At 47.9% G+C, this 72,089-nt stretch overlaps 1 long non-coding RNA gene across 1 annotated transcript; it reads left to right on the top strand.

The window, feature by feature from the left end:
• Nucleotides 1–45,133: 45,133 nt before the first annotated feature.
• Nucleotides 45,134–59,118, top strand: LOC135050492 (uncharacterized). The gene is made up of 4 exons (XR_010241624.1): nt 45,134–45,382; nt 46,315–46,383; nt 46,460–46,673; nt 58,328–59,118. It is a non-coding gene; the product is annotated as an uncharacterized LOC135050492 (long non-coding RNA).
• Nucleotides 59,119–72,089: the final 12,971 nt, after the last annotated feature.

Genomic DNA, 72,089 nt, shown 5'->3' with positions numbered 1-72,089 from the left:
AATACTGTTGGGTACAATTGCACATTCAAATGTGAAAGTATCACCTTACTAATAGTGATTTGTAATTTTAATCGGGGTTTTAACCCCTAAATCCAACCTCTCACAGTAGTGAAATAGAGAATAACCGTTTATCGCTTATCCTTCAACAACAAAGAACCGTCACCATAAGAGTTTCAGGGGATGCCCCCTTCAATGAGAAACTCACAAGTTACAGCTTGCATGCAGACGTGTAAAGTGATTCACTCAAATAGCTACAACATAGATGAAGAGATATGGGGATGCCCCCTTCAACAAGACACTCACAAACTTAACCTTGTATAGATGCGGAATAAGTGGGTCTTTGCTCTTCCTTATTGTTGTTTTAATCCACATTCCTCAAAATAAAGTGGAATGATATACCGATTTTGAACCGTATAAAACACTTAATTAAAACAACATTCTTAAAAACTTTAGGGAGCATACCCGGATTGGAGATTGCCCAGGGGTTTGATAATAAGTATGAAAAAACGGGGCCCCGTTTGATCAATCCCAGAGTCCTCTCCTAGCCGGATGATGTCCCTTCTGTGGCACAAGCACCCCCACCTACGCGTTTCAATCCTCTAGGGATCTTTGTCATGGTGTATGGGGTGGCTTGTGATGTATGCAATATATACCCAATGTAATAAACAATGTATTTCAGATGTGCACAATTAACAAAATCACCCCTCCCCTCTGTATATCAGAGAAGGGTATTCATGTAGTCCATTACAGGCTATTTGTAAAAAATATAGTCCGGGACGTGAACCGGCATACAGTCCTTCCTAATATGGCCGATAGCTTGCTTCCGTCCTTTGTCAATGCGGCGTCTGCCCCACTTCCGCCAGAAGTTCATCCCGCGATCTCCGTCCTCCTTCGGTCTTTGTACATTGTAGCGTCCGTCGGAAGTGTGTCCCGAAAACTCATTTCTCCTATGTTATACTCCTCCAATATTTGTTCCATTTAGTATGTAGGTTCCTAGATCTATTTTCTACTGCGGTACTTCCGGTGTTACCATGGCAATCCCCACATCAAATACCTAAAGGAGTATCTTAAGGACATCCACAAAAAGAAGGGAGGAAAAGAAATACATATATAACCTTTTGTTATAGCCTCATTAAATACTTTAAATAATTTGATCCCTATTCGTAAAAGACTAATAAAACAAATCGTATACCTAAATAATTAGATGCATCCATTTAATTCATAAAAAGTATATATACATAATAAAAAATATTTTATAAAACTGTCTTTTGTATCCCCTATTATAAAAACCACTGTAACTCAAAATCACTGTTAAGGCCTTGTATATATAGGTCATTTCCATTTTGGAAAGAATATTTAGAGTGTCTTTTGATCTTTCCGTAGCCTTGACGAATTTCAAACCATAAAAATTCTTCACTTCATATAAGGAGCATTTATGTTTATCCTTAAAGTGACTTGATAACGCATGAGTATCAAGGCCTTTTTTGATGTTTCTACAATGTTCAGCTATTCGTACTTTTAAGGGTCTTGTCGTGCGGCCAATGTAAAATTTGTTACATTTACATTCCACTGCATAAATATCATTCGCCGTATTACAAGTTATAAATTCCTCTATTTTGTGTTCAAATTCATTAATAACAATTTTGTCCACTTTGGAGGTGGTTAATCCATTAATATTTTTACAGCCAATGCAAGAGCTGCATCTATAGAAACCTTTCGATCTGTTATTAATTTGTTCTTCTTTTTTCGGGTGCATACTTCTTACTAAATGGTTTTTTATATTTTTGGCTTTCCTATATATATGTATAAGTTTATCCGGTAGCAAATTCCCTATTATGGGTCCCTTTGTAAAATGCACCGATTTTTTTTTTTAAACTTTCTCTATATCCTTATGCTGTAAGTTATAACTAGTGGTAAATGCCCATTGAAATTTGTCATCCTTACTTTTGTTTTCTTTACTCTGTAATAACTCCTTTCTGTCTGTCTGTTGTGCTTTTATAAGACTAGTTTCAACTTTACCCTGATCATATCCACAAGCCAGAAATGACTGTTTCATATCTTGTGCTTGTTCTCCAAAAACAGAATCTTTCGTACAATTCCGTCTGAGACACTTAAATTGCCCACCCGGAACGGAGTCGAGACAATTCCTGTGGTGGCAACTATCCATATGGATATATGTTGCAGAATCAGTCGGTTTATGGTATGTTTTAGTTTCTAATTTGCCTTCTTTAATATATATGGTAATATCCAAAAAATTCAAACAAGAATCACTAATCTCAAAGGTAAGCTTAATATTTTGGGTGTTATTATTTAGATAAGAGCAAAAGGTGTCCAGACTTTCTCTATTCCCTCTCCAAATGAACAATATGTCATCTATATATCGTGACCATGATACCAGGTTCGCTCCCATACTCTCGTTCTGCCACACATATAACTTTTCCTAGAGTTTCATAAATATGTTGGCATAACTGGGGGCGAACCTGGTACCCATGGCAGTACCAGGTTCCCATGGCAGTACTCTGGCTATAAAAATCTCCCTTGAAGAGGAAGTAATTATATTCTAAGATGAACATTATTCCTTTAATAAGAAATTCTTGTAAAGTCTGATCTACTTTTGATCTGGACAGATAAGTTTTAACTGCCTCAATCCCATGTTTATGTCAAATAATAGTATAAAGCGAACTGACGTCTGCACTTACTAGGAAATACCTCTCTTCCCATTTGGTGGAGTTAAGTAAATTTAAGATATCTCTTGTGTCTTTTAAATGGGACCTATTAGTAAGTACTAAAGGCTGAAGATGATAGTCAATTAGCTTGGACAGGTTGGCAGTTATAGAATCCACCCCGGATACTATTGGTCTTCCGGGTGGACATATGGGATCCTTGTGAACCTTAGGCAAAATGTATATTACTGGAATCTGAGGTTTTTCTATAATAATGAATTTAGCTTCCTACTCAGTTATAGTACCGTTTAAGCGATACATATCTATAATCGTTTTGAGTTGTAATTGAAAGGTATCTGTAGAATCCTTTTTAAAAATTGTATACACCATGATGTTATTTAACTGTCTCATTACTTCCTGCTCATATTTTTCCGTATCCATAAGTACAACGCCTCCTCCCTTATCTGTAGGTTTTATGACAACAGAGTCATTCTTTTTGAAATCTTTTAAAGCTATTCTTACCGTTGCTGTTAGATTAAACTTAATTTTTTTCCTACTGATTTCCTTTATATCCTCCAATACTTGTACTGAGAAGGTTTCTAAAAAACTTCCTTTGACATGAGAAGGGAAGAAAAGGGACTTAGGTTTAAATGGGGTGGTGAACACCTCCTCCATTGTGACCATTTCTCCCTTATCTTCTTTATTCAAAAATATTTTTTTACAGTCAATTTCCTTATGTACTTGCAAATCAATATAAAAGTCAAAATTATCCATCTTTGCAGAAGGCGCATACTTTAAGCCTTTTTCCAATACTGATCTCTCATGTTGACTGAGTAGATGTGTGCTTAAGTTGACAAGGAGGTTGTCCTTTCTGGGAATGATCCTCGACACGGAAGTGCAGAGGGTTTTCCTTCCGGAGGAAAAAGCGTTGGTGATACAAACAATGGTCCGGGATGTCCTGAAGCTAGCCCAGGTGTCGGTTCATCAGTGCATTCGCCTTCTGGGGAAGATGGTGACCTCTTACGAGGCTCTGCAGTATGGGAGGTTTCATGCTCGGCCCTTCCAGCTGGATTTCCTGGACAAGTGGTCAGGATCTCATCTACACATGCACCAGAGAATACGTCTGTCACCAAATGCCAGGATTTCACTCCTCTGGTGGCTCCAATTACCTCACCTTCTGGAGGACCGCAGATTTGGGATTCAGGACTGGATCCTTCTAACCACGGATGCAAGCCTCCAGGGCTGGGGTGAAGTCACTCAAGGGGAAACCTTCCAAGAAAGCCTGGAAGCCGGCCTACCGATAAACATTCTGGAACTAAGAGCCGTCTACAATGGTCTTCTTCATGCGGCCCATCTTCTGAGAAATTGGGCCATTCAAGTGCAGTCGGACAATGTAACGACAGTGGCTTACATAAACTGACAAGGCGGAACGAAGAGCAGAGCTGCAATGTCAGAGGTGACAAGAATCATCCTCTGGGCAGAAAAACACGCATTGGCGCTGTCAGCAATCTTCATTCCTGGAGTAGACAACTGGGAAGCAGACTTCCTCAGCAGACACGATCTCCATCCAGGGGAGTGGGGTCTTCATTCAGAGGTGTTCAAGGAGATAACAGATCTTTGGGATGTACCCCAAATAGACATGAAGGCCTCTCGTTTCAACAAGATCAAGTTCACTATTCAGCATGTGTATTCTATGGCAGGATTGCCGTGTCCTACGTCTATTAAGGCCCACTCTATTCGTAAGGTGGAATCTTCCTGGGCGGCTGGCCGGAGTTTCTCAGCGTTACAACTTTGCCGAGCAGCGACTTGGTCTGGGTTGAACACGTTTGCAAAGTTCTACAAGTTCGATACTTTGGCCTCTGAGGACCTGAAGTTTGGTCAATCAGTTCTGCAGGAGCCTCTGCGCTTTCCCTCCCGTTCTGGGAGCTTTGGTACATCGCCATGGTACTAATGTGGACCCCAGCATCCTCTAGGACAGTGATTTTCAACCTTTTTTTACTCGCGGCACACCGAACAATATTTAAAAATTGCCAAGGCACACCATCCTTTCCCCCCAACTAAAAAACTAAAAAAACACACATTGGCCCTCACAGTAAAAATAAAATCCGCACATACATTGGCCTACACAGAAAAAACAATCATAATGCTCCCCACATAAATCCTATTGCTCCCCACATAAATCCTATTGCTCCCCACATAAATCATGTTGCTCACACATAAATCAATCACATTTCTCCCCACATAAATCCTATTGTTCCCCACAGGAGAAAAATAACAAATATTAGCCCCTTCCTGTCAGCTTTCCTCCTCCCTGTACCTCAGTGGCGGGGGTTCATAGTGGAGTGCTGCAAAAACTGAGCAGTGGGCGGTCATGCAGGTGTGGATGTGGGTGGGCAAGGAAAGCTGTGTATGGAGACAGGAACAGGAAGATGTGTATGCAGGCGGGTGGGCTGGCTGGGTGGTGAGACGCAGTGGCCGTGACCTATGATATCACACCGCCGCGTCACAGCTGGAGCACAACCGATCCTCTAAGACAGTGATTTTCAACCTTTTTTTACTCGCGGCACACCGAACAATCTCCTATATAATAGCCCAGATCTGTGACTTTGTGATTCATTTGCTAACGCTGGGCGGAGTCACAACACTGGGCGGAGTTAGTCAAATGAGTCACAGATCTGGCCAAATCTATAGGAGACTAGGAGCAGAAGCAGATAGTATGGGCATGGCACAGGCAGGGGTGCATACCTCCCAGCTTTCTGCAGGAGCTTTCTTCAGGCAGAAGGAGGGACACACACTCGGCGAAAAGGGGGCGTGGCTTCACGGGAGGGTCCCCGTTTTCGTCAATGAGGGGGCATGCCCAGTGCTCTGTGAGCTGCTGGTATGCCCCCAGGGGTTGATTATGAGTCCGGGGGGCCCAGGGCACTTGTGACAGGGGAGCCCTATCTCATTGCTGTGCCTGCTGTGGGTTGGGGGCGTGGCCTAATCGCGCCCACGAGGCCACGCCCCCTTATGCAAATTCAGTTTTTTTTGTTTTTTTTTACATGGAATTTTGGCCCCTCAGCTAGGGGTAAATCCAGAGCGGGTGGTCGCTCCCCTCTACACACCCGCACAGGCAGAAGAAAGCAGGGAGGCTGCTGCCTCCCTGCAACACCACAGACCTGCCAATACGCAGCAGCGTATGCTGACAGTAGCACAATGCTGCCGCTGTTGCTGGCAGGACGGGGGGGGGGGAGCTTCTGAGCTGGGACAGAGCTACTCGAGCCGGGGGGGCCCCTAAAACTGTGGGGCCAACGGTACGTACCCCCTGCCCCCCCCCCTCCCCCGCATTAATCCGGCTCTGCTGGTGGAACCCCCCCTTAATCCATACCCCCTGATGCCCCCTCTCCCTCTGTCTCCACTATTCACCGCTGCTCTGCTAAGCAGAACAGCGAGTACAGGAGCTTTCCAACTGACCCCCCCCCCCCCGTTACCGCGGGACACTGCGACCCGCGGGTGGGACAGCGGGACAGACCCAAAAAAATGGGACTGTCCCGCGAAAATCGGGACATTTGGGAGGTATGGGGGGGTGTGAGGGGGTATGCCGTACAGACAGACGGGCACCGGCTCACTGTGTGCTTGACCGCCCCCCCCTCTCTGGCGCGGAGGAGCGTCACTTTCTGGCACACTCCACGCTTCTTAGCTGCAGTTTTGTGGGGCACCTGCCGCTGTGCAGGTTCCGTACTGCCTCTGTTATCTCCAGCCTCGGTAACCCCACCGCTAGCTGCAGCGCTGCCACCCACAGTGAGGTGCACCCAGCTCCTCCACACACTTTAGCCGGCGGGTAACGCTGCAGAAGTCCGAGCTGCTTGCAGGCTCCGACCCCCTCCTCCCTCCAGCCGCAGCATCTCCTGGGGGCTAACCAGTCACTCCCAGTCTCCCCTTACCACAGTGCCCGGCAGCTGCGCGAGGTCTGCGGTGTGTGACTGAGGAGGGGGGGAGGGATGCGGACGGGCAGAGGAAGCAGGACTCCAGCCTGAGAGAGTCAGCCATGCCAAGTCTCCACCAGCAGCAGATCCCAACAGGTTGGAGTGGAACAGCAGCAGCCAGCAGCAGTGACTCCGGTAAGACACATCTGTCTGTCACCACTGTTTTGTCCCTAATACCAATCTCTCCCATGCCCTCTGTTCTGTCATGTCCCTGGCCTTGCCCTGCCACCCTTATCCTGGCCCTGTCACCCTTATCCTGGCCCTTTCACCCTTATGCTGGCCCTGTTACCCTTATACTGGCCCTGTTACCCCTATCCTGGCCCTGTTACAACCTGTGCTTGCCCTGTCAACCCTATACTGGCCCTGTCACCCCTGTCCTGTTCCTGCCACCCCTACCCTGGCCTGTCACCCCTATCCTGTCCCTGTCATTTCTGTCCTGGCCCCGTCGCCCCTGTCCTGGCCCCATCACCCCTGTTCTGACCCTGTCACCCCTGTCCTGGCCCTGTTACTGCATACCCTCCAACTACCTTTTTGGCAGGTACAGTACCCGCAGCGCCTCCAGACCTCTCCCCAATGCACCACACATCCGCACCTTCCCCTCCACCACATGCGGCACTCCACCCCTCCCCCACACGCTGTGCCTCCAGACCCCCTACACCACCCGCGGCTCCCACTCCTCCGCCCCTTCACCACCCACAGCACCTCCAGGCCCCCTCCACCATCCACCCCCTTTATATGTCTCCCCCCACACCTGCCCCCCTCCACCCGCAGCATCTGTAGACACCCTCCTCCATCCGCGGTCCCCCCTCCCCCACCCCTCCCCCACCAATGGCACCACCGCACCTGCCCCTCCACCACCAGCAGCACCTCCGGACCTCCTTCCCTATGCACCGCACCACCCGTACCTGCCCCTCCCCTACCCATGGCGCCTGCGGACCCCTACCCCACCCCCGGCACTCCCGCCCCTTCCCATCCCACAGCACCTCCGGAACCCTTCACCCATCCACAACATCCCCACACCTGCCCCTCTCCCACCCATGGCACCCCTGCCCCTCCCCCACCTGCAGTGCCTCCGGACCCCTCCCCAATCTGCACCCCCCACTCCTCTGCCCCTCCCCCACCTGCAGCACCTCCCGACTCTTCCCCATCCGGGTCCCACCCCCACTTTTGCCCCCCCCTCCACCTGCAGCATCTACAGACACCATCCGCAGTCCCCCCCGCACCCGCTACATTCTGTACATCGTGCCCTGCAGGTACTGTTCACGCCGTCGCAAGGGGCTGCGCCTCCTTCACCATCGCACGCCCTTTCATTGTGCAATATTTAACCACTAACAAAGGAATGCAGGTAATACTTTATATAATACAAATATTGAACCCCAGAAAGGCATGCAAGGGTTAAGGGGGCGTAGCCCCTTGCGACGGTGTGAAGAGCGCCCGTAGGGCGCGATGAAGCACCTAGTATTTAAAAATTGCCAAGGCACACCATCCTTTCCCCCCAACTAAAAAACTAAAAAAACACACATTGGCCCTCACAGTAAAAATAAAATCCGCACATACATTGGCCTACACAGAAAAAACAATCATAATGCTCCCCACATAAATCCTATTGCTCCCCACATAAATCCTATTGCTCCCCACATAAATCATGTTGCTCACACATAAATCAATCACATTTCTCCCCACATAAATCCTATTGTTCCCCACAGGAGAAAAATAACAAATATTAGCCCCTTCCTGTCAGCTTTCCTCCTCCCTGTACCTCAGTGGCGGGGGTTCATAGTGGAGTGCTGCAAAAACTGAGCAGTGGGTGGTCATGCAGGTGTGGATGTGGGTGGGCAAGGAAAGCTGTGTATGGAGACAGGAACAGGAAGATGTGTATGCAGGCGGGTGGGCTGGCTGGGTGGTGAGACGCAGTGGCCGTGACCTATGATATCACACCGCCGCGTCACAGCTGGAGCACAACCGATCCTCTAAGAAGAGCCCGTGCCAACAGTTCACTCTGAAGGTGCTGGAAGCTGCTCTGGCTCCGCGGCACACCTTGCAACTGGTCGCGGCACACTAGTGTGCCACGGCACACTAGTTGAAAAAGCCTGCTCTAAGAAGAGCCCGTGCCAACAGTTCACTCTGAAGGTGCTGGAAGCTGCTCTGGCTCCGCGGCACACCTTGCAACTGGTCGCGGCACACTAGTGTGCCACGGCACACTGGTTGAAAAAGCCTGCTCTAGGATGTAAGAGAAAATAAGAATTTACTCACCGGTAATTCTATTTCTCGTAGTCCGTAGTGGATGCTGGGGACTCCGTAAGGACCATGGGGAATAGACAGGCTCCGCAGGAGACTGGGCACTCTAAAAGAAAGATTAGGTACTATCTGGTGTGTACTGGCTCCTCCCTCTATGCCCCTCCTCCAGACCTCAGTTAGGGAAACTGTGCCAGGAAGAGCTGACACTACAAGGAAAGGATTTGGAATCCAAGGTAAGACTCATACCAGCCACACCAATCACACCGTACAACTTGTGATAACCATACCCAGTTAACAGTATGAACAACAACTGAGCCTCATTCAACAGATGGCTCATAACAATAACCCTTTAGTTAAGCAATAACTATATACACGTATTGCAGAAGAAGTCCGCACTTGGGACGGGCGCCCAGCATCCACTACGGACTACGAGAAATAGAATTACCGGTGAGTAATTTCTAATTTTCTCTGACGTCCTAGTGGATGCTGGGGACTCCGTAAGGACCATGGGGATTATACCAAAGCTCCCAAACGGGCGGGAGAGTGCGGATGACTCTGCAGCACCGAATGAGCAAACTCAAGGTCCTCCTCAGCCAGGGTATCAAACTTGTAGAACTTAGCAAATGTGTTTGAACCCGAACAAGTAGCTGCTCGGCAAAGCTGTAAAGCCGAAACCCCTCGGGCAGCCGCCCAAGACGAGCCCACCTTCCTTGTGGAATGGGCTTTCACTGATTTTGGATGCGGCAATCCAGCCGCAGAATGAGCCTGCTGAATCGTGTTACAGATCCAGCGAGCAATAGTTTGCTTTGAAGCAGGGGCACCCAGCTTGTTGGGTGCATACAGGATAAACAGCGAGTCAGTCTTCCTGACTCTAGCCGTTCTGGTTACATAAATCTTCAAAGCCCGGACTACGTCCAGCAACTTGGATTCCTCCAAGTCACGAGTAGCCGCAGGCACCACAATAGGTTGGTTCAAATGAAATGATGATACCACCTTAGGGAGAAATTGGGGACGAGTCCGCAATTCTGCCCTGTCCATATGGAAGATCAGATAGGGGCTTTTACATGACAAAGCCGCCAATTCTGACACCCGCCTAGCCGATGCTAAGGCCAACAGCATGACCACTTTCCACGTGAGGTATTTTAGCTCCACGGTCTTAAGTGGCTCAAACCAGTGGGATTTCAGGAAATCCAACACAACGTTAAGATCCCAAGGTGCCACTGGTGGCACAAAAGGAGGCTGAATATGCAGCACTCCCTTTACAAATGTCTGAACCTCAGGCAGTGAAGCCAGTTCTTTTTGAAAGAAAATGGATAGGTCCGAGATCTGGACCTTTATGGACCCTAATTTGAGGCCCATAGTCACACCTGACTGTAGGAAGTGCAGAAATCGACCCAACTGGAATTCCTATGTAGGGGCCTTCCTGGCCTCACACCAAGCAACATATTTTCGCCATATGCGGTGATAATGCTTTGCTGTCACATCCTTCCGAGCTCTTATCAGCGTAGGAATTACTTCCTCCGGGATACCCTTTTCCGCTAGGATCCGGGGTTCAACCGCCATGCTGTCAAACGCAGTCGCGGTAAGTCTTGGAACAGACAGGGCCCCTGTTGCAACAGGTCCTGTCTGAGAGGCAGAGGCCATGGGTCCTCTGTGATCATCTCTTGTAGCTCTGGGTACCAAGTCCGTCTTGGTCAATCCGGAACGATGAGAATTGTTCTCACTCTTCTTTTTCTTACTATTATCAGTACCTTGGGTATGAGAGGAAGAGGAGGAAACACATAGAACGACTGGAACACCCACGGTGTTACCAGTGCATCCACAGCTATCGTCTGAGGGTCTCTTGACCTGGCGCAATATCTTTTTAGCTTTTTGTTTAAGCGGCACGCCATCATGTCCACCTGTGGCCGTTCCCACCGATTTGCAATCTGCTCGAAGACTTCTTGATGAAGTCCCCACTCTCCCGTGTGGAGGTCGTGCCTGCTGAGGAAGTCTGCTTCCCAGTTGTCCACTCCCGGAATGAACACTGCTGACAGTGTTTGCATGTGATTCTCCGCCCAACGAAGAATCCTTGTGGCTTCCGCCATTGCCACCCTGCTTCTTGTGCCGCCCTAGCGGTTTACATGGGCGACTGCCGTGATGTTGTCTGACTGAATCAGCACTGGTTGGTCTCGAAGCAGGGGCTCCGCTTGACTCAAGGCGTTGTATATGGCCCTTAATTCCAGTATGTTTATGTGCAGACAAGTCTCCTGACTTGACCACAGGCCTTGGAAGTTTCTTCCCTGAGTGACTGCCCCCCATCCGCGGAGGCTTGCATCCGTGGTCACCAGGACTCAGTCCTGTATGCCGAACCTGCGGCCCTGGAGAAGATGAGCACTCTGCAGCCACCACAGAAGAGACACCCTGGTCCTTGGGGACAGGGTGATCAGCCGATGCATCTGAAGATGCGATCCGGACCACTTGTCCAACAGATCCCACTGAAAGATCCTGGCATGGAACCTGCCGAAAGGAATGGCTTTGTAAGACGCTACCATCTTTCCCAGGATTCGCGTGCAGTGATGCACCGACACCTGTTTCGGTTTCAGGAGGTCCCTGACCAGAATCACCAACTCCAGAGCCTTCTCCTCCGGGAGAAACACCTTCTTCTGTTCTGTGTCCAGAATCATAGCCAGGAAGGGCAGACGCGTCGTAGGAATCAGCTACGACTTTGGAATATTCAGAATCCAGCCGTGCCGAAGCAACACTTCCTGAGAGTGTGCTACGCTGATCAACAACTGCTCCCTGGACCTTGCCTTTATGAGGAGATCGTCCAAGTACGGAATAACTGTAATTCCTTGCTTCCGAAGGAGTACCATCATTTCGGCCATTACCTTGGTAAATACTCTCGGTGCCGTGGACAGACCAAACGGCAACGTCTGGAATTGATAATGACAGTCCTGTACCACAAACCTGAGGAACTCCTGGTGAGGTGGATAAATGGGGACATGCAATTACATATCCTTGATGTACAGAGATACCATAAAATCCCCCTCTTCCAGGCTTGCAATGACCGCTCTGAGCGATTCCATTTTGAACTTGAACTTTTTCATGTAGACGTTCAAGGATTTTAAATTCAGAATGGGTCTTACCGAACCGTCCGGTTTCGGTACCACAAACAGTGTGGAATAGTAACCCTTTCCCTGTTGAAGGGGGGGTACCATTATTATCACTTGCTGGAGGTACAGCTTGTGAATTGCCGCCAGGACTACCTCCCTCTCTCCGTGGGAGAAGCTGGCAAGGCAGATTTTAGGTAACGGTGAGGGGGGGGTCACCTCGAACTCCAGCTTGTATCCCTGCGATACAATCTGTATAGCCCAAGGATCCACCTGTGAGCGAACCCACTGATTGCTGAAGTTTCGGAGACGCGCCCCCACCACTCCTGGCTCCGCCTGTGGAGCCCCAGCGTCATGCGGTGGACTTAGTGGAAGCTGGGGAGGACTTTTGCTCCTGGGAACTAGCTGCATGGTGCAGCTTCTTTCCTCTACCCCTGCCTCTGGCAATAAAGGATGCACCTCTGACTTTCTTGCTTTTTTGAGAACGAAAGGACTGCATTTGGTAATACGGTGCTTTCTTAGGCTGTGAGGAAACCTGTGGCAAGAAAGTCGACTTTCCAGCTATCGCTGTGAAAACGAGGTCCAAGGGTCAGCAATACGGTATCCCTGTCCAGGGTATCTAACCCCTCCGACAGAGTATCTGTCCATGCTGCTACAGCACTGCACATCCAGGCTGAAGCAATAGCCGGTCTCAGTAGAGTACCAGAGTGTGTATACACGGACTTCAAGATACCTTCCTGCTTTCTATCCGCAGGCTCCTTTAGAGCGGCCGTATCCTGAGACGGCAAGGCCACCCTCTTAGATAAGCGCGTCAGCGCCTTGTCAACCCTAGGGGAGGATTCCCAGCGTAACCTATCCGTTGGCGGGAAAGGGTACGCCATTAGTATTCTCTTGGGAATCACCACTTTCTTATCAGGGGGTGACCACGCTTCTTCACATAACTCATTTAATTCATGTGATGGGGGAAAAGTCACTGGCTGCTTTTTCTCCCCAAACATATTTACCCTCTTGTCAGGGACAGGGTCAACCTCTGAAATGTGTAATAAATTTTTTCATTGCAATAATCATGTATCGGATGGCCTTGGTAATTTTAGGCTGTAATTGTGCCTCATCATCGTCGACACTGGAGTCGGACTCCGTGTCGGCATCCGTGTCAACCAACTGAGATAGTGGCCGTTTTTGAGACCATGACGGCCTCTGAGGCGCCTGGGCAGGCCCGGGTTGTGGGCCCGGCTGTCCCCTGGCTGCAACATCATCAAACCTTTTGTGTAATGAGTTTACATTGTCATTTAAGACCTTCCACATATCCATCCAATCCGGTGTCGGCACCGACGGCGGCGACACCACATTTATCTGCCCTTGCTCCGCCTCCACGTAACCCTCCTCATCAAACATGTCGACACAGCCGTACCGACACACACAGGGAATGCTCTGACTGTGGACAGGACCCCACAAGGTCTTTGGGGAGACAGAGAAAGAGTATGCCAGCACACACCACAGCGCTATATAACTCAGGGATACACACTACGCAAGTGATTTCCCAATAGCTGCTTAATATACACCTTTAGTGCCTAAATTTATGTGCCCCCCCTCTCTTTTTACCCTTCTAGTGCCAGGAGACTGCAGGGGAGAGCCTGGGGAGCGTCCTTCCAGCGGAGCTGTGAAGAAAAATGGCGCTGGTGTGCTGAGGAAGAAGGCCCCGCCCCCTCAGCGACGGGCTTCTGTCCCGCTGTTTGTGACTGAAAAATGGCAGGGGAGTTTACACATATACAGTACCTGACTGTATTATGTGTATATTTATGCCAAAGGCACTCTAATTGCTGCCCAGGGTGCCCCCAGCCCCCCCCCCCAGCCGCCGATTTCACCTTCTTCCAGCTTCTGATCTTCTGGCTCTGCGAGGGGGACGACGGCGCGGCTCCGGGAACGGACGATCGAGGACAGCTGCCTGTGTTCGAACCCTCTGGAGCTAATGGTGTCCAGTAGCCTAAGAAGCGCAACCTAGCTGTGAACAGGTACGTTTGCTTCTCTCCCCTCGGTCCCACGTAGCAGTGAGTCTGTTGCCAGCAGAAGCTCACTGAAAATAAAAACCTAACAAATACTTTCTTTAACTAGCAGGCTCAGGAGAGCCCACTAGGAGCACCCAGCTCTGGCCGGGCACAGATTCTAACTGAGGTCTGGAGGAGGGGCATAGAGGGAGGAGCCACTGCACACCAGATAGTACCTAATCTTTCTTTTAGAGTGCCCAGTCTCCTGCGGAGCCCATCTATTCCCCATGGTCCTTACGGAGTCCCCAGCATCCACTAGGACGTCAGAGAAAATAGGATTTTAATTACCTACCGGTAAACCTTTTCTCGTAGTCCGTAGAGGATGCTGGGCGCCCGCCCAGTGCTTCGTTTTCCTGTAATAGTTATCTGGTGCAGTACAACTTTGTTTTTAGTTAAGTACTGCTTTGTTACTTGGTAAGTAATTTTTTTCAGCAGTTGCTGAGCTTCAAGCTGGTTAGCTTGATGTGCCTTGTATGTGTGAGTTGGTATGATTCTCACCACTATCTGTATATAATCCTTCTCTCGAAGATGTCCGTCTCCTCGAGCACAGTTTCTAGACTGAGTCTGGTAGGAGGGGCATAGAGGAATGAGCCAGTCCACGCTCTCAAACTCTTAAAGTGCCAATGGCTCCTGGTGGACCCGTCTATACCCCATGGTACTAATGTGGACCCCAGCATCCTCTACGGACTAAGAGAAAAGGACTTACTGGTAGGTAATTAAAATCCTTTTTTTTTGCTTGTTGAGGCCGCTGTAGCCGTGTGGTGACCCTGATGATTCTAGGAGAGGCTAGAGGCATTTCTGGCAGTCTGAATGCAGTGTAAGTTGTTACTTACTTCAGGTGTGCCTATGGGGAATTACCTGCTCTCTCCGTGTGGGATTTACAGTTCCTAGAGGAGCCGTCTGATAACAACACCAAGGGAACAGGTAATTACCCAGTCACTCCTGAGGTAAGTGCTCTCCAGTCTTCCACAATGCTTCTAGCCTCTCCTGGAGCTAACCAGATCACCGCACCATCACAGCTGACCTTGCCAGGCCCCTCAGTGCTACAATACCCCCCCATGGCTCTACGGTGACTCAAGGCAGCAGCTTATGTAGATGAACAAAAAATGAACCGAGATAGAACTGATTATGAGAAAGGGGAGGTATATCAGTATAATAGGATAAGTAAGAACTATAATACCCCAAAAAGGAAATTTGTAAGCTTCCATGGGCAACAAGCCACACCCGATAGACCAATTAAAAGGGATTTCAGGGAAAGACCCCAGTTTCAAAAACAAAGGACATATAGACAAGAGGCCAGAGTTGAAACTAGAAATAGATACGAACATCTACCCCAGGCAATGGAAGAAGAGGGAGATACACTAAGGTGGAGGAACAAAAATAAGAACAGATATAGGAGATCAGAAACTGATGATGATCAAGATTCCCCGTATAATAGGTCTTTTTTAGAGAAGAGCCAAGGGGCTATATGGGAAAACACCAAGGGAGCGCTAAAAAGAACTCGAGACAAAGACCAAGGGGCTCAAGAGGAGGTAGGAGAAAATCCCACAAAAAATCCTTGTATCCGCTAGATGAAACTCAGGAAAGGAAGAAAGGGGTTTTCAACCTATCCACTAGAAAACTAACGGAGGATGAGTTGAAACTCTTAGAAAAGGGTCTTAATTTTGCCCCCGCAAGTAAGCCAAATTTGTTCACCCTCTTTGTTGATCTTAATAAATACGTGCGTACATTAAGCCGTAAAAGGTATTTTGCCTTAAAAGCACTGAAAAGATCTAATATATGTGGTACTCCAATTATGTTGGATGCCGAGGATCAAGAGATCTTGGACATATTGGAAGAACTCCAAGATGCCCCAGAAGATCAGGAATATTCAGCTGCAAAGATCTATGACACAAGGAGGGTGAACAAATTTAAAGAAAAATCTGAGTTTTACCCACTTCAATATAAGGGCCCTTATATTGAGAGCTTCTATAGTAGTACATTGGAGAATTTTAAAAAACTCTGTGAAAAGGCAGAAAAGGGAAGTTTTAAAGATAATCTGCAGAGGGGAGAAAGAAAAGCTCTGAAAACTTTATACTCAGATGAAAGCATAATAATCAAGCCAGCTGATAAGGGCGGCGGGATTGTGATCTTGGACGTAGAGGATTATATATCCGAAGCCATTAAACAACTAGGCAATAGGACCTTCTATGTCGAGTTGGGCCACAATCCCTCCGCCCTTTATCAAAGGCAGCTTAAAGATATGTTGGATGATGCCCTTAGTAGTGGTGCAATTTCCAATGAGACATTTAAATTTCTTTATAGTACACATCCCATCACACCCACATTTTACTTTTTACCTAAAATACACAAGTCACTTACCTCACCCCCGGGTCGTCCCATAATTTCTGGTGTTGGGTCACTCACAAACAATTTATCTTTTTTCGTTGACTATTATCTACAAAGCCACGTGGGGAGTCTTAGGTCCCATATTAAGGACACCAAACACTTCCTAAATCTGATTAATACGGTCAAATGGAAAGAGGGCTATTCTCTTATAACATGTGACGTGGAAGCCCTATACTCCAATATCCCCCACGATTTGGGATTGGAGGCGATAAAATATTACCTCGATACAGATGAGGAGATGCCTGACTCCCTGCGTGGTTTTATTTTAGATTCAATAGATTTTATTTTAAAGCATAATTATTTTTTGTTTCACAATAAAATATATTTACAGACACGGGGGACTGCGATGGGGACGAGATTCGCGCCGAGCTTCGCCAACCTGTACATGGGGAGGTTTGAGGAGGAACATGTGTGGGGGGGCGGGTTCGGTGCGAGTCTCGTCCTCTATGGCAGATTTATAGATGATTTATTTATTATTTGGGATGGTGATGCACTTTCAATAGACACTTTTTTTCAAAAGATAAATCAGAATGAATATGGTTTGAAGTTCACATGCAATCAAAGTAAAACAAGTTTGAGTTTTCTGGATATTGCACTATCAGTAAAGGGGGGGCAAATTCTAACGGAGACTTACATTAAACCGGTAGATCAGAGTAGATATTTAAGCTATAGAAGCTCTCATGCTAAAGCATGGAAAATTAATATTCCAAAAGGGCAGCTAATCAGGATTAAACGTAATTGCTCCAATCAGGAGTCATTCGAGAGACAAGCTGACCTTTTGTGTGGGTCCTTTTTGGAGCAGGGTTACCCAAAAGAAATTCTACAGAAGGCCCTTAGGGAAGTAGAAATGTTGGGGAGAGAGGATTTGCTTGCTATGGATTTACAGCACACATCAAAAAAGGGAAGGAAGGAAGATAGATCATCTATGTTTATAACAAAATATAATAATTATTCATCTGACATAAAAAAGATAATTAAAAAGAACTCAGAACTTTTGAAGCTAGATGCAGTACTAAGTAAAACCGTGGATCTTAATGGAAAGGTGGTGTTTAGGAAATCAGACAATCTAAAACAAAGGTTAACAAGGAGTCATTTCAACCCAAAGAAGAACGAGGGGGGACAGACAGGAAGAAACTGGATACCTATAAGACCGATAGGTTTTCATAAATGTGGTACTGATAAATGCACCACTTGTTCACACACAAATAGGAAAATAACTGAATTTAGTTCAAATAAAAATGGAGAAAAATTTCAGATAAAAAGCTTTATTAACTGCATATCAAAATTTGTTATATATGTTGTGCAGTGTGGTTGTGGGAAACAATACGTGGGACGCACGACACGTATGCTCCATACGAGATTTATGGAGCACTGGAGGAATATAAACAAGAATGTTAGAACACATCCCCTCTCCAACCACATTGCACAATGTAGTGTATGTGTATCTAGCAATGTCAAAATAATAGGTATTGAACAAGTGAAGAGTACTGCACGTGGGGGGGATAGGTTCAATACTCTTTGTCGAAGGGAGGCTTACTGGATTTTCAGATTGGGGACCATGTGTCCTGATGGTCTGAATGACACGGTCGAATTGAACCATATCAGTTAAACCGTGGGTAATTGGAATATGGTGGTCTGTGGGAACTCTTGGAAAGTTGGTAGGATAAGGGACTAGCATTGTGACGGAAGATTGGTTGTTCAATTAATTAATTAATTTTACTGGTTGATATTTATTTTCATAGTAAAAATCTGGATGTGACCATTCAATGGGTTAAAAGTAAAATAAGGGATAGGTTAGATAGAAAAAAAAAAAAAAAAAAAAAAAAAAAAAAAAAAAAAAAAAAAAAATTTAAATAATAATAACTATAAAAAATATACACTTCTCTATATAGGATTTTTGGATTTAACACGTTAATGTAGTCAATAGATTAAAATTAACCACTGCCCTTTTTAGATAGTCTAAATATGTGGATATATGCAGGTTTTGATTTGATCTGCATATTTATCTATATATCTAGACAGGTAATATGATGTATGAATTTGGAATTTACGTTATAAAAATAGGATGCAATATGAGCCATATAGAACATGGCGTGTATATGTCTCATAGTAAAGGATTGTGTTTTTTTTAAATATAATTTTAGCTAAATGTTGCTCTGCTCCTAGATAAAGGGTTGCTATATATTATAATGTACATATGTTACCGATTTTAGCTAAATGTTGCTCTGCTCCTAGATAAAGGGATGCTGTATATTAGAATGTACATATGTTATCAATGAGCTTTGAGTCCGCTGAACCTGCTGCGGCTCTATATAATTATTACGTATCAAAATAACTGAGAAACTAGCTGTGTGACACTGAAGGAGTATGAATAGCTGTCATTGACGGGCCGAGATCGGATTAAGTTACACACAGCTGGGTAACATCAAGCTCAGAAACACTGATGTGAGTAATAAGAGAACGAGGTGTGGAACGCATGTAGGAGGCGTCGGTACACCGGAGAAATCGCGAGGATAAAAAGGAGCAGGGCGGCAGATGCAAAGTATCAGACTGAGGAAGCTGCCGATGCCAGGAGGTAGTGAAACGCGTCTCTGTATTTGCACCTGCCAGTGACAACCGATTCTACCACTCACGCCGAGCATCAGGAGGACTTCGGACAAATCTCCGGATAAGGCTCGTTTTGAACGGTCAATTAGCACCAGAGCCGGGAGGACTGCAAAGACTGAAACCTGAGGCGGAGTGGTAATTAAAACTTAACATGGCCATGTCTTATAAAAACTGTGATTATATCCATTAATTCTACTGCTTCATGATGAAATTGCTGCTAACCTGATCAGCGTCATTTAAAGTGGACAAAAAAGCTGCTAAATACTATACGTATCATGTGTGATCGAAAGCAAGCTCTATTCTATATATCATACATTATCTAATGCTATAACATCTATCTCAAGATTACAATTATCAAAGAAAGGAAACAGCAGCAAACTAAATGAAACTAAGTAACCAGTCAATGGACTCAGCTGTTGTAGCTTTATAGCAATTAAGTGAAACACTGGGACTCACTGAAACTATTGTATCTTTTTCTCTACAAAAAGGGCTAGCTAAACTAATCTGTGGAGCAGAGCATTGTCTTATATATTATTAATTGATGTCAATGTGGTTTTAGTTTTTACATATGTAAATTTGTTGTCAAGGCTAGGGAAAGATTTTTTATTAATTTATATCCTTGGTACTATAATAGTACTAGTGGAGAATTATCATTGAGATAATAGTTAATCAATAAATTTATTATAAATCTGCAAGCGCTATCTGTATTTCTTTTATTTTAGTTTTTTGTCCATTTGAAGGGGGTTGGGAAGTCCCTCTGTGTATGGTGAGCTGCATGCGGATTTGGGACATATACATGTTGGTAATCGAATAAAACGAATTATATTGGCGCCAGGGGGACTACTTGAGTGTAGGTGTTCTTTTTTCTTGTTTATAAGTATATTCTTACCCCAGGCAGCCTATTTTTATTATATACATCTTTTTATAAAAATGACATCATTAAAATGCCTTACCGACAGGATGGAGAGGAGAAATATGTATCTTAAAGGGGCAGGTTATAAACCGAAAGATAACATGGGAGATAAGGAAGAAATAAATATGCATGGGTTGTTTAACAAACTGGAGAATCTATGCACTGCTGAAACCAGGCACTGGTGGGATCAAATTACTCTCCAAAAATATTTAGATGGGGATATAATCCCGAGAGGGCTGAGAATTTTGAAAAATTCCACATTTGGAGAGGACCAAAAATTTACCAGTGACTGGAATCAGATTTTGGATATATGCTCCAAAAATCTTATGAAATTGCTGATAAAATATAGAGAAGAAAAAGTGCAAAATTTACAAATTGAAATAGAACAAACACAAAACTTGTTGAAAGAATTTGAGGCACATCCAGAGTATAAAATTAGGGATACAAAAGTAAATAAAAAGATTGAGGAGTTCGAACAGACCCTTATACATAGGAAGGAACAAAAAATGAACCGAGATAGAACTGATTATGAGAAAGGGGAGGTATATCAGTATAATAGGATAAGTAAGAACTATAATACCCCAAAAAGGAAATTTGTAAGCTTCCATGGGCAACAAGCCACACCCGATAGACCAATTAAAAGGGATTTCAGGGAAAGACCCCAGTTTCAAAAACAAAGGACATATAGACAAGAGGCCAGAGTTGAAACTAGAAATAGATACGAACATCTACCCCAGGCAATGGAAGAAGAGGGAGATACACTAAGGTGGAGGAACAAAAATAAGAACAGATATAGGAGATCAGAAACTGATGATGATCAAGATTCCCCGTATAATAGGTCTTTTTTAGAGAAGAGCCAAGGGGCTATATGGGAAAACACCAAGGGAGCGCTAAAAAGAACTCGAGACAAAGACCAAGGGGCTCAAGAGGAGGTAGGAGAAAATCCCACAAAAAATCCTTGTATCCGCTAGATGAAACTCAGGAAAGGAAGAAAGGGGTTTTCAACCTATCCACTAGAAAACTAACGGAGGATGAGTTGAAACTCTTAGAAAAGGGTCTTAATTTTGCCCCCGCAAGTAAGCCAAATTTGTTCACCCTCTTTGTTGATCTTAATAAATACGTGCGTACATTAAGCCGTAAAAGGTATTTTGCCTTAAAAGCACTGAAAAGATCTAATATATGTGGTACTCCAATTATGTTGGATGCCGAGGATCAAGAGATCTTGGACATATTGGAAGAACTCCAAGATGCCCCAGAAGATCAGGAATATTCAGCTGCAAAGATCTATGACACAAGGAGGGTGAACAAATTTAAAGAAAAATCTGAGTTTTACCCACTTCAATATAAGGGCCCTTATATTGAGAGCTTCTATAGTAGTACATTGGAGAATTTTAAAAAACTCTGTGAAAAGGCAGAAAAGGGAAGTTTTAAAGATAATCTGCAGAGGGGAGAAAGAAAAGCTCTGAAAACTTTATACTCAGATGAAAGCATAATAATCAAGCCAGCTGATAAGGGCGGCGGGATTGTGATCTTGGACGTAGAGGATTATATATCCGAAGCCATTAAACAACTAGGCAATAGGACCTTCTATGTCGAGTTGGGCCACAATCCCTCCGCCCTTTATCAAAGGCAGCTTAAAGATATGTTGGATGATGCCCTTAGTAGTGGTGCAATTTCCAATGAGACATTTAAATTTCTTTATAGTACACATCCCATCACACCCACATTTTACTTTTTACCTAAAATACACAAGTCACTTACCTCACCCCCGGGTCGTCCCATAATTTCTGGTGTTGGGTCACTCACAAACAATTTATCTTTTTTCGTTGACTATTATCTACAAAGCCACGTGGGGAGTCTTAGGTCCCATATTAAGGACACCAAACACTTCCTAAATCTGATTAATACGGTCAAATGGAAAGAGGGCTATTCTCTTATAACATGTGACGTGGAAGCCCTATACTCCAATATCCCCCACGATTTGGGATTGGAGGCGATAAAATATTACCTCGATACAGATGAGGAGATGCCTGACTCCCTGCGTGGTTTTATTTTAGATTCAATAGATTTTATTTTAAAGCATAATTATTTTTTGTTTCACAATAAAATATATTTACAGACACGGGGGACTGCGATGGGGACGAGATTCGCGCCGAGCTTCGCCAACCTGTACATGGGGAGGTTTGAGGAGGAACATGTGTGGGGGGGCGGGTTCGGTGCGAGTCTCGTCCTCTATGGCAGATTTATAGATGATTTATTTATTATTTGGGATGGTGATGCACTTTCAATAGACACTTTTTTTCAAAAGATAAATCAGAATGAATATGGTTTGAAGTTCACATGCAATCAAAGTAAAACAAGTTTGAGTTTTCTGGATATTGCACTATCAGTAAAGGGGGGGCAAATTCTAACGGAGACTTACATTAAACCGGTAGATCAGAGTAGATATTTAAGCTATAGAAGCTCTCATGCTAAAGCATGGAAAATTAATATTCCAAAAGGGCAGCTAATCAGGATTAAACGTAATTGCTCCAATCAGGAGTCATTCGAGAGACAAGCTGACCTTTTGTGTGGGTCCTTTTTGGAGCAGGGTTACCCAAAAGAAATTCTACAGAAGGCCCTTAGGGAAGTAGAAATGTTGGGGAGAGAGGATTTGCTTGCTATGGATTTACAGCACACATCAAAAAAGGGAAGGAAGGAAGATAGATCATCTATGTTTATAACAAAATATAATAATTATTCATCTGACATAAAAAAGATAATTAAAAAGAACTCAGAACTTTTGAAGCTAGATGCAGTACTAAGTAAAACCGTGGATCTTAATGGAAAGGTGGTGTTTAGGAAATCAGACAATCTAAAACAAAGGTTAACAAGGAGTCATTTCAACCCAAAGAAGAACGAGGGGGGACAGACAGGAAGAAACTGGATACCTATAAGACCGATAGGTTTTCATAAATGTGGTACTGATAAATGCACCACTTGTTCACACACAAATAGGAAAATAACTGAATTTAGTTCAAATAAAAATGGAGAAAAATTTCAGATAAAAAGCTTTATTAACTGCAGATCAAAATTTGTTATATATGTTGTGCAGTGTGGTTGTGGGAAACAATACGTGGGACGCACGACACGTATGCTCCATACGAGATTTATGGAGCACTGGAGGAATATAAACAAGAATGTTAGAACACATCCCCTCTCCAACCACATTGCACAATGTAGTGTATGTGTATCTAGCAATGTCAAAATAATAGGTATTGAACAAGTGAAGAGTACTGCACGTGGGGGGGATAGGTTCAATACTCTTTGTCGAAGGGAGGCTTACTGGATTTTCAGATTGGGGACCATGTGTCCTGATGGTCTGAATGACACGGTCGAATTGAACCATATCAGTTAAACCGTGGGTAATTGGAATATGGTGGTCTGTGGGAACTCTTGGAAAGTTGGTAGGATAAGGGACTAGCATTGTGACGGAAGATTGGTTGTTCAATTAATTAATTAATTTTACTGGTTGATATTTATTTTCATAGTAAAAATCTGGATGTGACCATTCAATGGGTTAAAAGTAAAATAAGGGATAGGTTAGATAGAAAAAAAAAAAAAAAAAAAAAAAAAAAAAAAAAAAAAAAAAAAATTTAAATAATAATAACTATAAAAAATATACACTTCTCTATATAGGATTTTTGGATTTAACACGTTAATGTAGTCAATAGATTAAAATTAACCACTGCCCTTTTTAGATAGTCTAAATATGTGGATATATGCAGGTTTTGATTTGATCTGCATATTTATCTATATATCTAGACAGGTAATATGATGTATGAATTTGGAATTTACGTTATAAAAATAGGATGCAATATGAGCCATATAGAACATGGCGTGTATATGTCTCATAGTAAAGGATTGTGTTTTTTTTAAATATAATTTTAGCTAAATGTTGCTCTGCTCCTAGATAAAGGGTTGCTATATATTATAATGTACATATGTTACCGATTTTAGCTAAATGTTGCTCTGCTCCTAGATAAAGGGATGCTGTATATTAGAATGTACATATGTTATCAATGAGCTTTGAGTCCGCTGAACCTGCTGCGGCTCTATATAATTATTACGTATCAAAATAACTGAGAAACTAGCTGTGTGACACTGAAGGAGTATGAATAGCTGTCATTGACGGGCCGAGATCGGATTAAGTTACACACAGCTGGGTAACATCAAGCTCAGAAACACTGATGTGAGTAATAAGAGAACGAGGTGTGGAACGCATGTAGGAGGCGTCGGTACACCGGAGAAATCGCGAGGATAAAAAGGAGCAGGGCGGCAGATGCAAAGTATCAGACTGAGGAAGCTGCCGATGCCAGGAGGTAGTGAAACGCGTCTCTGTATTTGCACCTGCCAGTGACAACCGATTCTACCACTCACGCCGAGCATCAGGAGGACTTCGGACAAATCTCCGGATAAGGCTCGTTTTGAACGGTCAATTAGCACCAGAGCCGGGAGGACTGCAAAGACTGAAACCTGAGGCGGAGTGGTAATTAAAACTTAACATGGCCATGTCTTATAAAAACTGTGATTATATCCATTAATTCTACTGCTTCATGATGAAATTGCTGCTAACCTGATCAGCGTCATTTAAAGTGGACAAAAAAGCTGCTAAATACTATACGTATCATGTGTGATCGAAAGCAAGCTCTATTCTATATATCATACATTATCTAATGCTATAACATCTATCTCAAGATTACAATTATCAAAGAAAGGAAACAGCAGCAAACTAAATGAAACTAAGTAACCAGTCAATGGACTCAGCTGTTGTAGCTTTATAGCAATTAAGTGAAACACTGGGACTCACTGAAACTATTGTATCTTTTTCTCTACAAAAAGGGCTAGCTAAACTAATCTGTGGAGCAGAGCATTGTCTTATATATTATTAATTGATGTCAATGTGGTTTTAGTTTTTACATATGTAAATTTGTTGTCAAGGCTAGGGAAAGATTTTTTATTAATTTATATCCTTGGTACTATAATAGTACTAGTGGAGAATTATCATTGAGATAATAGTTAATCAATAAATTTATTATAAATCTGCAAGCGCTATCTGTATTTCTTTTATTTTAGTTTTATGTAGATGTTACATACAGACCCACACCAGCATAGAGGGTCACACCCATTCCAATTCCAGGGTCTTAGATGTTAGATGTCTTGTTCCTATAAACAGAAGAGAAACCTCGTTAGTGACAAAGGTAAAGGGAGTCATGTACACAATGCAAACATTTTAGAAGGCCATAAATACGTGTGTGTGTGTGTGTGTGTGTGTGTGTGTGTGTGTGTGTGTGTGTGTGTGTGTGTGTGTGTCCCCACACATACACACCCCACAAGCATCTCAGGCTCAGGACCCTTCTCCAGTTTGACACAATGCGTGGTCACAGCTGACCTCAACAGTCACCTCAGTACTATGATATCCACCAATGACTCTATGTGGATTCAACGCAACAGCTTATACAGATGTTACATAGAGACCCACACCAGCACACCCATTCCAGTTCCACTTCATTTCTGGATGTTCTTGTTACTATAAAGAGAAGAGAAACCTCGTAAGTAACAAAGGTAAAAGGAGTCATGTACACAATACAAACAGTGCAGAAGGCCAAAAATATATACACTATGAGAGAAAGACAATGGGAAAATGCTTGGCTGTGCTTACGTTTGCCCAACACTACAAATGCTACACTCTACCATATCTGGTGAGCAAGAGGTATGTGACCACGTTCAGGGCCATTGAGACAGCCAGAGGGCCCAGAAACTGAAGGGCCATAGGCAAATGCAGGGGGGGTTTCCGGTTGCCCGCAAGAGTTGTCCTTTGCTGCTGATTGATACGTCCTTAGATGCCACTATTGGTCACACCATGTATCAGCCTCATGGTGGAGTTCAGTGTCTCCATCTCACCGCGGCCTCCCTGCTTGCAGATTGTCCTCTGGGGACACAGCTGCTTGCACTGACATGCCCCTGACACTACCATAACACACCCACTGAGTGAACCATTTATGTGTGCACTACCATCTACCACCCAGGACACTCCCATAACACGCCCACTGAGTGAACCATTTATGTGTGCACTACTAGCTATCACCCAGGACACTCCCATAACATGCCCACTGAGTGAACCATTTATATGTGCACTATTAGCTACCACCCAGGACACTCCCATAACACGCCAATTGAGTGAACCATTTATGCCTGCACTACTAGTCACCGCCCAGGACACTCCCATAACATGACCACTGAGTGGAACATTTATGCCTTTACTACTAGCCACCTCCCAGTCACTGCCTGGGACACTCCCATAACACGCCCACTGAGTGGACCATTTATGCCTTTACTACTAGCCACCTCCCAGTCACTGCCTGGGACACTCCCATAACACGCCCACTGAGTGGACCATTTATGCCTTTACTACTAGCCACCTCCCAGTCACTGCCTGGGACACTCCCATAACACGCCCACTGAGTGGACCATTTATGCCTTTACTACTAGCCACCTCCCAGTCACTGCCTGGGACACTCCCATAACACGCCCACTGAGTGGACCATTTATGCCTTTACTACTAGCCACCTCCCAGTCACCGCCTGGGACACTCCCATAACACGCCCACTGAGTGGACCATTTATGCACTACTAGTTACCGCCCATGACACTCCCATAACATGTCCAATCAATAGACAATGTATGTGCGCATTATGAGCCACCTCCCAGGACACTCCCATAACATGACCACTGAGTGGACCATTTATGCCTGCACTACTAGCCATCTCCCAGTAAACACCCAGGACACTCCCATAACACGTCCAGTGAACAGACCATGTATGCGTGCACAGGGGCAGATCCAGAACTAAATTATAGGGGGTGCACCACGACAGAGGAAGGGGGGGGGGGGGGGGGAATGCGACATGCGCTTCTGCAAAAGTGGGCATGGTCTTGCAACAAGGGATGCGACCTCAAAGATAATTCAGCATTCCCTTTAAGGTCGCATCTGTATGATGGGGAGAGGGTGATGCTTTGGAAAAGCAGATGGTGACGGGAGATAGTGACGTAGGGAAGAGGTTGACAGAGAGAAGCAGAGGGTGACAGGGAAAGGGTGATGGAGAGAGGCAGTGGGTGACAGGCAGTGGATGACACCAGGGAGAGGGTTACAGGGCGAGGCAGTAGGTGACAGGGAGAGGGTGATGCTAGGGAGAGGATGATAGCAGTGGGTAACAGGGAGAGGGTGATACTAGGGAGAGGATGACAGCAGATGGTAACAGGGAGAGGGTGATACTAGGGAGAACGTGACAGCGGTGGGTGACAGGGAGAGGGTGATGCAAGGGAGAGGGTAATCACAGTGGGTGACAGGGAGAGGGTGATGCAGGGGAGAGGTTAATCACAGTGGGTGACAGGCAGAGGGTGACGCCAGGGAGAGGGTGACCACAGTGGGCAACAGGGAAAGGGTGACTGCAGTGGGTGACAGGGAGTGGGTGACCGCAGTGGGTGACAAATATACAGTATTACAATTTTCTTACCTAGATCCAGAAATGCAGCATGTGGATGGAGGCCCCTCCTTGGGTTTATTGGCTGCCCACTGCATAGAAATCTGTCTTTCTAGAGGTCCGTTAGCCATGGTGTTATTACACTGCTGTCTGCTCATCAGCACTGCCTCCCCGCATTGTAGAACTACAAGCACCAGCAGCACACAGGTCAGGGTATGTGTGTGTGTAAGAGTTCAGTGTTTAGCACATTACTGTCACACTCTGTCAGCAATTTGGTATACAACACATGCAGTACAACTTGTGGTCCCCGGAACAGTACGGGTGAGCTTAGCCAATGTCAAACTGAAGTACCTGCCGCCACTCTTCCCGGCCAATCCCGGCCAGCCGTCCCCGCCGCAGATGGTTACAGAGGAAACGACAAACCTGCTCCCATGTGGGGGCTGCTTGTCCTCTAGCACGTCCTAACTTTGCCTGTACAGGGCTACGCTGGCCGGTGAGTGCACTGCAGGCTGGTGGGTCTGGGTGTAGGCTGCAGAGTTACTACTCTATTACCTAGCAACAGGGCTCCAGGTGTGGCTGGGAGCCTGATAGATGGAAGCCAGTCACAGAAGCAGGGTCCGAGCCATAGGTGCCGATTTATGTATTGCTGGTGGGTTCTCAAGGGTAGGCTGCAGCAGGAATGAATGGGCGACCATTACACAATATGCCACACCGTAATGCCCATTACACATTGTGCCACACACCATAATGTCTATTACACGTTATGCTACACACCGTAACAACAATTATGCATTAAGCCACACACAGTAACGCCAATTACATTTCTCTGACGTCCTAGTGGATGCTGGGTACTCCGTAAGGACCATGGGCTATAGACGGGCTCCGCAGGAGACTGGGCACTCTTAAAAGAAAGATTAGGTACTATATCTGGTGTGCACTGGCTCCTTCCTCTATGCCCCTCCTCCAGACCTCAGTTAGTATCTGTGCCCGGCCAGAGCTGGATGCACTCTAGGGGCTCTCCTGAGCTTCCTAGAAAAAAAAGTATTTGCGAAGAGAAGTTGAAAATCGGCGGCTGAAGACTCCGGTCTTCATTAAGGTAGCGCACAGCACTGCAGCTGTGCTCCATTGCTCCCTTAGCACACTCCGGTCACTGATGGGTGCAGGGCGCTAGGGGGGGGCGCCCTGGGCAGCAATTAGATTACCTTACTTGGCAAAAAAGCACATAATACAGTCTCATAAACTGTATATGTGCATAATCCCCCGCCATTATACATTTAAAAACGCGGGAGAAGCCCGCCGATGGAGGGGCGAGGCTTTCTTCCTCAGCACACCAGCGCCATTTTCTCTTCACAGCTCCGCTGGAAGGACGCTCCCCAGCCTCTCCCCTGCAGTTCCAGACTTCTAGGGTAGAAAAGAGAGGGGGGGGGGGGGGCACATAAATTTAGGCGCAATTCTGTGTATATAAGCTGCTATAAGGGAAAAATCACTCTGTATAGTGTACATCCCTGCATTATATAGCGCTGTGGTGTGTGCTGGCATACTCTCTCTCTGTCTCCCCAAAGGGCTTTGTGGGGTCCTGTCCTCAGTCAGAGCATTCCCTGTGTGTGTGCGGTGTGTCGGTACGGCTGTGTCGACATGTTTAATGAGGAAGCTTATGTGGAGGCGGAGCAGGTGCCGTTATGTGTGATGTCACCCCCTGCGGGGGCCGACACCAGAGTGGGTGGATATGTGGAAGGTATTAACCGACAGTGTCAACTCCTTACATAAAAGGTTAGATGACGTAACAGCAGTGGGACAGCCGGCTGCTCAGCCCGTGCCTGCCCAGGCGTCTCAAAGGCCATCAGGTGCTCAAAAACGCCCGCTACCTCAGATGGCAGACACAGATGTCGACACGGAGTCTGACTCCAGTGTAGACGACGATGAGACAAATGTACAATCCACAAGGACCATCCGTTGCATGATTACGGCAATAAAAAATGTGTTACACATTTCTGACATTGACCCGGCTACCACAAAAAAGGGTATTATGTTTGGGGAGAAAAAGCAACCAGTGGTTTTTCCCCCATCGGATGAGTTGAATGAAGTGTGTGAAGAAGCGTGGGGTTCCCCCGATAAGAAACTAGTGATTTCTAAAAAGTTACTGATGGCATACCCTTCCCGCCAGAGGACAGGTTACGTTGGGAGACATCCCCCAGGGTGGATAAGGCGCTCACATGCTTGTCAAAAAAGGTGGCACTGCCGTCTCAGGATACAGCCGCCTTAAAGGAGCCTGCTGATAGAAAGCAGGAGGCTATCCTGAAGTCTGTGTATACACACTCAGGTACTATACTGAGACCTGCAATTGCTTCAGCATGGATGTGTAGTGCTGCAGCAGCTTGGCCCAATACCCTGTCAGATAATATTGATACCCTCGACAGGGATACTATTTTGCTAACCATAGAGCATATTAAAGACGTTGTCTTATATATGAGGGATGCAAAGAGGGATATTTGCCGGCTGGAATCTAGAATGAATGCAATGTCCATTTCTGCCAGGAGAGTATTATGGACTCGGCAGTGGACAGGTGATGCTGATTCTAAAAGGCACATGGAGGTTTTGCCTTATAAGGGCGAGGAACTGTTTGGGGATGGTCTCTCGGACCTCGTATCCACAGCGACAGCTGCGAAGTCGACATTTTTACCTCAGGTTTCCTCACAGCCTAAGAAAGCACCGTATTATCAGGTACAGTCCTTTCGGCCCCAAAAAGGCAAGCGGGTCAGAGGCGCTTCCTTTCTGCCCAGAGGCAGGGGAAGAGGGAAAAAGCTGCACCAGACAGCCAGTTCCCAGGAACAGAAATCCTCCCCCACTTCCTCTAAGTCCACCGCATGACGCTGGGGCTCCACAGGCTGAGCCAGGTGCGGTGGGGGCGCGTCTCCGGAACTTCGGCGACCAGTGGGTTCGCTCACAGGTGGATCTCTGGGTTGTGCAAGTAGTATCTCAGGGATACAAGCTGGAGTTCGAGGCCACTCCCCCTCGCCGTTACCTCACATCAGCCTTGCCAGCTGCTCCCAAAGAAAGGGAGGTAGTACTGGCAGCTATTCACAAGCTGTATCTCCAGCAGGTGATAATCAAGGTACCCCCCCTTCAACAGGGATGGGGTTACTATTCCACAATGTTTGTGGTACCGAAACCAGACGGTTCGGTGAGACCCATCCAAAATTTTAAATCCTTGAACACTTATATAAGGAAGTTCAAGTTCAAGATGGAATCGCTCAGGGCGGTTATTGCAAGCCTGGAAGAGGGGGATTTTATGGTGTCATTGGACATCAAGGATGCGTACCTGCATGTCCCCATTTATCCACCTCACCAGGAGTACCTCAAGTTTGTGGTACAGGACGGTCATTACCAATTCCAGACGCTGCCGTTTGGTCTGTCCACGGCACCGAGGGTATTTACCAAGGTAATGGCCGAAATGATGATAATCCTCCGAAAGAAGGGTGTTATAATTATCCCGTACTTGGACGATCTCCTGATAAAGGCGAGGTCCAAAGAGCAGTTGCTAGTCAGCGTAGCACTATCTCAGGAAGTGCTGCATCAGCACGGCTGGATTCTGAATATCCCAAAGTCACAGCTGATTCCTGCGACGCGTCTGCTGTTCCTGGGCATGATTCTGGACACAGAACAGAAGAAAGGATCTTCCAGTGGGATCTATTGGACAAGTGGTCCGGATCGCATCGTCAGATGCATCGGTTGATCACCCTGTCCCCGAGGGCCAGGGTGTCTCTGCTGTGGTGGCTGCAGAGTGCTCATCTTCTCGAAGGCCGCAGATTCGGCATACAGGGCTGGGTCCTGGTGACCACGGATGCAAGCCTCCGAGGTTGGGGGGCAGTCACGCAGGGAAGAAACTTCCAAGGACAATGGTCGAGTCAGGAAACTTCCCTACACATAAATATTCTGGAACTAAGGGCCATTTACAATGCCCTGAGTCAGGCAGAATCCCTGCTTCAAAACCAACCGGTGCTGATTCAGTCAGACAACATCACGGCGGTCGCCCATGTAAACCGACAGGGCGGCACAAGAAGCAGGATGGCAATGGCGGAAGCCACAAGGATTCTTCGATGGGTGGAGAATCACGTGCTAGCACTGTCAGCAGTGTTCATTCCGGGAGTGGACAACTGGGAAGCAGACTTCCTCAGCAGACACGACCTCCACCCGGGAGAGTGGGGACTTCATCCAGAAGTCTTCAAGCTGATTGTAAGCCGTTGGGAATGACCACAGGTGGACATGATGGCGTCCCGCCTCAACAAAAAGCTAAAAAGATATTGCGCCAGGTCAAGGGACCCTCAGGCGATAGCTGTGGACACCCTAGTGACACAGTGGGTGTACCAGTCGGTTTATGTGTTCCCTCCTCTTCCTCTCATACCCAAGGTACTGAGGATAATAAGAAAAAGAGGAGTAAGAACTATACTCATCGTTCCGGACTGGCCAAGAAGAACTTGGTACCCGGAACTTCAAGAAATGATCTCAGAGGACCCATGGCCTCTGCCGCTCCGACAGGACCTGCTGCAGCAGGGGCCCTGTCTGTTCCAAGACTTACCACGGCTGCGTTTGACGGCATGGTGGTTGAACGCCGGATCCTAATGGAAAAGGGCATTCCGGATGAAGTCATTCCTACGCTGATAAAAGCTAGGAAGGATGTGACAGCACAACATTATCACCGCATATGGTGAAAATATGTTGCTTGGTGTGAGGCCAGAAAGGCCCCTACAGAGGAATTTCAGCTGGGTCGATTTCTGCACTTCCTACAGTCAGGAGTGACTATGGGCCTAAAATTAGGATCCATAAAAGTCCAGATTTCGGCCCTGTCTATTTTCTTTCAAAAAGAACTGGCTTCACTGCCTGAAGTTCAGACATTTGTTAAGGGAGTGCTGCATATTCAGCCCCCTTTTGTGCCCCCAGTGGCACCTTGGGATCTCAACGTTGTGTTGGATTTCCTAAAATCACATTGGTTTGAGCCACTTAAGACCGTGGAGTTAAAATATCTCATGTGGAAGGTGGTCATGCTGTTGGCCTTGGCTTCGGCCAGGCGGGTGTCAGAATTGGTGGCTTTGTCGTGCAAAAGCCCATATCTGATTTTCCATATGGACAGGGCAGAATTGAGGACTCGTCCCCAATTTCTTCCTAAGGTGGTATCAGCGTTTCATTTGAACCAACCTATTGTGGTGCCTGCGGCTACTCGGGACTTGGAGGATTCCAAGTTGCTGGATGTAGTCCGGGCCCTGAAAATATATGTTTCCAGGACGGCTGGAGTCAGAAAAACGGACTCGCTGTTTATCCTGCATGCACCAAACAAGCTGGGTGCTCCTGCTTCAAAGCAGACTATAGCTCGCTGGATCTGTAGCACGATTCAGCTGGCACATTCTGCGGCTGGACTGCTGCATCCTAAATCAGTGAAAGCCCATTCCACGAGGAAGGTGGGCTCTTCTAGGGCGGCTGCCCGAGGGGTCTCGGCTTTACAACTTTTGCCGAGCTGCTACTTGGTCGGGTTCAAACACTTTTGCAAAATTCTACAAGTTTGATACCCTGGCTGAGGAGGACCTTGAGTTTGCTCATTCGGTGCTGCAGAGTCATCCGCACTCTCCCGCCCGTTTGGGAGCTTTGGTATAATCCCCATGGTCCTTACGGAGTACCCAGCATCCACTAGGACGTCAGAGAAAATAAGAATTTACTCACCGGTAATTCTATTTCTCGTAGTCCGTAGTGGATGCTGGGAGCCCGTCCCAAGTGCGGACTCTCTGCAATACATGTATATAGTTATTGCTTAACTAAAGGCTTATTGTTATGAGCCATCTGTTAAATGAGGCTCAGTTATTGTTCATACTGTTAACTGGGTATAGTTATCACAAGTTGTACGGTGTGATTGGTGTGGCTGGTATAAGTCTTACCCTGGATTCCAAATCCTTTCCTAGTAATGTCAGCTCTTCCGGGCACAGTTTCCCTAACTGAGGTCTGGAGGAGGGGCATAGAGGGAGGAGCCAGTGCACACCGGATATAGTACCTAATCTTTCTTTTAAGAGTGCCCAGTCTCCTGCGGAGCCCGTCTATACCCCATGGTCCTTACAGAGTACCCAGCATCCACTACGGACTATGAGAAATAGAATTACCGGTGAGTAAATTCTTATTATTATGCCACACACAGGTATGGCCCTGACACCATTTCATGCCCCACACACAATAATGCCCCATACAAATAATGCCACACAGTAAGGCTTCTAATTACTTTTAAATTACCTGCCTGTTGTCAGGGGTCTCATGCTCGTTGCCAAGGGTTTCATGCATGTTGTCAGGAGTTTCATGCTCTGGGTTCCATGCTCGCAGGGGTCTCCTGCTCATTGCCAGGGGTTTCATGCATGTTGCCAGATGTTTCATGCGCGTTGTCAGGTATTTCATGCCCGTTGCCAGGGGTTTCATGAGCGTTTTCAGGGGTCTCCTGGCCGCTACCCCAGTAAAGTTTGGGAGGGTGGGTACGGGCATCAGTAAGTATACCGCTAGCCCCCGCAGTGGACTGAGAAGCGCTGGGGGGCTGCGGAAGCACTTCGGTCCATTGCAGTGTAAAAAATGCCCATCGCTGAGGAGACAGACGCTAGAGGTCAAATGTGACCTCTAGCGTCTGTCTCCTCCTTAGTGGTGGCCATTTTTGTTGGGGGTTTTTACACTGAAATGGATGGAAGCGCTTCCGCAGCCCCCAATGCATCATAATCCACTGCGGGGGTTCTGGGGGCGGTAACTTTACTGGGGCAGCGGCTGGTTCCATGGGTTCTCCCCATTTTCCGTGGGTGCTCCCGGGCCCGAGCACCCACGGAAAATGAGGAGCCTATGGTCAGAGCAATTGAGAGAGGAGAGGGCCCCTCCCCCAGTCGGACCACACTCATTTTGAAAGCAGCTGTTGTCAGTTGCTCTACGTTACTGGGGAACAGACGAGCGAGTGGACTGTATTCATACAGGGATCAGTATGGGATCCTGGTGTACAGGATGCCAACTGTCACTATTCCAACATCGGTCATCCTGGGCACCAGAATGCCGGCAAGGAGGGGGAGGGGTGAGCACATTGTGGCCCCTTACGGGCTTGGTGCGCTTGCCACACTGTGGGCACAGTGGCTCACTTTGCTCACCACAGGTTCTATTCTCCCTCTATGGGTGTCGTGGACACCCACAGAGGGAAAATCACCTACCTCGCCAGTATTTTGATGGAAAGATAGTACTTCTGTAGGGATTATGGCTTCGGTATTGCGACTGCCGGGATCACAACTGGCAGTATATTAACCACATACCTTCATACAGTATAATGTAAATTTAAAAAAATCCCTAAATGACATGGGGGCACGTGCCTTGGTGCTCCCCCCTGAATCTGCCACTGGGGGTCATTCCGACCCAATCGCTCGCTGCAGTTTGTCGCAGCGCAGCGATCGGGTCGGAACTGCGCCGGCGCCGCAATGCGCCGGCACATGGCAGCTTTCGTTACCTAGCGATCGCCTCTGAGACAGAGGCGGTCGCTAGGTGGGAGGGGGCTTAACGGCGCTGTTAAGCCGCCGTTTAGGGGGAGCGGTCAGGCCAACGCAGGCATGGCCGGACCGTTGGGGGGGGCAGGCCGCGGTGGTTGCGTGACGTGTCACGCAGCCGCTGCGGCCAGCGGGAGCGACTAGCAACTCCCGGCCAGCCGCAGGAGCTGCGCTAGCCGGGAGTTACTCCTCAAATACAAAGGCATCGCCTCTGTGCGATGCTTTTATATTTGTGCGGGGAGGCAGGCACTGACATGCGGGGCGAACTAGCCCTGTGCTGGGCGTCCCCCCGCATGTCTAAGTTTACAACTGTAGCTGTGCTAAATTTAGCACAGCTACGATCAACTCGGAATGACCCCCATTGTGCGTGCACTACTAGCCACCTCCCAGTCACCACCCAGGACATTCCCATAACACGCCCACGTAGTGGATAATTTATGCCTGCACTACTAGTCACCACCCGGGACACTCCCATAACACGCCCACTGAATGGGCCATGTATGCTGCACTACTAGCCACCACCCAGTTACTGCCCAGGACACTCCCATAACACGCCCACTGAATGGGCCATGTATGCTGCACTACTAGCCACCACCCAGTTACTGCCCAGGACACTCCCATAACACGCCCACTGAATGGGCCATGTATGCTGCACTACTAGCCACCACCCAGTTACTGCCCAGGACACTCCCATAACACGCCCACTGAATGGACCATGTATGCTCATAGGTGTGCGCAGGGGGGGTGCCTGGTGCGCACAGGCACCCCCTAATGTCTGGAACCCCGATCTCACATGCCTGATGCAGCTATCCCCTGATGCAGTGTCCTCTCTGCGTTGCACCCTGTCAGGACTGCATTACTGACCGGACGCCTGGGTTAATGAAAGGTGCCACTGCCACCGGCTTTCAAACTCCCGGCTCCACCTCCATGTACAAAAACAGCGTGATGTGACGTGATTACGTCATGCTGCTCGCACGCCCATCCATCACACCCAGCACACGCCCACTTCTCTCCTTTAATGCTATGCCAATGCCAGCCTCTTAGGAAGACAAATTCAATACTGGCAGGCGGTAGGCAGTATCATTGACACGTCACTCGTTTTTCCAGCAGCAGCAGCAGTACTAGTCTGAGACTGTCATTGTCAGTGAGTGACTGACTTGTAAGTAAGCTGCTGCAGCTTGCAGAGGAAAGAAAGAGAGGAGGAGCCAGACCAGGCTGAGGAGGAGCAGTGTAATTGCAGTAAGTGCCATCAGGGGTGTTTGTTTGGGGCACACCATAACATCTGACAGTGTATCTGCTTTATTAGGATTGGTACAAGGGTGGATATTTTATATTGCATTGACCGTCAATAGATGGAGCTAGACACGCCCAAAAGGCGGTGCTAGACACACCCCTCCAACGGTGCACCCTCTAATAAAATGTGCTGTGCACGCCTATGTGTATGCTGCACTACTAGCCACCACCCAGGACATTCCTATAACACTCCCACTTAGTGGAAAATGTACGCCTGCACTACTAGCCACCTCCCAGTCGCCGCCCATCACGTTTTCACATCTGACCCAATTGCAGCAGCTCCTCTGTGCGTACACTCAGGGTAACACATGTACAGAAGGGCATTACAGAATGTGTCATGTACGCACGGTTGTAAAAAGCTCTAATTGGTGAACGTGTCACTCGGGCTCATTATGTAACAATACAAATTTCAAGTGAATTAATCTTTATTGTCTTTCAGTGTTACGTAGCATGTGACAGTCATATACTCAGTACTATTGTTGTTCTGGTTCAAGAAAAAATTACAGAGACCACATTATGGGGTAAATGTATGAAAAGACAATATGGAGGGGATACGTTATGTGCGTTGATAACGCTCCCCCCCCCCCGCCCCCCCATGTATCAATGCGGTGGTGTGTGCAAGGTTCGCCCCTGTTATTATTGGCACTGTTATCTAAAAGATAGCACGCTGACGTGCAGAGCAATGTATGAACGATCAGCAGCGCTGACCATTCCGACATCTGCAGCTATTGATTTCAACACCTGCAGGTGTCGAAGCCATATCGCCACAGCCAGGGACAGAGCTGTCATTGGCTGTGGCAGGTGCCGGCTCCAGGACGCACACGGGAGATCTCGTGATAATAGCAAGATCCTGCGCATGCGGTGTAGCCGACCGGGCAGAGAGACACTAAGCTGTGCACCAGGGGCGTAGCGAGGGCGGTGCCTGCTCTGGCAAGGATGCTACAGCCACAGTTCCGACATCACTGCACCGGACTTGCCATCTTGCAGGACCTAGGTGGCAGGCGCAGCAGTGTGGCTTTAGACTGGAGCTGGGACGTCAGTGCACATGCAGCCACATCCCGAGAGACAGTGCTTCAGTCATTCAAATCTGGTGCCAGTTATAAGCCAATCGGAGGTTGCGGACCAGCAGCCAATCAGTAGCGCTGCCAGTCCGCAAACTCTGATTGCATTGCTACTGGCTCCACATTGCATCACTATATTCGGTTGTCCAGGGATATGTTTTTGGTTAACTTTAACGGGGTTCGCATTTGTTTGTCCCCCCCCGGTCGCCAGTCCTGTTCATCAGCTCTTCACAGATGCGGCGGGCTCCACGGGGTTTGGAGCTGTATTCCGGGAGGCTTGGTGCGCAGCTCCCTGGCCTGTGGACTGGGTGGCGCAGGGGCTGACGGTGAACAAGCAGCTGCTCAAAGTTTTTCCCATTATGGTTGCACTTGAGTTGTGGGCCTCACACCTGGAGAATAGGCACGTGGTGTTCTGGTGTGACAACCTCGGAGTAGTACAGGCTGTTAACAGACAGCGCTCTACGTCTATGCCAGTTTTGCAGGTGTTGGCGTAGATAGTCTTGCGCTGCCTGGTGAGCAATATTATGCTTACGGCATGACATGTCCCTGGTGTGGATAATGCCGACGTGGATGCACTGTCGCGCTTTGATTGGCAGCGTTTTCGGCGGCTAGCTCCGGCCGCTAACTCCTGCAGTGACTCTTGCCACTCTTATGTGTGGCAGGTTATCCATCTGATGTGGAGGGACTAGCCCACCGTTCCCTGGCCCCAGCTACTTATGCGGCTTACCTGTCCGCGTGGAAGCAGTGGTCTCAATTTTTGATCCAAAGGGGCCCTGGAGGTAAGAGTCATCTTTCTTTGCTTTTAGATTTTGTTTGAAAGTTGTACTCGGCGGGACGGGCCAGAGCGTATGTCCTTCGGCTACTGGCGGGTATATCCTACTTCCTCCAGTTGCGGGGGGAAAGGGATATCATCAAATCGTTTTTCTTATCGCGGGTACTAAAGGGTTGGACCCGCACGGTGCCCACTCCTCCGGACCCGCGATTGCCAATAGATGGGCGTCTGCTTTATAGGCTGCTGCGGGTGTTGCTGCTGATTTGCGCTTTATGTTATGAAGCAGCCCTTTTCAGACTGGCATTAGCAGTGGCTTTCCATGGGGCACTTCGGGTGGGGGAGCTGGTTGCCTCTTCACGGCGTCGCTCTCCCCGCTTCTGACGTCTCATGTGTCCCTTAACAACGACGCGTTGTGGTGTCGGGTGCAGCGGTCCAAGACGGATCAGAGTTGTAGGGTGCATTGGATATCCATGGGTCGCTGCTCGGTAAGCAGGATTTGTCCTGTGGTCCTGGCAGTGGCATATGAGCAACGGCGCCCGTTCCTTACAGGGTCGTGGCTTATTCATCATGACGGCACTCCCATGACTCTATCAGTTCGGGTGGGTCTTGAAGCGCTGCATCTTCCACCTGGGTCTTCCTCCGGGTGTCGATGGTACTCATTCCTTCCGTATCGGTGCCGCTACGGCTGCTGCCGCGGCATGGTGGTCTATAGACGATATCTGGGCACTGGGCAGGTTGAGGTCTGGTGTATTTCAGAGATATGTCAGACGTTAGCTTGCCTGGTGCAACCCAACTTGGGGATTAGCTACTCACCATCATTAGATGGGTGTCTTGAGGAATTTTTTGTTTAACAGTTAGTTTTAATCACGGTTTCTACCGGCTGTCGGATGTTTGCGTTTTTTGACTCAAGTCAAGTTGGGGACCCGTGGCCACTAAAATCCCTGTCCCATTCCCTGGCTAGGTGTAGGTCTGTTGCCCATTTAGCTCCACTGCCCAGTTGTAACTGTTTGTTACGCACACCAGTGCTAACAGGAGTATACCGGTGCATGAACAGAGAGGGATGCGAAGCAAACGAACTCACAGACAGTATAACATAACATACACAAAAGGTGATGGAATAACTAATAAACACAAAGTGAACGGAGAAGCCCAAAGGCTCAGGAACTGGGTGTCTCCCTAGTGTCAGGAATGCTCAGATGGAATAGAGCGGACAATGAAGCGAGATGTAGTGATTTAACATGTGGGGCACCCGAAATGATGTTGCTAAGAGCAACAGGAAAAACCCCAAAGGGTTACCAACGGGTGTGGGAATAAACTCCTTGGTCAGAGATAGAAATATAGACACAAGGAGAGTATCCACAATCCTAACCCCCACTTGCAGGGCACAGGTTCAGCTTACTGCCACTAAACTGACACCTGGACGCCCTGCACAGTGAGGGAGGATTAAGCAAGCAGGTCTGAGAGTACAGCCGCAAACCTGCTGGGTTCACAGAATAACAAAAGAACCCGAGCAGGTTAAACAACTGACTCCAGTCTTACTGCTAGGTCTGGATTGGCAGAATGAAGTACCGAATCCCAAGGCCTATTTGCAGTAAGCAACAAGTAAATACAAGGTCACACAGTACTAGCTAACTCTCTGGAACTGACTAACAAACAAAGATTCAGCAGCATTTGCCTAGCCTGAGAGGATGGTTTATATAGCAGGTGCTGTCCACGCCCCACTCAGACCTCACAGACTGTGAGCACAAAACCAGCGCCGGATTCCCTGCCGTGCACAGAGCCTGTAACCACTGCACAGTAAAAACCCGGACCGGAGCATCAGCTGCGCTCAGGTTACTTCGCTAACACTTGCCTCCCGGTTGCCATGGCGACGTGGCAGCACAGAGCAGGAGATCCTAACACTGTTCTCCTTTCAGTTCCGATTTATTAATGATGTTTTATATTCCCCTACAGGAAAACGCATTGACCACCAATTTGTCTGGGTGTTAGGACACTCATTTGTTTTTTGGACCGCTAGGTCGCCGATAATGGCGGATTGCGCCAGTTATCCGGAGCTTGCAGTCATGCGTTGGTTAGGTTGGAGAGGACTGCGCTGCGAGGCTTTCCGGCAAAAATTGGATGAGGCGGTGCGGGTATTTGGGTACCCTTTGTTCCTTGTAGTTCATCTTGGAGGCAACTATCTTACGTCTCGGTCGTCCTTGGACCTCTGTTGTGATGTCAGGCGACAGTTGGTCGACTTGATTGCAGAATGGCCTTTCTGCAGGGTATTTTGGTCAGACATTATACCGCATAGGGTTTGGTATGGAGCTGAGAAGCCCGGTGCCATAGACTTGGTGCGTAGACGGGTGAACGCTGTGGTGGGCAGAGCTGTGACATCTGGTGGGGGTTCCGTGATTCCGCATCCGGCTATTTCCTATTGTACCAAGGAGATGGTGTGCATCTTTCAGAGATGGGTACGGCCATATTTGTTGCTGATATTTTTCAGGGCCTTAGGTCAGTTTAGTTGGAGTTTCCGTAGCGTTAGTTGTTTTCGGAGTGGTTGAGGATTTGTCAGTATGGTGGCGGCGCAGGTTTGTTGTTAGCAAACCTTCGGGTTGGCCGGTTTCAGAACGGCTTAGGTATTGGTATATTTAGGTATAGGTTAATTTCCCCTGGGGGGCAGTTCAGTCAGGGAGGAGTATGGGCGTGGTCAATTAGGCGGACCGGAGGGCATCACCTGACCGGGTGGGCCCTCCTTTCTCCTTCTGCATGGCTGAACTGCTGCCTCAAATCAGTGCTGATGTGGGCAGATGGCCTCATCAGTTTGTGGTGTTGTCCTCGCAAGGCTTGGGCAGTTGGTCCGCGTGGCGAGTCAGACGGGCAAGGAAAGGGGCAGTTGGTCCGTCCTTGCCCGTCCGGCAGTTGGCCCAAGTTATCAACGTTTATTATGTTAATTTGGTTTACGCTAGGCCGTTCTTATCCTGCCACCATACATTAGTTAGTTTTAAAATTTAAATAGGTTATCCCTCTCAATAAATAAGCTGACCCATTTCACCACAGCCATTGTTGTCTGTGTATTATTTATTAGATAAGTAGGTGTGCAAGGAGTGTGAGTGCTTGGGTCATGGAGAGTTTATAACATCAGGGTGTAGAGTTGGATCTTGATCCGAGGCACCAACAGCCTAAAGCTTTGACTGTCCCCAGGATGCCTTGCACCGCCTCCTCTATAACCCTGCCTCCAGGCACTGGAGCTCAGTTTCGTAAGTTGGCTGCTAACAGGGAGGGCTGCGCTAGGCAGCCCTGAAAAGAGCTTTTCTGAAGAAAGAAGACTTCAAGGGCCGCAACACAGGCACTTAGAATTGTTAAATGTCATACTGACATATCGTGCTGTGGCTCCCTCACCTCTCCCAGCGGCGCTGTATACTCCTGCGCCCTGGTTGCTGGGTACTTACAGCGGAGGGCTTCGGTTACTTAAGGAACACACTCGCTGCTGCTCTCCTGGATCGCGTGGCCGCAAGTTCAGGGAGGAGGTAAGAGGGTCCCCCGTGTGGGACCCGTCGAAATTGCAATCCTGCGCGGTCTCTGGAGACGGACTGCGCTGCTGGCGTGGACACTGTGGCCGGGCAGGGACCCCACTATATCCACCTGGGCAAGGGGCACAGGTCGGATTTACTAAAATCCGTTTGATATAGGCCCTGCAGTACCCGGTGGTGAAGTCCAGCAGAGGGACTAAGGCTCTGACCTGTAGCCCCTCCCCCAGCCCCAGGCGCCATTTACTGCTAATGTTCCTGCATCTCTCTACCTCCCTCCCTGTCAGCGTCTGGGCGCCATTACACAGAGCTACGCTGATTCCGGGACTGCTGGGTACTGTCTCCTCTGTAAAGCCGCCTACCTCGCCAGCGCTGTGCATTTACAGGACACTTAAGTATTCTACGTGTCGTTTAGACAGTGTTAGTTAAGAAAAAGTGCATTACTACAGGAATATTATCAGTACAAGTACCCTGTGATATACATCCAGTATTCACTGTGCATTGTTATATCTGTATACATATATAGCTTTACTTAGTATTGCTAGTCCAGTGCAGTTTTATTGTTATTGTAATAATTTCTGCATTGTACATGTGACTGTGTGTGCCAATAGCTGCTGTGTGGTTCCTATTCCCTGTATCTCACACATATTGCTATCCCTATATTCTGTACCCTGAGGGGGGCTAAGTGCGTCAGGGTCCTATATATATATATATATATATATATAGGGTTTCACAGGATATACTACCTTGGTATTTTTCTCTGTGTTTTTCAGTCACCATATACCACTTAAATCCTCTGTTTGTGCTCTGCATTTGCAGTCACACTACATAGGGGGTTTTTGTCAGCTGCTGTGTCTGGCTAAATTGTACTGTTACGCCCTACGGCTACATTCCCACATAATGTCTGCTACACAGGGCGGGAGATCCGTGGCTGATCCTGCGTCTTGCAGTGCTGACACTACGGATGCACCTGAGGAAAATATTCCAGCCGAGGGTCCATTTACCGGGGGTTCAGCACCCCTCTGTCAGCCAGCAGCATCGGTGGCACACCAAGACCCACCCTGGGCTGCTCTTTCGAATTTGCCGACTAGTACCAAAGGATATTTCACCAAAACTGCGCTCAACCCCTTGGTGTTGTCAGCTTGGTTGTGATTATGTGGAATGGTAAAGTATGATGGGAATCAGGTGATTAACAGGGGGATAATGTGCCCAAACTATGTGCCCACTGAAATAACTGTTATTTAATAAAACATATTGGGGTATATTTACTAAGATTCGTAATGTTCAGAATTTGGTTGAAGTTTAAACACGACTGACATCGGTAGTGTTAATTTGCAACTTTTTTTTTTTTTACGACTCATTTACTAAGCTTTCGTAATTTGTGTTTTCGGATTTTTCGATGTCGATGTCATTCGTATATTTTTAATGTGAACGCGGCCGAATCTTGGATTTGCGGTCGTATTTTGGTGGATTTTTACGGATTAGTAAATTAATTTTTCACGGCAGTGTTTTTGTACCTTCCCGGCCGCGTTATTTTCTAACTTTCGTTTTCGTCACTCGTCCGTGATTGGTTGTGTTTTTCATGGAGGAGTGTCTGTGCTCATTAGTATAAAAACGCCCCAACCAGCCGCACCTCGTGGGTTTAGCTAGTGGAGAGGTGAGAGGAAGTTGGTGTTTTGGAGTTGGCGATTTGTTGGTCGGTTTTGGAGTTTTCTTGCGATTGTTGAGTGATGTATTGTGTGTGTAAGTAGTCTTGTGATAATTGTTGTGTAGTCTCTTTAAAGTTTGTGTAATTTTTAGTGTTTGTGCATTTTAGTTACAGTCTATTGTCATTGTTTGTGAGTGAGTGTGTGTGGGGGTGTGGTTCATCAAATCGACAGTATCTAGGTCGACAATGTTTAGGTCGACCACTATAGGTCGACAGTCACTAGGTCGACATGGATGGAAGGTCGACAGGGTTGCTAGGTCAACATGTGCTAGGTCGACAGGTCTAAAGGTCGACATTTTTTTTTTTTTTTTTGTGGTTTTCTTCGTAGAGTGACCGGGATCCCAAATTAGTGCACCATGTCCCCTTGCATGGCTCGCTTCGCTCGCCATGCTTCGGGCATGGTGCCTTTGCTCCGCTACCACTTCGCTCGGCACAGATTACCGTTCCAATCATTCCAATCGTAGTCCACGTGGATCGTTAAGTATGAAAAAATGCAAAAAAAGAAAAAAAAATGTGAAAAACTCATGTCGACCTTTAGACCTGTCGACCTAGAAATCCTGTCGACCTTCCATCCATGTCGATCTATAGTGGTCGACCTAAACATTGTCGACCTAGATACTGTCGATCTTCAGACCGGATCCCGTGTGTGGTTGGTGTGTTGTGTGTAGTGGTAGTGGAGGAGTGTGTTTTGTGTTTTTTTTATTTATTAGTGTTATTTGTTGTTTGTCATTATTATGTCCCAGTCAGAGGTGAGTGAGAGGGAGGAGGTGAGTGAGGTGGAGGAGGTGAGTGAGGTGGAGGTGAGTGAGGGGGGAGGAGGTTAGTGAGGTGGAGGAGGATGAGGTTGCTGCTGTGGTCTCGAGTGATAGTGACAGTGATGGTGGTGTTGCTCTGCAGCCACGCACCACTACCAAGACGGGCAGAAATGTTAAATTTAGCTATGCGGAAAATATGGCTTTGGTGCATGAGTTGATGCGCCATCATCGCCAGCTGTTTGGACGTGATGCGGCCAAAGTGCCTTCGCGCAGGAAAACTGTTCTGTGTGGGAAGGTAGTAGCGGCAGTAAACAGTGAGGGTGTGGTGAAGAGGACCGAGGACACGTGTCGGAAGAGATTCTACGACATCAAGCGCCGTGTCAAGGCAAAGATGGCAAAGGAGGCTAAGTCAGCCAGGCAAACAGGGGGTGGCCATCCCTTTATAGCATCTTATCGGGAGTGGGAGGAACATGTGCGGACCCTTATTCCGCATAAAGTTGTTGGTGCGACTATTGTGCGGGATTCGGATCGTCCTAGGCATGATGGTGTTTTTTTTTTAATTTGTTATATTTGCATATGTGTTTGTGCCTAATTAGTATTTTTTAAATGTTATTGTATTGTTAATATATTTTGATGTTATAAATTGATTAGCTATTTGTGTTTGTTTTTTTATTGATTTAGTGTTTGTATAGTGAGGTGTTAGGTAGTTATGGTTTTGTGTATAGTATTTTTTTGCTTGGTCCATTTTGTAAGTTGTAAATTCTTGCATAGATGGCTTTATTTGTAAAGGGACATTAGTTATGTGTGAGTCACGTGTTGTTTAGAATGTAATTTTTTTATTTTTTTTATTATTTGTTTAATGTATGTTGTATTTTACTTGTCTTTGTGGGCAATATGTTAGTGTCGATGGCTAAGTATTGTATGTTTAGTCAGGGCTATAACTAGGGAGGGGCTAGGGGGGCATGTGACCCGGGTGCGGGATTGGATAGGGCGCTGGGATCCTGCTGCGTCTGATACAGCAAAAGAAGGAAGTGGAGGAACATGGGATTTGTAGTAAAGTCTGTTACTGGTTAGACTTGGAGCTGTAACAGAGAGACTACAAATCCCATGAGGCATTTCACCCACCCTGCAGAGAGATGGCCACCGTAGGAGCTGAAGTTAGTAGTCTGCTATCCTGAGTGTGACTTGCTGCAGAGCTTTCTCCAGCCATACGCTGCCCTGCCTGCATTCAGCGCTACAGGGACACCAGCAGTGATTGATTGAAGCAGCCCAGCACCCTTCACCTTCGGTCTGATTAAAGAGTGAGAGGACTGGAGGTAAAAACACACACACTCCATCACTCTGGTGTTAACCCCTGCAGCTCATTTAAACTAGTTTATTTAATATATATATATATATATATATATATATATATATATATATATTGCTTTACTATATAATGCTGAGACTGTTTATACCACTGTGACAGGTACAAATCATATGTATGTATATATATATATATATATATATATATATATAAAAAATATATTTTACTGTGTGTGCTTTACTGGGGTCTGCTTGTCTGAGGGATAGTATGGAGCATTGGAGCATATTATCTCTCACTCTCCTTTCTTCCATATCTCTCTCCCCCTCTACTATGTTATTGAGGGTTATTACTGTGCTTTGTAATGAGAACAAGGTTGGTATAGTTGTGAATTTTTATATTTTTTTATTTATTCTATTTTATTGTATTTTTATCTATTTATGTACTTTCATTATTGTATTTATTAAATTATTATATATATTTTTTAATTTATTTATTCTTATTTTACTTCATTGTTTTTTTTTTTTTTGTTTGTTTGTTTTTTGTTGGGGGGGGGGGGGGCACTAAATTACTGCCTTGCCCCGGGTGCCGTAAATCCTAGTTTCGGCCCTGGTTTGGTTTATATTCACTTTGCAATTTTTTTGGTATTAAAAATTTAAATGACATACTTTCAGATTAATGTAATACTTAAAAATATATGGTAATACATGGGTGTATATTCAGCTGTTGGCCATGGAAAATTAGACTACTTGGCTATGTTTTTGTCTTTGGAAATGGAACCTCATTAGCCTTTTCACAAACAAGGAAGCAACCCATTTTTTAATAATTTATTGCTAGAAAGTGTACTCATAATGGTAATCATATGGCCACATCACTAAATGTTGCTGCTTCCAAAAGTACATACTGTAATTAATGGTCATAAACACCAACTTAACATTTTTACAGTACGAAAGCAAGCCACCACTTCCAGAACACAAGCAACACTGTCAAGAGCTGTGGATGCTGGCGATACAGGTAACGCAAAATTGACACCAGTTAATGTGGCCACCACAAAATTTCCAAACAATCTAATGTTTGCATTAATCCATAGGAACTTCAACATCGCATCACAGTCCACAAAGACGTCCTTCACAGGGGTCTGGCAGCCACACGAGCAGGCCTACCAAGAGACGTCGTCCTGATGTCGCACCAACACCAGCATTAAGCCCACCCCCCACGTCGTATTTCAACTGTGTTGCCTCAGCCACCAGAACACATTTTGGAGAGTACTCACTCACCGGATCCACATTCCCCTCAGCTGTCTGGTGAGTAAACACAAAACACAAATTCAAAATAACATACTTGCACACTGTTTTTGCACACAAAATACACATCAGCAAAAAAAAAAATCCTAGTACTTATCCACAGCCGCAAGCACATGGCTTGCAAAAGAAAAAGGACCCAATCGCCACTATACAAGTTGCGCAAATTTAGAGTGTTCTCTTGCGCCTTACAGTAGTATTGTGTTGTAATTATTTAATTGAATAGGAAAAAATTGTAGATTCACACCCTTTCTCTAACGTCCTAGTGGATGCTGGGTACTCCGTAAGGACCATGGGGAATAGACGGGCTCCGCAGGAGACAGGGCACTCCAAGAAAGAATTTGGATACTGGTGTGCACTGGCTCCTCCCTCTATGTCCCTCCTCCAGACCTCAGTTTGAATCTGTGCCCAGACGAGCTGGGTGCTATTTAGTGAGCTCTCCTGAGCTTGCTATAAGAAAGTATTTTGTTAGGTTTTTTATTTTCAGGGAGATCTGCTGGCAACATACTCCCTGCATTGTGGGACTGAGGGGAGAGAAGCAGCCCTACTCTCTGCAGATAGGTCCTGCTTCTTAGGCTACTGGACACCATTAGCTCCAGAGGGATCGTACACAGGATCTCACCCTCTGTCGTCCGATCCCAGCCGCGCCGCCGTCCCCCTCGCAGAGCTGGAAGACAGAAGCCGGGTGAAAGAAGCAAGAAGACTTCAAAATTGGCGGCAGAAGACTCCAGTCTTCATACTGAGGTAGCGCACAGCACTGCAGCTGTGCGCCATTGCTCCCACACTACACCCACATACTCCGATCACTGTAGGGTGCAGGGCGCAGGGGGGGGGGGGGCGCCCTGGGCAGCAATTAGGACCTCTTGGCAAAAGTTGGGCATATATACAGTTGGGCACTGTATATATGCATGAGCCCCCGCCATAATTTTGTACAGAAACGCGGGACAGAAGCCCGCCGCTGAGGGGGGCGGGGCTTCTTCCTCAGCACTCACCAGCGCCACTTTCTCTCCACAGCTCCGCTGAGAGGAAGCTCCCCAGACTCTCCCCTGCAGATTCACGGTAGAAGAGGATAAAAAGAGAGGGGGGGCACATAAAGTAGGCGCAAAAACATATTATACAGCAGCTACTGGGTTAACACTAAGTTACTGTGTGATTCCTGGGACATATAGCGCTGAGGTGTGTGCTGGCATACTCTCTCTCTCTGTCTCTCCAAAGGGCCTTGTGGGGGAACTGTCTTCAAAAAGAGCATCCCCTGTGTGTGTGGTGTGTCGGTACGCTTGTGTCAACATGTTTGACGAGGAAGGCTATGTGGAAGCCAAGCGGGAGCAAATGAGTGAGGTGTCTCCGCCGACGGCGCCGACACCTGATTGGATGGATATGTGGAAGGTTTTAAATGATAATGTTAATTCCTTGCATAAAAAGATGGATAAAGCTGAAACCTTAGGACAGGCGGGGTCTCAGCCCATGTCTGATCCTACAGCGCAGAGGCCGTCAGGGTCTCAGAAGCGCCCACCATCCCAAATTGTTGACACAGATACGGACACGGATTCTGACTCCAGTGTCGATTGCGATGATGCAAAGATACAGCCTAAATTGGCTAAAGCCATCCGTTATATGATTATAGCAATTAAGGATGTGTTGCACATCACAGAGGAAACCCCAGTCCCTGACAAGAGGGTTCATATGTATGGGGAAAAAAGGCAGGTGGTGACCTTTCCCCCTTCACACGAGCTAAATGAGTTATGTGAAAAAGCTTGGGAATCTCCAGATAAAAAACTGCAGATTTCCAAACGGATGCTTATGGCGTATAGTTTCCCGCCAACGAACAGGTTACGCTGGGAATCCTCCCCTAGGGTGGACAAAGCTCTAACACGCTTATCCAAGAAGGTAGCCCTGCCATCACAGGATACGGCCACCCTAAAAGATGCTGCGGATAGAAAGCAAGAGGGTACCCTGAAGTCCATTTATACACATTCAGGTACCTTACTAAGGCCGGCATGTTGCAGCATGGACGGATACCTTATCTGGGGAACTTGATACCTTGGACAAGGATACTATATTAATGACCCTGGGACATATAATAGACGCTGTCCTTTATATGAGAGATGTTCAAAGAGACATTAGCCTTCTGGGCTCTAGAATAAATGCAATGTCGATTTCTGCCAGAAGGGTCCTGTGGACTCGGCAATGGACAGGCGATGCCGACTCAAAAAGGCACATGGAGGTTTTACCTTACAAGGGTGAGGAGTTGTTTGGGGAGGGTCTCTCGGACCTGGTCTCCACAGCTACTGCTGGAAAGTCACATTTTTTGCCATATGTTCCCTCACAACCTAAGAAAGCACCGTATTACCAAATGCAGTCCTTTCGATCACAAAAAGGCAAGAAAGTCGGAGGTGCGTCCTTTCTTGCCAGAGGCAGGGGCAAAGGAAAGAAGCTGCACAACACAGCTAGTTCCCAGGAACAGAAGTCCTCCCCGGCTTCCACTAAATCCACCGCATGACGCTGGGGCTCCACAGGCGGAGCTAGGCCCGGTGGGGGCGCGTCTCAGAAATTTCAGCCACTAGTGGGTTCGCTCCCAGGTGGATCCCTGGGCAATAGAGATTGTGTCTCAGGGATACAAGCTGGAATTCGAAGAGATGCCCCCTCACCGATTCCTCAAATCGGCCCTGCCAGCTTCCCCCTTAGAGAGGGAGATAGTGTTAGCTGCAATTCACAAATTGTATCTTCAGCAGGTGGTGGTCAAGGTTCCCCTCCTTCAACAAGGAAAGGGTTATTATTCGACCATGTTTGTGGTACCGAAACCGGACCGTTTGGTCAGACCCATATTGAATTTAAAATCCCTGAACATATACCTGAAAAGGTTCAAGTTCAAGATGGAATCGCTCAGAGCGGTCATCGCAAGCCTGGAAGGGGGGGATTTTATCGTGTCTCTGGACATAAAGGATGCATATCTTCATGTCCCCATTTATCCACCTCATCAGGCGTACCTCTGATTTGTGGTACAGGATTGTAATTACCAATTCCAGACGTTGCCGTTTGGTCTCTCCACGGCACCAAGAATATTTACCAAGGTAATGGCGGAAATTATGGTGCTCCTGCGAAAGCAGGGGGTCACAATTATCCCATACTTGGACGATCTCCTCATAAAGGCGAGGTCCAGAGAGCAGTTGCTGATCAGCGTAGCACGCTCTCGGGAACTGTTACAACAGCACGGCTGGATTCTAAATATTCCGAAGTCGCAGTTGATTCCTACGACTCGTCTGCCCTTCCTGGGCATGATTCTGGACACAGACCAGAAGAGGGTTTTTTTTCCCGATGGAGAAGGCTCAGGAACTCATGACACTGGTCAGAGACCTATTAAAACCAAAACAGGTGTCGGTGCATCACTGCATGCGAGTCCTGGGAAAGATGGTGGCATCTTACGAGGCCATTCCGTTCGGCAGGTTCCATGCGAGGACCTTTCAATGGGATCTGTTGGACAAGTGGTCCGGATCACATCTACTGATGCATCGGCTGATCACCCTATCCTCCAGGGCCAGGGTGTCACTCCTGTGGTGGCTGCAGAGTGCTCACCTTCTCGAGGGCCGCAGATTCGGCATTCAGGACTGGGTCCTGGTGACCACGGATGAAAACCTCCGAGGTTGGGGGGCAGTCACACAGGGAAGAAATTTCCAAGGTCTGTGGTCAAGTCAGGAGACTTGCCTTCACATCAATATCCTGGAACTAAGGGCCATATACAACGCCCTACGTCAAGCGGAGACCCTGCTTTGCGACCAATCGGTGCTGATTCAGTCAGACAACATCACCGCAGTGGCTCATGTAAACCGCCAAGGCGGCACAAGGAGCAGGGTGGCGATGGCGGAAGCCACCAGAATTCTTTGCTGGGCGGAGAATCACGTAAGAGCACTGTCAGCAGTGTTCATTTCGGGGGTGGACAACTGGGAATCAGACTTCCTCAGCAGACACGACCTCCACCCGGGAGAGTGGGGACTTCATCAAGAAGTCTTCACGCAGATTGCAAGGCGGTGGGAACTGCCAGAGGTGGACATGATGGCATCCCGCCTCAACAAAAAGCTACAGCGGAATTGCGCCAGGTCAAGAGACCCTCAGGCGATAGCTGTAGACGCACTAGTGACACCGTGGGTGTTCCAGTCGGTTTATGTATTCCCTCCTCTTCCTCTCATACCCAAGGTGCTGAGAATCATAAGAAAAAGAGGAGTGAGAACAATTCTCATTGTTGCGGATTGGCCAAGAAGGACTTGGTATCAAGATCTGCAAGAAATGCTCACAGAGGACCCATGGCCTCTGCCTCTAAGACAGGACTTGTTGCAACTGGGTTCCATTAAGGTCCAGATTTCGGCCCTGTCTATTTTCTTTCAAAAAGAACTGGCTTCTCTGCCTGAAGTTCAGACGTTTGTAAAGGGAGTGCTACATATTCAGCTCCCTTTTGTGCCTCCAGTGGCACCTTGGGATCTTAATGTGGTGTTGAGTTTCCTGAAGTCGCACTGGTTTGAGCCACTTAAAACCGTGGAGTTAAAATTTCTCACGTGGAAGGTGGTCATGCTATTAGCCTTGGCTTCAGCTAGGCGTGTGTCAGAATTAGCGGCCTTGTCACATAAAAGCCCCTATCTGGTTTTCCATATGGACAGGGCAGAATTGTGGACCCGTCCACAATTTCTGCCAAAAGTGGTGTCATCTTTTCATATGAACCAACCTATTGTGGTGCCTGTGGCTACTCGTGACTTGGAGGATTCCGAGTTACTAGATGTGATCAGGGCTTTGAAGGTTTATTTAGCCAGAACGGCTAGAGTCGGGAAAACTGAGTCGCTGTTTATCCTGTATGCATCCAACAAGCTGGGTGCTCCTGCTTCAAAGCAAACTATTGTTCGCTGGATCTGTAACACGATTCAGCAGGCTCATTCTGCGGCGGGATTGCCGCTGCCAAAATCAGTAAAAGCCCACTCCACAAGGAAGGTGGGCTCTTCTTGGGCGGCTGCTCGAGGGGTCTCGGCATTACAGCTTTGCCGAGCAGGTACTTGGTCAGGTTCGAACACTTTTGCTAAGTTTTACAAGTTCAATACCCTGGCTGAGGAGGACCTTGTGTTTGCTCATTCGGTGCTGCAGAGTCATCCGCACTCTCCCGCCCGTTTGGGAGCTTTGGTATAATCCCCATGGTCCTTACGGAGTCCCCAGCATCCACTAGGACGTTAGAGAAAATAAGATTTTACTTACCGGTAAATCTATTTCTCGTAGTCCGTAGTGGATGCTGGGCGCCCGTCCCAAGTGCAGACTTCTTCTGCAATACTTGTATATAGTTATTGCTTAAATAAGGGTTATGTTATGGTTGCATCAGGGTTGATCTGATGCTCCGTTGTTGTTCATACTGTTAACTGGGTACGTTTCTCACAAGTTATACAGTGTGGTATGGTATGAGTCTTGCCCTGGATTCCAAAATCCTTTCCTTGTACTGTCAGCTCTTCCGGGCACAGTTTCTCTAACTGAGGTCTGGAGGAGGGACATAGAGGGAGGAGCCAGAGCACACCAGTATCCAAATTCTTTCTTGAAGTGCCCTGTCTCCTGTGGAGCCCGTCTATTCCCCATGGTCCTTACGAAGTCCCCAGCATCCACTACGGACTACGAGAAATAGATTTACCGGTAAGTAAAATCTTATTTTCACAATGGTGATAGAATTCATATTGTCATTTACTGTTTGATATTTTAATGCAAGTACGATATGGCGGATGACAAATCACTTTTTCTCTTACGTCCTAGAGGATGCTGGGGACTCCGTAAGGACCATGGAGTATAGACGTGCTCCGCAGGAGATAGGGCACCTAAAAATAACTTTTACTGTGGGTGTGCACTGGCTCCTCCCTCTATGCCCCTCCTCCAGACCTCAGTAAGATTCTGTGCCCAGAGGAGAATGGGTGCACTGCAGAGAGCTCTCCAGAGTTTTCTGTTGAAAAATAATTTTGTTAGGTTTTTTATTTTCAGGGAGTCCTGTTGGCAACAGGCTCCCTGCATCGTGGGACTGAGGAGAGAGAAGCAGGGCTGGCTTAACGGTTGGGCTCTGTTTCTAATGATACTGGACACCATTAGCTCCAGAGGGAGTCGGAACACAGGTCTCACCTGGGGTTCGTCACGGAGCCGCGCCACCGTCCTCCTCACAGATGACGAAGATAGAAGCCGGGTGAGTATGAGAAGGCAGAAGACATCATAGGCGGCAGAAGACATCAGATCTTCATGAGGTAAGGCCATTGCTCCCATTCACACACACAGAGCAGCACTGAAGGGTGCAGGGCGCAGGGGCGCCCTGGGCAGCAATAAACCTCACATTTGGGCACTGACAAGTTAGATTAGGCTGCTGGGCAGTAATTCTACGATCCCCCGCCATTTTTTATTTAAAAAAACACCGGGACCGAAGCCCGCCGTCGGGTGGGCGGAGCTTGATCCCCAGCACTAACCAGCGCCATTTTCTCCACAGAAGTTGCATGAGGAAAACGCTGGCTCCCTGGTCTCTCCCCTGCTGAACATTCAGGCTGGAAAAAAGAGGAGGGGGGCATTTTGAGCGCAGTGAGTGGGAATCTGGTCATTTTATATACAAAAGCGCTATCTGGTCATATCTTTCCAGTGTTTTTAAGCGCTGGTATGTGCTGGCATACTCTCTCTCTGTCTCTCCTAAGGGCCTGGTTGGGGTTTTGTCCCCTTATAGGTTAATCCCTGTGTGTGGGGGGTGTCGGTACATGGTGTTGACATGTCTGAAGCGGAAGGCTTTTCCAAGGAGGAGGTGGAGCAAATGAGTGGTGTGTCCCCGTCGGTTGTGCCGACTCAGGAATGGATGGACATGTGGTATATGTTGCATGCAAGTGTGGCATCCTTACATAAGAGGCTTGATAAGGCTGAATTAGGGGGGACATCAGGGGGTCAATCCTCGGATTGGACCAACTCACAGGGCCCGTCAGGGTCTCAAAAGCGTCCCTTAACACAAGACACTACTACCGACACGGACTCTGATTCCAGTGTCGACTATGACTAAGTGAAATTGCACCCTAGGGTGACAAAAACCATTCAGTGTATGATTGTGGCAATAAGGGATGTGTTGCATATTGAGGATGAACCCTCGGTCCCTGACACAAGGGTGCACATGTTTAAGGGAAAGAAACAGATTATACATTTTCCCACATCTCATGAGCTAAATGATTTCTTTGAAAAAGCTTGGGAGACTCCAGAAAAGAGACCGCAGATACCCAAAAGAATTTATATGGCATACCCCTTCCCTAAACAGAACAGGGAGCGTTGGGAATCACCTCCCACTGTGGACAAGGCCCTGACGTGCTTGTCCAAGAAAGTGGCGCTACCGTCTCCTGACACAGCAGCCCTTAGGGACCCTGCAGATCGCAGGCAGGTGACTACCTTAAAGTGTATTTATTCTCATACTGGAGCAGTCCTTAGACCGACAATTGCGTCTGCATGGGTGTGTAGCGCGATTTCAGCTTGGACAGATGAGCTGACAGCTGATTTTGATAATATGGATAAGGATACTATATTCTTAACTTTAGCCCATATTAAAGACGCAGTCTTATTTATGAGGGATGCTCAAAGGGACATTGGATTGCTGGCTTCTAGGGCCAATGCCATGTCTATCTCAGCGAGAAGATCCTTATGGACTCGCCAATGGACGGGTCATGCGGATTCCAAAAAACATGGAAGTTCTACCCTATAAGGGAGATGTATTATTTGGGGATGGACTGACGGACCTGGTTTCCACAGCTACAGCAGGTAAATCAAACTTTTTACCATTTATTCCCCAACAGCAAAAGAAAGTACCACCCTATCAGATGCAGTCCTTTCGGTCGCACAAGTCCAGAAGAGGTCGGGGATCCTCCTTCCTCGCCAGAGGTAAGGGCAGAGGCAAAAGAGCACCCAGGACCAAAAGTCCTCCCCGGCTACTCCAAAACCCACAGCATGACGCTGGGGCTCCCCTGAGGGAGTCCGCACCAGTGGGGGCACGTCTTCGACTTTTCAGCCAGGCCTGGGTCAGCTCAGACCTGAATCCTTGGGTGTTGGAAATAGTTTCCCAGGGTTACAAACTGGAATTCGAGGTGGTGCCCCCGAGCCGATTTTTCAAGTCGGCCCTACCAGCTTCCACATCGGAACGGTATGTAGTGTTAGCTGCAATTCAAACGCTGTGTCTAGAGCAAGTAATAATCAGGGTTCCCCTGAACCAGCAGGGAAGAGGTTACTACTCAACCCTCTTTGTAGTCCCGAAACCGGACGGTTCGGTCAGACCTATTTTGAATCTGAAATCCCTAAACCTGTACATAAAAAGATTCAAATTCGAAATGGAATCACTCAGAGCGATAATAGCCAATATGGAGGAGGGGGAGTTTATGGTGTCTCTGGACATAAAGGATGCGTACCTTCATGTACCCATATACACCCCCCATCAGGAATAACTGAGATTTGCTGTACAGGATTGTCATTACCAATTTCAGACGTTGCCGTTTGGGCTTTCCACGGCCCCGAGGATTTTCACCAAGATAATGGCGGAAATGATGGTGGTCCTGCGCAAGCTTGGAGTCACAATTATCCCATACTTGGACGATCTCCTAATAAAAGCGAGATCCAGAGAGAAATAGCTGAGCAGTGTGGCGCTCTCTCTGAGAGTTCTCCAGCAACACGGTTGGATTCTGAATCTACCGAAGTCACAGTTGATTCCGACAACTCGACTAACGTTCCTAGGTATGATACTGGATACGGAACAAATGAAGGTCTTCCTCCCACTGGAGAAAGCCCAGGACATCCAGAACATGGTCAGAGACCTGCCAAAACCGAAAAGGGTGTCAGTTCACCAATGCACTCGAGTTCTGGGAAAAATGGTGGCGGCCTACGAGGCAATTCCATTCGGCAGGTTCCATGCAAGGACTTTTCAATGGGACCTTCTGGACAAGTGGTCGGGGTCCCATCTGCACTTACATCGGAAAATAACTCTGTCCCCAGGGGCCAGGGTGTCTCTCCTGTGGTCGTTGCAAAGTACTCACCTGCTGGAGGGTCGCAGGTTCGGAATTCAGGATTGGATCCTGGTTACCACGGACGCGAGCCACCGAGGATGGGGAGCAGTCACACAAGGAAGAAATTTTCGGGGACTGTGGTCAGACCAGGAGTCCTGTCTACTCATCAATGTGTTGGAACTCAGGGCCATTTACAACGGCCTTCGACAAGTGGAGAGTCTTCTTCGAAACCTACCGGTTCTGGTTCAATCAGACAATGTCACAGCAGTGGCTCATGTGAACCGCCAAGGCGGGACAAGAAGCAAAGTCGCGATGGCGAAAGCCACCAGGATTCTTCGCTGGGCGGAAAATCACGTAAGCGCTCTGTCGGCTGTCTTCATTCCGGGAGTGGACAACTGGGAAGCAGACTTCCTCAGCAGACACGATCTCCATCCAGGAGAGTGGGGACTTCATCAAGAAGTCTTTGCAGACGTAACGCGTCTTTGGGGAACTCCTCAAATAGACATGATGGCGTCACGCCTCAACAAAAAGCTTTGGAGGTATTGTGCCAGGTCTAGGGACCCTCAGGCAGTAGCAGTAGACGCTCTGGTAACACCGTGGGTGTTCAAATCGGTCTACGTGTTTCCTCCTCTTCCTCTCATCACAGAAGTGTTGAGGATCATAAGACGAAGAAGAGTACAGACGATACTCGTTGTCCCAGACTGGCCTCGAAGGGCCTGGTACTCAGATCTACAAGAGATGCTCACAGGAGATCCCTGGCCTCTTCCTCTGAGGGAAGACCTGTTGCAACAGGGGCCCTGTGTATTTCAAGACTTACCGCGGTTACGTTTGACGGCATGGCAGTTGAACACCGAATCCTAGCAAAAAAGGGGATTCCGGAAGAGGTCATCTCTACTTTAATTAAGGCTAGGAAGGAGGTGACGGTAAAGCATTATCACCGTATCTGGCGAAAGTATGTGTCTTGGTGTGAGACCAAGAATGCACCTACGGAAGATTTTCATCTGGGTCGTTTTCTCCACTTCCTACAGACAGGGGTGGATATGGGCCTGAAATTAGGCTCTGTTAAGGTACAGATTTCGTCCCTCTCGATTTTCTTTCAGAAGGAATTGGCTTCTCTTCCAGAAGTCCAGACATTTGTAAAGGGAGTGCTGCACATCAAGCCCCCTTTTGTGCCTCCAGTGGCACCATGGGACCTGAACGTGGTGTTGCAGTTCCTAAAATCACACTGGTTTTAACCGCTTAACAAGGTTGAGTTGAAATTTCTTACCTGGAAGGTGGTCATGTTGTTGGCCTTAGCATCAGCAAGGCGAGTGTCAGAATTGGCGGCTTTGTCACACAAGAGCCCCTTCTTGATTTTTCATGTGGATCGAGCAGAATTGAGGACACGTCCGCAATTTTTACCTAAAGGGGTTTCTTCATTCCATATGAATCAACCTATCGTGGTGCCTGTGGCTACAAGTGACCTGGAGGATTCCAGATCCCTGGACGTAGTCAGGGCCTTAAAGATTTATGTAGCCAGGACGGCTAGAATAGGAAAACAGAGGCTCTGTTTGTCCTGTATGCTGCTAATAAGATTGGCGCACCTGCTTCAAAGCAGACTATTGCTCGCTGGATCTGTAATACGATTCAGCAGGCTCATTCTACGGCTGGATTGCCGGTACCTAATTCGGTTAAGGCCCATTCCACTAGGAAGGTGGGCTCTTCTTGGGCGGCTGCCCGAGGCGTCTCGGCATTACAGCTTTGCCGAGCGGCGACTTGGTCGGGGTCAAACACTTTTGCTAAATTCTACAAGTTTGATACCCTGGCTGATGAGGACCTAGCGTTTGTTCAGTCGGTACTGCAGAGTCATACGCACTCTCCCGCCCGATTGGATGCTTTGGTATAAACCCCATGGTCCTTACGGAGTCCCTAGCATCCTCTAGGACGTAAGAGAAAATAATTTTAAACCTACCGGTAAATCTATTTCTCCTAGTCCGTAGAGGATGCTGGGCGCCCGTCCCAGTGCGGAAACTCTGCAAGACTTGTATATAGTTGTTGCTTACATAAGGGTTCTGTTACAGTTGGAATCGGTCTTGGACCGTTACTGTTGTTGTTCATACGGTTAACTGGTTATGTATGATCCAGGTTACATGGTATGATTGGTGTGGGCTGGTATGAATCTTGCCCTTGGATTTCTAAATCCTGCCTTGTATTGTCCATCTCCTCTGGGCACAGTTCTCTGAGGTCTGGAGGAGGGGCATAGAGGGAGGAGCCAGTGCACACCCATAGTAAAAGTTCTTTTTAGGTGCCCTATCTCCTGCGGAGCCCGTCTATACCCCATGGTCCTTACGGAGTCCCCAGCATCCTCTACGGACTAGGAGAAATAGATTTACCGGTAGGTTTAAGATCTTATTTTTTCATGGGGTAAACCTTGTACCTCTGTGTGTTTGTTTCGTAAGTATGGGTCCACTTTTGTTTTGATGTAAATTTTTTCTTCATACAAACCTACATAATTGGCCTTTTCTGATTGTGTATACGAGTCTTGGTGAACATCCTAATTTTCATTTGAAAAATGTTTGACAAACAAGTCTAGAAAGTTTAACTAAATAATAAAACCAACATAAGTAAAAAAGATCCTCAAATGTTGTCCCCTTAAACCCCATACAGAACCAGACATCATGCCCCCGGAAGCCCAGCAGGAATCTGAACATCAGGAAACATACACTCTGCAAGCAATAGACGTTAACCAACCTACCACGCCTGAGGAAGGTACCCCGCCACCCCAAATGTCACCACACCCACAATTGATACAAACAACCCCCCCGCAACAACCTGACCCATCATTTTGGGTAACATGGAACCAACAACAGGCACAGAATATTGATTGCCTACGCACACACTCCCAATACCTAGCCTGTCTGCCCCATCATCTGCCGAGACTGTGTAGAAACACAAGCAGGCTCAATGTCCAGCTATGCAGAGTCGCAAACAGTATGGAGCAGATGAGAGCAGATAACAGACAACTTATTGTTACCTTTCAGCGCATAATGGATGAGCAACAACGCCATCAACAAGCCCTCATTCAGTTAATTCAAAATAATCAAATTATATCAGAAACCATGTCCCGCATCATAGACAACGACACAACAGCCACAACACAACTTACCGCAACCCTGGCTAACCTCAGTCAAAATATTAATTTGTTGGCACAACACCAACAAGGTTCCAGCTCAGGGACCAACACACCTACTCAGACCCCAATTTCATCACCAGTTCGAAGATCAAGCCGTACCCGCTCCACTGTCCAAACCAAAACCACGTCAGCCACCAAAGAACAGCCCAAGAAATAACCAACCCTGCAGCTGGAGACACATTGTTCACAATCCTAGGCGTACAAAATAGCACCTATTTGAAAAGAAAACACATGTTGTACAGTAATAAATGTGAGAAATGATTGATGTGCAATGTGTTATGTGAAAATAACTGTCAGTGTAACAGGATAATTCATTGAGTTATCACTCACATGTGTTGGGACTATTCTAGCATCATTACTAACATGAAGGTTTACCACATCACAGGCATAATTATGTTCAATCAATTTTGTAAGGTTGTTGTTAGGCAATGTATGTCAGGGACGTGCAGTCAGGGGAGGCAGGGGAGGCAGTGCCTCCCCTGTCATTAATGATTAACATAATACAAAGAAGATACTTATGGCACATATTATGTGTCATAAGTATCTGCTTTATATTATGTTAATCATTTTAGGCATAAATACCTGTTTAAACTTTATTTCTGTCATTGTCTGCGGCACCGAGCTAGGTGCCTCTCGCTCACCATTGTAAAGTCCGGAAGGAGGGGACGGTCGGGGGGCGGGGCCATGGTGAGGGCTGAAAAAGCCCATTAAAAAATGCACTTGAAGCGGCACCGATACAAGTGCCTCAGAGCAGCAGGGACGTGCTTTCAGCCATATGAAAGCACGCCCCTGTCACTGTGATTGGGCACTGGGCAGCAGCTGCAGCACTGACAGTGACCTGCATCCTGCTATCACTATCAGTGCTACAGTGGGAGAGTAGGAGAGAGATCGTGTCTGCTGCAGTGTGTCAGTGCATGTAAGTGTTTAGTTACAGTACACTCACACACACTGTCACACAGTTACGCTACAACTCCCTATATTGCTGTCCAGGTCTTTCATTAACTCAGTGCAGCGCTATTAAGTTAATGCATGGAAGCCCTGGACAGCAATATTATATCAATGTTCTCCCCCCCCCCCCCCCCCCCCCCTCCCCGCCATCCCCCCTCTCCCCTGTTCCACACAATAACGGTTTAAATGTATTTTATGAAAAAAATCCACAGCACTCACACAGATGGTTAATGCCTGCTCATCACGTTCGATGAGCAGGCACACTTTGCTGTGTGAGACCCGGCATAGAGGGCGGTAGCGGGCGGACGCGGCATCTTTTTTTTTTTTTCATTGATTTAAAATCCGTGTGCGGCTTGCGCTAAACGGGAGCCGGCCACGGCCCCATCACATGTTCCCTCAGTAGTCTTCACAGTCAGAGAGGCTCGGAAGCCGGGAAGGGAAGCCCCGCCTCCTACCCGCACAGCTCCGTCTAATTGATGGTGCCTTCCTAAACCCGGCGCTTCTCCTCCCAGCGAGCTGTACCGCACCACACTGCACCGCACCACCAGCATGAAGCAGTGATCCCTGGAGCACCTCACAAACACCAGCCTGCCAGATCCCAGCAGCAGCCGAAGCGGAGGGGCTGCTCAGCAGGCTGCTGTGTAATAGTGCAGTGCTGCAGCCAGTGTGCTGGGCCAGGCATTGACAGGAGCAGCAACCCGAGATCAGTGCTCCCTGCCCAGTGTCCCCACCATTACTGCCCCCCATCCCAGTGTCTCCCACCCTGCCGAGTGTCCCCCCACCATTACTGCCCCCCATCTCAGTGTCTCCCACCCTGCCCAGTGTCCCCCATCATTACTGCCCCCCATCCCAGTGTCTGCCACCCTGACCAGTGTCCCCCACTATTACTGCCCCTCCATCCCAGTGTCTCCCACCCTGCCCAGTGTCCCCCACCATTACTGCCCCTCCATCCCAGTGTCTCCCACCCTGCCCAGTGTCCCCCACCATTACTGCCCCCCATCCCAGTGTCTCCCAACCTGCCCAGTGTCCCCCACCAATACTTCCCCTCCATCCCAGTGTCTCCCACCCTGCCCAGTGTCCCCCACCATTACTGACCCCCCCATCCCAGTGTCCCCCACCATTACTGACCCCCCATCCCAGTGTCTCCCACCCTGCCCAGTGTCCCCCACCATTACTGCCTCCATCTTAGTGTCTCCCACCCTGCCCAGTGACCCCCACCATTACTGCCCCCCTATCCCAGTGTCTCCCACCCTGCCCAGTGTCCCCCACCAATACTTCCCCTCCATCCCAGTGTCTACCACCCTGCCCAGTGTCCCCCACCATTACTGGACCTCCATCCCAGTGTCTCCCACCCTGCCCAGTGTCCCCCACCATCACTGCCCCCCCATCCTAGTGTCTCCCACCCTGCCCAGTGTCCCCCACCATTACTGCCCCTCCATCCCAGTGTCTTCCACCCTGCCCAGTGTCCCCCACCATTACTGCCCCCCATCCCAGTGTCTCCCACCCTGCCGGCCCAGTGTCTCCTCCTTTCCCTTCCCAACCAGCCCACTGCACTTCTCTCACTGCTCCTGCACCTTGAAAGCCCCCATCTAGTATAGCCACAATGTCCACACCTCATGCACATAAAAAGCTTGCTTTACCCACCACATCCAGTACCTGTCAGGCGCTTATATTGTGTGTGTACCTTTCTGTGCATTCTCATTGTGTGTCATTATTATTATTTTAAGTACAGTGACTTTTTATTCTTTAAATTCAAGATACAGTACATGTAATTTTTGTTCGGTGTTTTGTGTGTGTGTGTGTGTGTGTGTGTGTATATATATATATATATATATATATATATATATATATATATTCACATTCATTTACAACAGTGCCTCCCCAGTCATTGACCTCACCGCACGTCACTGATGTATGTTTGGCTAATTGGCACACATTACTCAATGTCCATTATGTTGTGGTAATGAGGTTACATATTTCAAACACAACTTCAGAAGAAAGTCTACACAAAACAAACACAAATAGGCTAAAAAAAATGGTTGTTAGGGCATACTAATTTATTATGTAGTATTGTGGCAAACATTACCTTAGAATGAAGAGCGTGTGCGAATAGCGCAAGCGAGCGTAAAATTCTAGGCTGTTAGGATTGCATGGGCTTTACACAATGTTTAGGTTGGGGGGGTTGGTCTTAATTAGAATAGTGGGAGTGTAGGGAGGAGCTAGCAGACATTTTGTGTGAGACAGGATATGCTTTCGGTCTCTTTCTCTCAGGATTCTCCAGCAGAAGGACCTCTGCTCCTGTGAGTTGCTCTTTTAATTAATTACTTATCTCCAAAATCCTTTTTCTCCACTCATCTTTATTCTTTCACTTATTCCTATCTATTCTTTAGCCTCTTTATTATCTCTTCTTTTTTTTATTCCCTCACTATCCCCCTTTATTTTCATTCTTCTCCTCATGGCCGCTCGCCCACGCAGGCGGGCGCACCCCCCTGCTCGCTACCTAGTCCCAGGGTCTGGTGCGGCGTCAGCGGTATCTTCCGCGCTGGGCCACCGCCAGTCCCTCAGCCCTGCCCTGCTAACTGCGGCCGCACCCGCGGATGCTTCCCCTGGCGGCCTGGGGGCTACTTCCGCCGGAGGTCCCGCGACGCGCTCGCGTGGGCTCCAGCGGATCGCTGCTACACGCGGCGCTTCTCCCTCCCCAGCCCCCTCAGCCGCGCAGGGCACGCAGGACGGGATGGTGGCGGGGGCGCGTGGCCGGACACAGGGGGATACTACCCCTGGGGGTACGGCGACAGCCTCCAGGCGCAGAGGCACACGCAGCACCACCCGGACACTGGCCGCTGGTGGGGGGCAAGGCGGGTCCACTGGGGGGAATAATTTGTCAGCCTCCAGGGGCTCGTCTCCCCCCACTACTGTTCAACCCATTCCCGCTGATAGACCCCTACGGGATCGCGGGGGGGCATCCGCCAGCGGCACGTGCGCTCTTTTTGCCACGCGGCCCCCCGGGCACGGCGTGCCGAAAGGCGCGATGCTGCTGCGCCCAGCCTGGTAGAGACCGCATTGTTGTATGCTCGCCCTGCATTAGGTGCCACCCGTCCGGTCGGCAGCCCCCTCGCGGTTGTTGCCCGGTCCCGGGTGGGCACTGGGCGCAGGACGAGAAGCACAGCTTCAGGTACTGCGCATTCGGCTGGTGCTGCGGGGCCTTTGGCCGCCGCCACACCTGCCACCAGCAGCGGGGTCCCCCCTATTGCTCCTGCGACAGTGGCCGCTCCTGCAGACGGGGACACGGCGTCTGTTTCTGCACTGCTGGTATCGGTTATAGGGATTCTTACTCCCCTGTTGATGGCTCGGTTATCTTCAAGTGGCTCGGCGGGCCAGTTAGGTGACTTGCGGTCCGCACTCACCCCACTGGTAGCTCAGCTGACGTCGTTATGCGCCGCTCCCCCTTCTGCGGCAGGTCAGCAGCCGCTTGTTTCCACTGGGCCCGGTGCGCAGGCGTCTGCACTTAACCACTTGCCAGGCTCTTCTCTGGCACTTTCTGTTCCCTCTCCTGTTGCAGATCCGATGGATATGCCGGAGAGTGATTCCAGCGACAGCGACCAGTCTTCTGCATCGGCTGCCACGAGACGGGCCTCCCAGGCATCCCCGTCCGGTGAGGCTAATGGTAATGGCGTTTTGGGTCAGCAGGGTGCCGGGGTCAGGACTGCCAGGGGCAAAGATCAGGCGAAGGTTGCCAAGGGTAAACGCCATAGGCACGGGCGTTCCCACAAGCGCAGTAAGCGATCGCGCCGCCGGAGGCATGGTAGCAGTAGCAGCAGTCTGGAAGAGGGCAGCCCCAGCGACGTTGTGCGTTGACCGTATACCAAGGTTATGCAAGGTGTCCGCCCACACATACGGGATCGTATCAATAGCGGGTCTTACGTGGATGTCTTCGCATTAACATCCAAGTCCCGCAAGGCTTTGGTGGCGGCCAAGAAAAAGAGTGGGATAGATGAGGACGCATATCGGTCCTATGTTAACTGGCTCAAGGGGTTCTACACATTTGCAGCCTGTTACCTGGAGACTCGCCCGGAAGAGGCCATGAACATCGTGCGCTACCTGTACATGATTCATGGTCTATTCCTCTCTAACAGGCCTCTCGCCTGGCTTCGGTACGACACCGAGTTCAGGCGTAAACAGCACGGTCTCCATTTCCTGGCTTCCGGTGTCAAAGATGTGGAAGTATGGCTTGAGGTTACGGAGGGCTCCCTCGAGCTTCCGGAAGCCTCTACGGCCCAGCCCGTTAGCACGTCAGCTAGGGGCTCCTTTCGGGCCACCGCGGGACGAGGGTTCAAAGGTCATTGTTTTGCCTTTAACAACGGCAATTGCGGATCTGGGTCCAAATGTCGCTTCCGGCACAGCTGCCTGCGCTGCGGAGCCTCCCACCCGGCTAAGGAATGTCCCAAGCCTGCCAGTGCGGGTCCGGGTGGCAGATCCACCGGCGTTACTAGTACTAAATAAGACCCCTCCCCTGTCCGGCTGGACACCATGCGCAAATGGCTTTCTTGGTACCCACTTCGCCCTCAGGCCCAATTTTTGCTGGAAGGTTTTACCGAGGGATTTCGCCTCCCCATTAGCGGCGAGGTCCCTTACTCAGCTCCTCGGAACTTGCGCTCGGCCAGAGAGCTTCCCCTCGTTCTGCAAGGTAAAGTGGCCAAGGAAGTGCAGCTGGGACGCATGGCCGGCCCCTTTGCGGCACCCCCTTTGCCGAATTTGGTTTTATCCCCAGTTGGAGTGGTCCCTAAGAAAACTCCTGGCAAATTTAGGCTAATCCAGCACCTGTCTTACCCCCATGGCGCGTCTGTTAACGATGCGATCCCCGAGGCGCTATCCTCAGTTACGTATCAATCGTTTGATGACGCTTTGAAATTAGTCCGGGCAGCAAAGTTGATGTGGAATCTGCATTTCGTCTTTTGCCATTGCACCCTGATTCGTTTCGTTTCATGGGCTTTAGGCTGGACGATGGCTTTTACATCGACAAATTCCTACCCATGGGTTGCTCAGTCTCCTGTGCTTTTTTCGAGGCTTTTAGTTCATTTCTCCATTGGTGCGTTTGCGCTGGGACGGGGGAACCGGGAGTCGCACATTATCTGGACGATTTCCTGTGCATCGGGCCTTGCGGCTCGGACAGGTGTGCTCGGCTGCTCTTCTCCTTGAAAGCACTTTTTCCCGAGTTCGGGGTACCAATCGCTCCGGATAAATGTGAGGGTCCTTGCACCCGCCTCTCGTATCTAGGCATCGAACTGGATACTGAGGCGGGATGCTGCCGATTGCCCTTAGACAAAGTTGCCAAGCTGCGTGTGTGTATTGAGCGGGCATTGGCGGGGAGCAAGGTTACCTTGCGCCAGTGCCAATCCCTTCTCTGTCTTTTCAATTTTGCATGCAGGGTCATTCCCATGGGTAGAATTTTTTGTCGCAAATTGGAGCGGGCGACGGCTGGCTCTCGTAAGCCGCATCACTTCATTAGATTGTCATCCGAGATTTGCAGGGACCTGCGAGTTTGGGATGTCTTTCTGCATGAGTTTAATGGCGTAGCCATTTGGCTGTCTGATGCGGTCCACAGCCCAGGTATCCAGTTGTTCACCGACGCGTCGGGTTCCTGGGGATGCGGTGCGTACCTCGATGGTGCTTGGTCCGCTGCCCCTTGGCCGGTCTCCTGGTTCCGGCAGGGCTTAACCCGCAACCTTTTGTTGCTGGAACTGTTTCCCATTGTCGTTGCATTGGAGCTGTGGGGGGAGCAGATCAAGGACCAGCACGTGGTCTTCTGGTGTGACAATCTGGGCGTGGTTCAGGCGATCAATGGGCAGCGATCTTCCTCGCTTCCAGTTCTTCGCTTGTTGGCCCGCCTGGTCTTGCTCTGTTTGCGTCTGAATGTTCACTTCGTTGCGCGGCACGTCCCAGGGGTTGACAACAGCATTGCCGATGCTCTCTCCAGACAACAGTGGGCTCGGTTTTGCGCGTTGGCCCCTGCTGCAGCGCTTACAGGTGACATATGCCCTTCTCATTGCTGGCAGGTTATATGGCTGGAATAACTGCTTTGGCCAGCCAGTCAGTGGCTCCAGCCACGCTGGTGAAATATCGGGCGGCGTTCCATCGATGGGAGGCATTCATTGCGCACAGTCGAAACAAAGGTAAGCCTTCCTTTTGACTACTGTTGGCTTTTGTCTGGCGTCTGTACGAAGCTGGGAGGTCGCGCGCTGTTGTCAGCCAGATGCTGGCAGGTATCTCCTTTTTTCTGCGTTTACAGGGTAGCCATGATTTCACTAAAAGCTTTTTGGTGAGACGCTGTTTGCAGGGCTGGGCTCGTGGCACCCCGGTGTCTGTGGACAACAGGCGTCCTATATCGGTTGCGCTGCTGGGTCGCCTGATGGAGGTCTTACCATCCGTTTGCGATTCTCAGTATGAGGTGTTGCTTTTCAGGCTTGCCTTTGCTATGGCTTTTTACGGAGCCTTTCGGATAGGCGAGTTGGTGGCCCCCTCCAAGTCCGCGGCCCCTCCTTTGCTTGAGTCCCATGTGTGGCTGTCGGATGTGTTAATGTGCAAATTAAGCCGTTCTAAGATGGATCAGTTGGGGCGTGGGCATTGGATTACTTTGCCCACCTGCCCCAACACTAGCATCTGCCCCGTAACCTTGGCACGCGTGTATGGTGACTCACGGCCATGTGGTGGCGGAGCGTGGCTTGTCCACCTCGATGGGTCACCTTTGACGTTATACCAATTCCGGTGGGTATTTAAGCAATGCATCCTTGCGTTGGGATTGTCGCCATCACTGTATGGTACACATTCCTTTCGTATTGGTGCTGCGACAACAGCCGCCTCATTGGGTTTTTCTGAGACTGAGATTAAAGCGCTTGGTCGATGGAAATCCAATGCCTACAAGCGCTATGTCAGGTGATTCAATTGTCCAGTTTACGGCAGGCCTTCTTCTGGTCTGCCTCAAATTTTTCTTGTTCTCCTTGGTTTCTTTTCAGTTCACTCGTGGGCCGACGGGATGGTGTGCCGGCGGGTCGGTGTTGGGGGGGCCCTCGCCATCCGCTACATTTTTGGCGGGCTGCGGGAGTACCTTGGGTCTGACTCGTTGGCCCGTCTTTTCGTCTCTCCTCGACTGGACTCGACCTGTAGCCTTTTTTGGCCACTCGTCACCGTTTGCACGGTGGGATCCCGTTGGATTTTGCGCTGCTTTTCTCCTGAGATCCCAGAGGGTGCTATTGGCCTGCGCCCTCTGCAGCAGTTTTTGCAGGTTTTCACTTCGGGACAGGTCGTTCCCCTCCCCTCCCCGCCCCTTACTCGTTATTAGGACGCCCATTTCAGTGGACCTGATGGCGTCTCTTTTTGTCGATGAGGGCATTTGTTTAGGTTGGAAGGTAGTTCCCTAGTTCTTTATAGGTCAGTTTTAGTTAGTTATTGTTAGTCAGGGTATGGTGGCGGGAAAGAACGGCAGTTACAGTGGCTATTGCGCAGCTGTTTGTGGGTGCGCTCTTTGCCCAATACATCGTATTCCCTGGCCTTCCTTACCGGGGGTCATTGGGGCTCGGCTGTCTGGCCGGCCCTATTATGGTGTATTGAGGAGAGAGTTGGAAACTCAGCACTTATTGGTGTAAGCCAATGAGATAAAGAAGTCATGTCGTGGACATGCGTAGCAGCAATAAGTCGTAAGGTCACTGTTGGTCTGGCCGTTCTTTCTTATTGCCACCATACTTAGTTTAAATATATCATAATAAATAACGGTTGACCGATTTTAATGGCATTTCAGTGGTCTGTGTCGTTATTTCTCTGTGTCATTTACTTCTAGATAAGTTAAGTTAGTTCCCAGTCATTTGTAAGGTTATTGTGTAATGATGTCATGCGGTCCGACATCAGATGATAGAAGCTTTATTGGAAAAACAAACTTTTTACATTCTAAACACATAATTACTTACAAAAATCTATATACAAATAGCTAAGTAACCGATACCCAACAGTTAGACATAAACACATATAAAGCAAATTAACAACACTCAGCTGACTAGCTCGAGAGGGAGCAAGAGCCTCATTACTACAGAAAATACATTGGTGTGCCTTAATTGTTCATATAGAAAGCACACAGGCAAATTTACTTACCGCTAAAATGTGCCAAAATCAGGTCTTGCCTTACCCGCCTCCCTATACCTGTACTCACAGTGTCGCCAGATGTTTCTAACTCCTCTGCTTGCTGACTGTTTTCTTCATCAACATCATGTGGCAGATGTTGCTGCAAACACATGTTATGAAGAAAACAGCAGCAGAACACAATCCTAGTCACCTTTAAGGGACATACAACAAAAGCCCGGCAGACTTATCCAGACACCGAAACCTTGATTTCAGTACACCAAAACATCGTTCTATCACATTTCGCATAGACTTATGTGCATGATTGTAATTGTGTTCAGCAGGGGAATCGGGGACGGACAATGGAGTCAGAAGCCAAGAGTAGCAGCCATAACCCCCATCACCTGAAAAACAGAGATTGGCAACATTGAAAAATATTGATGCACAAACACAGTGCTAACATAATGTGCAGGTTGAGGTAAACACAAAATTTAACAAAAATACTTGGTACATACCCAGCAGCCAGCTATCCGGCATGTCTCCAGCCTCAAATTTATCAAAGAGGGATGACTGACTGAGGATGAAGGAGTCATGGCAGCCACCAGGGTAACCCGCAACAACACTCATAATTTTGAGATTTGCATCACAAACCACCTGGACATTAGTGGATTGGCCAAGATGTCTATTTATATAAATATATTGCCTGCCCCTAGGTAGTCTTAGCTCAACGTGTGTGCAATCTATGGCACCCAGCACATTTGGCATGCCAGCAAGCTCATAGAAAGCTACCCTGACTGCATGCCACTGAGACTCCTGGGTAGGGAAGCAGATAGAGGCATCTATGTGGGGTTCCAATGCATCCAAAACCTGAGTGTACATTTAAAAATATAAGGTGAGTGTCTTCAGCACTTTGTTCAAATATACTGTATAAATTCACATTACACAATTCAAAAATGGGGCATAGAGGAGTATGTATGGTTTGCCTCACCTGATTTAAATATTTGGAAAGTGGGCTGGGAGATACCAATGACGTCGCCTGTCACAGCCTGAAAGCTGCCAGTAGCCATAAAGTGCAACACAGCCAGGAGTTTGTGCAGGCCTGAGACAGAGCGAGAGCGTTCTGTCTCAGGGTCTAGGTCCAGTTTGACAAGGTCATACAGACGGAAAATGTTGTTCCTATTTAGCTGGAACATCTGTATGACCTGGTCATCGGCCAATGCGTTTAAGTTTAAACGCCCCCTAAAAAAACGAGGCCTGCGCAGCCTCCGCGGCACCTGTACATCCTGCTGACCGTGTTCACTTTCCTGGCCCTGGTTTCTTGTAGCCTCATGGAGCAATCTCAGGAATCCCACAGCAAAACCAAATTCACTGCTACACACGGCAGCAGCCATTTCAGAGTGATTAATTTGACAAATGTGCTGGCCCATCTTTTAAAGGGCCAAAAATGCAGGTGTGATTAATGATGAAGTCGGAACACATGTAAACACGCTCCTCAAAAGCAGGTCTACTTTTTTTTTTCGTGTTTTTTTACTAATTGTATATTTTTACGACCGCAAATGCACTTTCACAGTGGAAATTACAAATACGAATGAATAGTAAATGACCGAGTTCTATACCTAAACATCCGTGTTTGACCGATGGTGTATTCATTTGTATTTTTGAACTTGGGCCGCCCAAAAAATACGAATGCCCTCATCACGCCCGAGATTTGAGTTTAGTAAATTCCCGAGATGACACTTTGAAGAAAAAACACCAAATCGGTCAAAATTGGGAGCTTAGTAAATATACCCCATTGCTTGTAAATATGCAGTTCAAACAGATGGTGTTCCCAAAAAGATAGTGCAGAGAAATGTCAATATGGTCCGCTGTGATCCAGCTAGATCTGAATGTCTTTAGAGCTGTAACCCAGCTTTACGTTCGTTTGTACTTGCATAGGTGATATTGTACAGTCTTAAATATGACAGAGTGCGGCGTCTCGCTGCTCTATCAAATGATCCTCTTGTTCCTGGGTTTATGGGTGAGTGTGTAATTGCAGTGTGACCCGGGGTCTGGACATCTTGAGTGCTGGGTTGATTAGGGGAAGTGGGAGCTCCGGATCGATCCTGCCCTGTTTAGCGTCACTCAAGTGCCTGTCTGTTTCCAGTCGCAGCACTGCAAGCTGATCGCAGCTGAGGGAGGATGCTGTCTGCGGCGGGGACCCGTCCATTCAGGTTCATCCGGGCCGTGAATCACGCGTTCCCCTGTTTAGGACAGAGACTCCTCTTCCTTCCACCCCCTTCACCCGTGCACTCGTGGTCCCACCTGCTTACCTCTCCGGCGTCTGTTCGTCCAAATCGCGTCACCTTCTTTCCGTGTTTGAGCGAGTCACGTGACCGCAGCCGGTGCTGGCAGCGTTCCGTCCTTGCTGGCTGGTGAATGAAGTGCAGTAATGACAGTGTCTCCAACGCTTTTCAACCAATTCTGGTCTTCCTCTGGGAGTCTTTGGAAGGTCTGGGTTATGTGGATTTATAGGTTCTGGTGAGGCGGAATCATTCCCTATTCGTCGTTTGATCTGGGTACCTGATTTGATTCTCTAGTTGTCAATCATGAAGGTACAGGGAAACTGATTTGCTGGGTGGCCTGAACTTGCAGTTGTCTCCAATTAATGATTAAAGCTTCTTTCTAGCACAGTCCCTTGTTTATTCAATTTCATTAGTATAAAAAAAAAGGCTATAAATGACATTCTGTTTTTGAACTGCTGGATTGTATGTTGTACCCACATTCTCTAGGGCTAATAGAAAAACAGACCTGCGGGTCATTCCATCCCATAAATACTCTTAAATGCCAATCTGATAGCATTTGGATCAGTCTAAAAAAAAACAAAAAAAAAAACCTGTGTAATGTGACATATGTAAATAGTGAAGCAAAAATGAAAGTGTATATACTTCTTTTGGTAGCTTATCTTACATCTAGGCTGTTTACTCTACCAGCAGTTGTGGTTCCTCAATGCTAAACTCATTTGCAGATTATAGACCTAATTTCGTTGTCGAGATTCAGACCTTTGGGTGCAAATGTTTCTAGAGTGATAATAGTACGCAGTTCTTCTTTATTTATCCTCTGGATAAAGGACCTCATTCCGAGTTGATCGCTAGCTAAAAATGTTCGCTGCGCAGCATTGATGCAAAAAAAGGCACTTCTGCGCATGCGTATGCGGCGCAGTGCGCGACGTACTTTTACAACGGGCGTTGCATTTTTACACAAGGTCTAGCGAAGCTTTTCAGTCGCAATGGCAGCCTCAGAGTGATTGACAGGAAGTGGGCGTTTCTGGGTGTCAACTGACCGTTTTCAGGGAGTGCTCGAAAAAATGCAGGCGTGCCAGGAAAAATGTAGGCGTGGCTGTCCGAACGCAGGGCGTGTTTGTGACGTCAAATCCGGAATTAAACAGTCTGAAGTGATCGCAAGCTAGGAGTAGGTCTGGAGCTACTCTGAAACTGCACAATTTTTTATTGTAGCCGTTCTGCGATCCTTTCGTTCGCACTTCTGCTAAGCTAAAATACACTCCCAGAGGGCGGCGGCTTAGCGTTTGCACGGCTGCTAAAAACTGCTAGCGAACGATCCACTCGGAATGATCCCCAAAGTCCACTCCTCTCCAATTCTTTTTAACCTCCCTTAATCCTGTGAATTTAAGTAATGCGGGGTTTCATGATGTTCTTTAAAATGTAGGGAAAGTGGGTGTTCCTCTGTTCCTCTTTTAATGTTGCGGATATGCTCACTAATCCTAATCTTCAGTGGTCTAATGGTTCTTCCTACATATTGTCATGGACACTGGCACTCTAGCAGGTAGATAATGCCTTTGATGTGACATGTGATCTTGTCTTTGATCTTGTATACACAGGAGTTGGTGGTGTGCAGCCTAAACAGGTCCCACAGTGGTGAAAACCCCCTTTGCTACGTGTGCCATCTACTGTAGTTTGTCTCATGTTTGTTGGTGGTATGTGGCTATGTGTAACTTTTTGCTTGATGTCAGGAGCCTTCCGATAGACTACCTTTGGGTTCTGTGGTAGGACTTCTGCTAAGATGTCGTCTTGCATTAGTATTGACCAATGTTGTTTTTTTATGATCCTTTTAACCTGATTGGCTTGGTATGAATATTGTGTAATGAATGTTCCTCAATGTTTGTCATCTGTTTTAACTTGTAACCTA

Source organism: Pseudophryne corroboree, chromosome 2 (assembly GCF_028390025.1).
Source record: "Pseudophryne corroboree isolate aPseCor3 chromosome 2, aPseCor3.hap2, whole genome shotgun sequence".
In the NCBI taxonomy this organism is placed as follows: Eukaryota; Metazoa; Chordata; class Amphibia; order Anura; family Myobatrachidae; genus Pseudophryne; species Pseudophryne corroboree.
This window is presented reverse-complemented; position numbering and strand designations above follow the sequence as displayed.